The sequence below is a fragment of the Argopecten irradians genome, chromosome 14 (assembly GCF_041381155.1).
Source record: "Argopecten irradians isolate NY chromosome 14, Ai_NY, whole genome shotgun sequence".
Classification (NCBI taxonomy): domain Eukaryota; kingdom Metazoa; phylum Mollusca; class Bivalvia; order Pectinida; family Pectinidae; genus Argopecten; species Argopecten irradians.
Window position 1 is genome coordinate 5,888,671 of NC_091147.1, and position 72,089 is coordinate 5,960,759.

Consider the following 72,089-nt stretch of genomic DNA (forward strand, 5'->3'; position numbering starts at 1 on the left):
TACAAAACTAGCCACTTGGTATATAATGAATTCGAATACATGGTTTATTTTGGTGCGAGACTAAAAAAGCCAAGATGACGAGGCTGTCGTATTCACGAATAAAGTTTATCTGGCAGTATACCATAGTTATTAAAATCAAGTACAGATTAAGTTACTAATCCTTAGTTCTTTCACTAATTGTTAGCATAATGCACAGGCAGGTATATGATTGTGTGATTATGAATCCAACAAAATACAAAACAGATCACAGATTGTTCATGGGTTTAATAAAAAAAATAAAACACAATACGTATAAAAGTTCAACGATCAAAAATATTTCCTTTGATTTGTTTTTGAGCTCCGTCACACCACGACGTTTTGACCAGTGTATCTTGTATGTATGGAACAATCAGAACGTTACATGGAATATTGGCGAATTTGTCGAAACCACGAACTGCCATTAATTAATAATGGTTGAGCAATCTCTCTTCTATCCTACAGAGTGTTGGAACTGTCCAAAGTCCATGGTACCACAGACCAGAACCATATAAAATAGAGAATGAAAATGTATTTTCCCTTGACTAACTATTTTTCAGTGGATCGTTTAAATATGATTTTGCATACTAGGCATAAAGTTTAACATTGTACCATGGTTTGATATGACCAGTGTTCCACACTTATGTTTTAATATGAGTTTTGAGTTATACTTTCTTTGTATTATCATTACAAAACACACATGTAAGACATTTCTGTGACACAATACAATAGTACTTTATAAACCATACAATAAATTTGTACGAGTCACATTCAGATTGTGGCGCAGGTCAACAATGTCTCATTCAAAATTGTGGAAACAAAATTCAAACTTCTTGTCTACATTATACAATCATAACACATTAAAAGTAACAGTTACACGTAGTTTAATGTTATGAACGATTTTTTTTAAATTCTTGGAATTGTTTTTCCTGGATTTTATCAGGTTTTCCCGATAATTTTTTTTTTGAAACTATACCACTATAACATTGCGGTTAATGATATACAAAAGTGATCAAATCAAACATGTTAGTTAAAAGATCAATTACTGCCAAATCTGTTAGTTAGAGTTAAACACACACGTACATAAATAAAACTTAATATTTGAGTTAAAATTTAATATACACAGACACTACCAATAAATAGTTTTGTATTTTATCCAAAAAATAGATAAATAAAATATGTAAAAAAAAAACCGTTTGTTTACAGTATATAATTGAATTAGATTATCAAATGAAAAAAAAACTATATTCTCAAAGGAGGGGTATCATGTTGGGCCGTTTTATGATAAGCAAAATATTTTTCATGAAGATTACTTTGGGTCAACTGCATATTGTATGTCAGTCACAACATTCAATTTTATTTGCGCTTATGGTAATGTTAGGAACAAAATGGTCAATAATGATGTTTTCATTGTTTACGTCCTAATTATAATTATATGCATTGTATATGTATAAATATTTCAGAAGAAATATTATATTTGAATTATTTGCTTGCAAATCATGGGACGTGAAATTGAGTTCAGAAAGCAGATGGAAAATTTAAAACGTAGATCCCAGTGACCTATTAAGTATTTGTTCTATTTCATAATTAAAAACAATAGTTTCAAACTTTCATTCTATAACACACTATTGATGCTAAGTGCTACATTTTGATCTTGACATGACCTAGTTATGATGCTTACATCTTAAGATTTCCATAGGTCACATTTAATTATAAGCGTTATAAAAGTTGATGTGGGCTGTTCCGTTATTTAAGTCTGTTAATTATTTAAAGAATTCCAGGCACCCCCTGTACTACCAGTAGGATGTCAGAATTGTGCCTATTGCATGATTGTAAAAGGGGACTTTGGTATCTTAATCTCGTGATTACCTATATAACTAGATCAAAACACTTTCATTTTTCAAACATTGATAGCCTGACATTGATGTTTAGCATGCTATGTGGATTTTGGTTCATTTAAGATAAATACTTCCTATGTCACAGTAGTCCGCTAAACCTGACTACATTATTAGTTTCTTCTATTGTCATTTAAAATATTTAAAATTTTAAAAATATCCAGTACATGGCCTAATTAGTTCCTCTTCACCAAAGATATAGATTTATAATTAAAATGGTAAAGTTCATATCCCGGTTATGGCAGCCTTTTACAGTCAAATAGTATATACTGATTTTTTCATGTATTATCCAGTCTATTTTTAAGCAGTTAAGGTATGGTGATGAAACAAAATCTTCGGGTAGAATGTTCCACAGCTTCGCTGTTGTTTTGAAATAGTTACTAAATAAAAGTTTCCTTGATTACTGTGGGAATATCATTGTTGTATTTTCTCTGCTACTATGCCTACCAAGGGGTAGTTGTAACATTATTCCATAATTTTAAGAAAGTACACGACTCTTTATCATGGATGTCCTTTGTTATTTTGTGTAACTCAATGATATGTCCTCTAATCCTTCTATCAACAGCGTTGGAAAATTTAGGTCATATTTTTGACAGATTTATCTCCGTCACCATACCATGTGACCCTCTGAGGTTAAGTAAAGGTTCCCATTCGGTGCTAAATATAACCACAAGATGCTTCCCTTTTCATTATTTTTATAATTCAGGGTGTGGTGGTGGTGAAAGGTGAAAGGGGGGATTTCATTTGAGAATCTGTTCTTGGATATACTTTGCATAATCATTATGGTCCTTTTTTGTCAAGGATCATTGTAGACCTTGGTCTTTGTATATAGAAATTAAAAAAAAAACGATAACAAAATTATTACATGTATTAATCTTAAACTCCTGTCTATGATTTTAGAAATAAAACAACCTATCAAAACTGTCTCCTATATAGAAACGAACAAAACATTTTAGTCCAATCAGTTAAATGACTGACAAAATAAAACAATAGAAAAAATATTGTTTTAAATAAATTACATATGTAATGCCCAATATACATATATATAATATACAACTAAAGGTATATCAACCTGATTATAAAAGAAATGGCTATGGCTGTAAAATCTAGGGAAGAAGATATCCTATCCTGTCATATATAATACAGCACCAACAGCGCATTAGCAAACGTAGTGAATTGTGATTTGGACAGAAATTGGCATTTACTTGTGTTTACCTAATAATGATTGATTTTTATTTGTTTTCATACTAAATCCGACTTTCTGATTGGCGGATAATTTTTCTTCATATACTATGAAGAAAAAATCTGAGAATGGTGCGAAAACCCGACGTATCCATGACGTCACAATAGAGACGTCGATGTTGGGTATTGATTTAGTAAAAACAATCAATTGGGAAATCAATAGAATCGTACGTTTAAACATATATCATATCGCCAATTAGTCTGCAAAATTAATTATAAGCATTATATCTTTTGTGAGAATCCGCTACGCGGATTCACAAAGTGTCCAAACAAAATTTCTTTCATAACCCGATGAAGTTAAAAAATAGTGACATCAATGCTTAAATGGTCAATCAAACAGCATTATTTTAGTAGCAAGTGTGTACTGATCATATGGACAAAGTAATAAGGCATTTCATCGGATGAAATAAATTACAAAATATTTATACTCAAGACTTACTTGATAAGTTTGATGCATGTATGAAAAAACTCAAGGTCACCTAAGTACGGATACAAAATGAAAACAAAGACGTATAAACACTATATACTAGCCCATCAGACTCTTGAAGTCAGTCAGCGACTTTATCAATTTGACTTTTTAATCAATGAAAAGTATTTAATTCCATTACATCTGTAAATTCAGAAATTTTTGAAGTTTTAGCCCTTTACCCCCATCCCTCTGGGTATAAGGATATGAGGTTAAAATGTTATCTTCAACTAATAATTATAGTCATTGACAAGTTTTACCCATTTCCGATGAAAATTAAGCAAATGATGCTCATAAATGTGTTTTCCTGTATAAATTATAAATTTGACCCCCTCCTCAAGGAAAAGTCTGACACCCCAGGACCATGAATTCATAGTTTTGTACCGGATTCTGAAGAAGATTTTTGAAATTTCATTCAATTTTACATGTACCCCTTAAGGCTTCTCCCACAGCCCCCTGGGTTTTGGACCAAATAATTCACAATCTTGATTAGTCTTAAAAGGTTTGTGCAAAATCTCATTTATTTTGAGAGGAAGTCGAATATATAAATCATTTCCGGATACACGACGAACGACGACTGACAACATGCCATTATAATAATTCTTGAGATTTCGTCTAATATCAAAACAATATTATGTTAAGGAAAGTGAAAATTGAGTACAAATATGTGGGAAGCTATCTTTTCATATTTCCCCGCGTTCCATTTCAATCAACTTGGCACCATCTCCAACATTGACTTGGAGATTTTTCTCTCTGTTGCAGCAACACCATCCACATGTCACACATATAGGTTTATTATCAGTCTCCTTTTCGTCAGGTCGCGGAGATGTCCTGTTCTTCAAAGTTTTGTAAAATAAATCTTTCTGTTTTTCCGTGGCCTCTTTTTCAGGTCGTTTAACATGCACTAATAACTTGGAAAGTAAAAATGCGTTTTTCAGTGCAGCTGGTACTTTCTCGTTCCTGTCAATAATTGTCAGGTATCTCAGTGAAATATCGTCATTTTTGTATGAACACGACACACGAGAATCAATCTCTCTGAAGCGCTTTCCATTAGAAAAGTCAGGAAGAATTACGAAATGAGTGCTGAAACCTTTAAATGGACTATGGCATTCCGCTGGAACCGAAAAAAAGTAAAATGATAGTACATGTTATTCATATTACATGTAAGTACTTCCTGCATTATAAGGGAAAGCGGGGGATAAATATACATACACTTAATTATTTGAAATGAGCCTTGAACTATTGTCCATCAACAACTCAGACACTTTCTCACACTCCGATTCCTCTCAGTCCTAATGACCCGATGTGTTGTCATGGTCATCTCGACTACTTTGAACAATTAATTATAACCTCTAAACTATTTTTAATTTCTCTACTACTACCTCACAAGTCACCAATAGTATATTAAATGCAACAATTAATCCTGAAATCAAATTAGCACAAAGGTGAAACATTTACATTTATACTAAGAATAGGCACAATAATTTAGAAAACCCTATATGATATAAAATGTACTATGATATCGTTGTCCATAATGCCCTACCTTGCCCTGGCTGACAAAGATCAAAATCTAAGGATGTTGACACTTCATATTGCTCTATGAATTCGTTTGCTATCTCCAATGCTAGCTCACGATCCTCACAGATGCCATCTTTATTGATCATTTCCTCATCATCAAAATGTATTAATAGCTTATTGTTGTATACTTTTGTTGGATCTGCAATCATAGCAAAAATCAGTAATTAGGAATTCTGTACAGTTACAAGCTAACCGATATTTACATTATATATCATTGACTTCTTAGGTAACATCTGTGTGTTCATCCACATATCACATATATAATAATAATTATATTAATAAAAAGCTAACCAAATTTTTACAATATACAATAAAAATTATGTAAAAACATTACTCATTTTTCATAAAAAATGATACGAGCAGCCATTTAAAACGTCATAATATACACGTGCATATCAAAAGATCTCCAATACTTAAAATGACATGCGTATCAATTTATTAGTAAACGTTTCTGTCATAATATGCGTGCCCCTGTCCTTTAGCTGAGGTGACTAAGATTACATTTTACGGTCTCGGAATATCAGTTGAAACTGCTTATTTTATGTTGTTCTGATGTTCATACACATGTTCAGAGAAATATAACTGTCGAAAACAGATATATCTAGATCTTATATGTCTTTCTGCTGTAAAAAATATGAATATTTCTGAAAATTCAGTTGCAATCATAATCTAGCTTATAAAAGTGAATGTTGACGCCCTAAAATTCTGAAATACTTCGTAATTGTGATTCAGTACTTTGATTATTCTACAATATATAGGTAATACAATCAGATTGGGCTTTATATTTAATGTGAAAAATGAGCATTAAATAAGATACGGTAATCACTTTCTTTGTTATCTTAATTTTATGATTGAAAAGGGCTGTGGTGCAACCTTGGTGTAGTATTGTTAAAAATAGACTTTGCCTCACTAAGACCTTTAAACGACAAATTTACCGGTCCACGATTTTCTCAAATTTTCACAATACTTTCTACAGGTAATGAGCCAACTTTTTAGATAATATTTTTTGGTTCACTCAAGCTGGAAGTGGTTGAATCCCATTTGCAATAATTGACATATTTCTAATCATAATATGTAATTATTTATACATAGAAAAGAATAGAGTTTGATGACATAAAACATGATTTTGATATCGTTTTGGATCAAAAAGGGAACCCTGTCATACACCTCTACAGGGCAATTTTAATTTGGCCATAGGACAGGCCCCTGGGACCTTTTGGATTTTTTAAACGTATCCCAAGGGCTTGCATTAATGTTCCTGCATATAACATTTAGTTTTAATAAAATTGTTTTGTGGGCCCATTGTTCGTGAAAGCGGTCCTTTAATAAAAATGTGTTAAAATCTAGCTTTGTAATTTTTTATATTGTACATTGTAATGATATAATTGCAAAACATCTAACCTTGAATATAACTGGCTATGATCAGTACATGTATAGGGTATTTACCGTGAAAATAATGTGAATTGACATAAAGTCTGATGGTCCTGTGGTAACATCTCATAATGAAAACAGCTATGACAACAATCACCAGAAACAGCAAAGGAACAGCAATGAATATCACCGGGAATGGAAGTTCTCTCTTTACCACGTCAACTGCAACAGTATATAGTACGGTAATTTGTTTAACCAATGTGATTAAGAAACAACCATCATACCATTACATACAAGTGTGATACAGATAAGAACAGAATATATTATACTTAAAAAATTTGATAATTACACGGACATAAGGCTACATTATTTGTGTTTATCATTTCAGAAAAAAATAACATGAATCTATTTAATGTGGCAAAGACTAATCGTCAAAAACAATTTTACTGAGTATACAAAAATCTGAAATCGCAGTCTTCTATTTATATGCCTATCTTTTTAAAAGCAACACAATTTGGAGTTTAACATAAAAAATAAAGCAAACAAGGGCCCAATGGGCCCGAATCGCGCACCTGCAATCTTGAAATCATACATGGTTCATACTTAACAAATAGAGTAAATACGAATTTATATCTTCCCTAAGAACATCAGAGGCCTCTTTGCCTCTTGGTTATTAAAAAGAAGTCGTTTAAAGATTTTAGCCTATTTGACCCCTGTGACCTTGAATGAAGGTCAAGGTCATTCTTTTGAACAAACTTGGTAGCCCTTGATCCCAGCATGCCACAGGCCCAATATCAGGTCCCCATGCCTTTTGGTTGTTAAGAAGAAGTCTGTTAAAGATTTTAGCCTTTTTGACCCCTCTGACCTTGAATGGAAGTTAAGGTCATTCATTTGAGCAAACATTGTAGTCCTTCATCCCAGCATACCACAGGCCCAATATCAGGTCCCTAGGCCTCTTGGTTATTAGGAAGTTGTTTAAAGATTTTCATCTATTTGACCCCTGTGACCTTGAATGAATGTCAAGGTCATTTATTTGAACAAACTTGGTATTCATTTATTCCAGCATGCCACATGCCTAATATCAGGTATCTAGCCCTCTTGGTTACGAAGGAGAAGTTGTTTAAAGTTTATAGCCTATTTGACCCCTGTGACCTTGAATGGAAGTCAAGGTCAGTCATTTGAACAAACTTTGTAGCCTTGATCCCAGCATGCCACAGACTCAATATATCAGGTCCCTAGGCCTCTTGGTTATTAAGATGAAGTCATTTAAAGATTTTAGCCTTTTTGACCCCTGTGATCTTGAATAAAGGTCAAGGTCATTCATTTGAACAAACTTGGTAGCCCTCCATCCCAGCATGCCACATGCCCATTAGGTCTCTAGTCCTCTTGGTTATTAAGAAGTCATTTAAAGATTATAGCCTTTTTGATCCCTGTGACCTTAAATGAAAGTCAAGGTCATTCATTTGAACAAACTTGGTAGCCCTCTATCCCAGTATGTCACAGGCCTAATATCAGGTTCCTAGGCCTCTTGGTTTTATTAAAAAAAGTCGTTTAAAGATTTTAGCCTATATGACCCTTGTGACCTTGAATGAAAGTCAAGGTCATGCATTTGTATTAAACAAGCTTTATGTCCTTCATCCCAGCATTTACAATGCCAAAAATCGGGTCTCTACGCCTCTTGGTTATGAAGCAGAAGTCTTAACAAGATATTTCAGCCTATTTGACCCCTGTGACCTTAAATGAAGGTCAAGGTCATTCATTTGAACAAACTTGGTAGCCCGTCATCCCAGCATGTCACAGGCCCAATTTCAGGTCTATAGGCCTCTTGGTTATTTAGAAGAAGTCTGTTAAAGATTTTCACCTATTTGACCCCTACCTTGAGTGAAGGTCAAGTTCATTCATTTGAACAAACTTGGTAGCCCTTGGTTCCAGCATGCCACAAGCCTAATATCAGGTCCCTAGGCTCTTTGGTTTTTATGAAGAAGTCGTTTAAAGATTTTAGCCTATTTGGCCCGTGACCTTGAATAAAGGTCAAGGTCATTCATTTGAACAAACTTGGTGGCCCTCTATCCCAGTATGTCACAGGCCTAATATCAGGTTCCTAGGCCTCTTGGTTATTAAAAAGAAGTTGTTTAAAGATTTTAGCCTATTTGACCCTTGTGACCTTGAATGAAAGTCAAGGTCATGCATTTGAACAAGCTAGGTAGTCCTTCAACTCAGCATGCTATAAGTCAAATTTCAGAACTCTAGGTCTCCAAGTTTTGGAGAAGAAGTTGTTTAAATGGAAAAGTTGACGCCGGACGGAAGGACAGACGGACGGCCATACGACGGACAGACGGCGGACGCTGCACCATAGCATAAACTCACTTGCCTTTCTTTAAAAGAAATGAAATTATGTTAACTCTGAAAGCACCCCAAACCCTATAAGTGCTCTCCATGTCATCTTTGGCTTTGAGGCCTGACCACGAATGACCTTAAAACTTCTTTGTCTTACTTCTTTTCATTCAAAATGATTTGTCACTCTGTTTATGCAATTATTCTGTGTAACTATGGAATTAAGATTTGAGTTCTCCGACAGAAAAGCCTTTCGTTTGCTTATGTTCTCATTTAGTATTATGAAAAAGGCCGATCAGGTAGGTAAAGGGAGACAATCAAGTTTGTACCTTGAATTTTAACTCCATCACCCCTGAAGACAAACTAGACCAGTTCATTGTGAAATTTCAGCAGTGAATGAGTAACGTTATCTTTTACCTCTTCTGATGTGTAGTGGGTATCTGGTATCTGCCACAATGCACACAAAGTTATCTCCGAAATCTCCCTTCTGTATGTCGCGTATCCTCAGCTTAGTAGTAATATACCGCCCTGCATTACTGCAAAAGAAAATAATAATAAGTTGAAAGTTTATGACTTAATACTCAAATAAACAGATGTCCAGTCAAACTTGTCTGTAAAGACCAACCAAAGGACTAAGACAAATTAATCTTTAAAAGCCAAATAGTCTTTATACAGCCTACATGTCAAATTGTGTTGGAAATTTACCATTCTGGATCCAAAGTGGTTAAAATATCAAAAATTAAAACAAACGGTCTTTATACTGGGTTTGTCACTATAGGCAGGTTTCACTGTACAACACTAACATGTTCTAACCTTAAACTGACAAAGATATCTGCACTTCTGGTGAGGGCCTTACAGCTTGCATGCACAGAACAGTTATATAACATTATATCAACACTACAGTACCATCATGTCACGATATTAACATTTAAATCTATGTACATCACATCATGCAGTTAACATTGCCATGTATCCATGGTTTTTGCCAGCCATTTTGGGAAAAGGACCCTAAGCAAGAATTAGGAAAATGTCATTGGTGTTTTTTCAAAATTGGGAAAATATAAAAAGTATAACTTTAATAATATTTTTATAATTTTGAAAAGTTCTGGAAAAAATATATGATCTTTGCGAAGTGCCTTCAAATTTTACACGATATTGATATTATTTTTGTAGCTTTTAACAATATTTGGGGATTTTAACTAAATTTTACCACTATTGGGAAAACATTGACTGAATTTTGGAAAATACAGTGCTATTTTTAATTTGAGAATGGGTCCTTTCACGGGACCCTACAAAAGTCTGGTAAAAACTCTGGTATCTATATGCAATGTCAACTGTAAATACCTCAGAAAATGAACAGTTTAATTAATTCACAAGCAACTATTTACTCTCTTGAGAGTGAGACTAATAGAATCTTTCACCCTCTTTGGGGTGAGACAAGAGAATCTCAATCCGAGGGGTAGGATTCTTAAGTTGTCAAACACAAAGCTTTGCCCTATTACCCCTTGCACCGCTTAATGTCTCTCATAAATGTGTCACTTATGCAAGCGAGGATGACGTGACCTCAATGAGTCGCCGTCTCGTGACGTCATTTCATTGTTGTCGTGACGTTATAATACTATTACCGGAACGTCATGATACTGTTGTCGTGACGTCATACCATTGTTGAGCACGTGCCATAATCTCGTGTAGCTTGTCTTTACCCTAGGGTGAGAGAGAAAAATCTCACACCGGTAAAACTGTGGATATCCCTGTCTGGGGTAAGAGAAAATGTAAATCTAAACCATTGGGCTAGGATTCTTATACCATATTCAATGCAGTTAGGCTTAACAAATTGTAACAGAGGAGAGAGGAGGAAGGACGTCGTAAAAATCATGTCATTTGGGATAAAATTGTGATTTTATACCAAGCTTTATACAGACTGTGAGTTTTAAAACATTGTTTAAATTATGGGATGGGATGTATGACTTAACTCCTTCAGACAATGAGAGGGTTACTTATAGAGGGAAGGGCGTCTTAGAGGGAAGGGCGCTTATACGGGATGGCCGCCAAATACGGTTGATATGGTAAGTTGTCAAATTAAGCATGATGCTTAAATTGTCTTATGTATGACAACGTAAGTATCATACTACTTAGGTTAAGATTTCCCTGTCTTACACTCAAAGGATAAAAAAATAATTAAACAAGTGCCTCCAAGAGAGATGATGAGAAAGGACAGGATGGGCATTAGCTTTGATTGGATGGATGTGGTTAAAAACATTATGTACCATTTTATTTTGAGGCTTGGTATTGCTATAACTATGCTCCCTTAGCAGGGATGTCAGTTCTCAGTACTCACCTGATAACAGATTCTACATGGTACCTGGTCCCTTCCAGATCGGAAACCTTTGTGTAATTATTCCCCAACCGTAAATACCAGTCAGCTGTGAAGGGCTCGGAATGTTCACATCCATAATCTGCCACGCATGAACTATTCACAGTCCGACCCAAATCTGTGAGCACGGTTTTCGTGGTATGAACACGCACATTCTCCCCTTTAGAACATTCTGTATAATATATATATATATATATATATATATAACACTTGGTCTTAAATTAATTACTTTGAATTTTAAAAACAACTGACTATAGAATTTGCTGTCAATGTAATTCAAATGAATAGTCTTTATCATAGTAATGATTAAATATTGTACTGAAAATGACAAGGTCAGTATTTAAATCAAAGGAGACTCATAAACATGGCGTCACTTTGAGAAAAATCTAGTGAAAATAAGAGAGAAAATGTTTGGTAATAATTGATGAAAGTGATTAAGTATTATACAAACAGTCAATAGAAACAGAATAATCTCAAAGAAAACAAGTACTGATTGTAATGGACACCATTACATAGTCCCCCAAACGCATCCCCAATTGCAACAAATCAAGAATGCAGTTGCACAGTGTATATGGACATCTTGTGAGAATTTTGATGTACTTTTATATAGTAATTCAGGTTCTCCTAAAATGTATATAACTTACATAACTCGGTGGTCATGACACAGGACCTGGTCATGCCTTGTACCTGCGTAAATTTTAAGTTAAAACCCCCATTTACCAATTTTCAATGAATTGCTGACGAAAAATTGAAAACAGAAAGTTGGCCCAGCGACAATCTTATAAATTGTTTATCATATTGATCAGTATCCCTTAATACCCCTATATTCTAATTTTTATTGAAATCAGAGACCAAAATATAAAAAAGGAAGTTAGTCCAGCGGCCATCTTGGAATACCAAAAATCTTTATGAAAATCTCTTTATGTTGTTCACCATCCCTTAAGACCTCTGTAGACCAATTTTCATTGAGATCGGAGATCGAAACCTGATGAACAGGAAATGAGCCAGCGGCCATCTTGGAATACCAAAATCTTTTCGAAAACGTTTGCATGTTCTTCGCCATCCCTAAATAATCCTATAGACCAATTTTCATTGAGATTGGGGACCGAAACCTGAAAACAGGAAGTGGGCCAGCGGCCATCTTTGAATACCAAAATCTTTACAAAAATGTTTGCATGTTGTTCGCCATCCCTTAAAACCCCCATATACAAATTTTCATTGAGATAGAAGACCGAAACCTGAAAACAGGAAGTGGGCCAGCGGCCATCTTGGAATACTAAAATCTTTACGAAAATGTTTGCATGTTGTTCGCCATCCCTTAAAACCCCTACATACCAATTTTCTTTGAGATCGGAGACCGAAACCTGAAAACAGGAAGTGGGCCAGCGGCCATCTTGGATTACCAAAATCTTAACAAAAATGTTTGCATGTTGTTCGCCATCCCTTTAAACCTCTATAGACCAATTTTCATTGAGATAGAAGACCGAAACCTGAAAACAGGAAGTGGGCCAGCGGCCATCTTGGAATACTAAAATCTTCACAAAAATGTTTGCATGTTGTTCGCCATCCCTTAAACCCCTACAGACCAATTTTCTTTGAGATCGGAGACCAAAACCTGAAAACAGGAAGTGGGCCAGCAGCCATGTTGGAATACCAAAAATCTTCACGAAAATGTTTTCATGATGTTCACCATCCCTTAAAACCCCTATAGACCAATTTTCATTGAGATCGAAGACCAAAATCTGAAAACAGGAAGTGGGCCAGCGGCCATCTTGGAATACTAAAATCTTCACAAAATTGTTTGCATGTTGTTCGCCATCCCTTAAAACCCCTACAGACCAATTTTCTTTGAGATCGGAGACCGAAACCTGAAAACAGGAAGTGGGCCAGCAGCCATCTTGGAATACCAAAAATCTTCACGAAAATGTTTTCATGATGTTCGCCATCCCTTAAAACCCCTATAGACCAATTTTCATTGAGATTGGAGACCGAAACCTGAAAACAGGAAATGGGCCCTGGCGGCCATCTTGGACTTCCGGTCCCGAAAAAAACCCTTTATGCACCACCCCACACCCTATAGAGTCTGTCTACCAAGTTTCATGATCATCAGCCCAGCAGTTTCTGAGAAAAGCTGCGGAAACCCGCGCGGCGGAAGAAAGTGGAAGAAATAAGAATAAAAATAATAATAAAAAGAATAATTAACTTACATTATATATAATAATAATAATAAAAATACCGTAAGAAGTTTCTTCATAATTCCAATTGTTCTGAAATCAGAACGATTTTTTAAGTGTTCCAGCAAAATTAATGTAGGCCTAGTGTAACTTGCTTACTTTTGGAGAAAATTGACTTTTTGTGCCCCTATTTCCCTGATTCAAATATTCACTTTTGCCATACTTGGAAGGTCTTTTTCACTACGGTGTTTCCCGTTGAAAACAAGCGTTCTGACGCCTTTCGCGGGTAAAGTTCATTTTACGAATTTAAAGTCATCAAAAGAAGCGGAACGATATCAAGAAACAATGCATTTTCAGCTCTAATATCGACATTAGGTCGGACACAGAACTTGATACCGGATAATAAGAATTTCCTGTAATAGTTGCAATAGGAAAATATTACTATGTCAGTAAATAAATGTTTAATTTCTTTCGTTTGATTCAATTTCTAAATTTGATGACTTGATCCCGAACATTCCAGTGACGTCACTTTTAGTAGGAGTGAATGAAACGGCAGTCAGTCCCGCCAAACAGTGACGTCACAACCACCGGAATGACGTCGCTTACATATTTCCCGCGGTAGTAAAAAGGAGTACCTACTCATTTGGTTTTGTGAATGCATCTTTTCTTGATCATCAAAGAAGCGTGTAAATAACAAGCAATTTGCTTTCGTTTTGAATGCCATCTTATGTTTGTATAATGAAAAAGTTGCAGGATAAACGGAATACACGGTCAATATCTTACAATACAAGTTTTATTTTGGTGTCCACAGGGAAAACCGAGATGACTCGGCAAAACCTCCTCATCTCATCTCATCGCACAAACGATAGCAGTATCGCTATTAATTATAGCAAAACAAAAATGTCCAACGTTGAAAATATTGCAAGTACATTCATTATTTACATAAACCAGTAATAAGAATAATCATTTATTTCATCTAGACTAAATAATTTACAAATCCCATACACCGCCTGCAAGGAGACGTCATTGGCCTATCGCTACCAACGATGCTCTCGATCGTTGTCTTATATTATGTAACTTTTTATGGGATATTAAATCTAGATATATCTGTTTTCGACAGTTAAATTGCTATGAACATGTGTAAAACAAGCAGTCTCAACTGCTATTCGTTTGGGGGACATAATAATATATAATTTTAATTTTCATCAATTAATATGATATAATTTGACAAAATAAGAACCTTACCAAGAGATTGTTTGCTTGGTTTGTTTGGTTCTACTTACATATGTACCATACAACTCCAGTTCTATGGTTCTATTTACATATGTACCATACAACTCCAGTTCTATGGTTCTACTTACATATGTACCATACAACTCCAGTTCTATGGTTCTACTTACATATGTACCATGCAACTCCAGTTCTATGGTTCTACTTACATATGTACCATACAACTCCAGTTCTATGGCTCTACTTACATATGTACAATACAACTCCAGTTCTATGGTTTTACTTACATATGTACCACACAACTCCAGCTCTATGGTTCTACTTACATATGCACCACAAAACTCCAGTTCTATGGTTCTACTTACATATGTACCATACAACTCCAGCTCTATGGTTCTACTCACATATGTACCATACAACTCCAGCTCTATGGTTCTACTTACATATGAACCATACAACTCCAGTTATATGGTACTACTTACATATGAACCATACAACTCCAGTTCTATGGTTCTACTCACTTATGTACCATACAACTCCAGCTCTATGGTTCTACTCACATATGTACCATACAACTCCAGCTCTATGGTTCTACTTACATATGAACCATACAACTCCAGTTCTATGTTTCTACTCACATATGTACCATACAACTCCAGCTCTATGGTTCTACTTACATATGAACCATACAACTCCAGCTCTATGGTTCTACTTACATATGTACCATACAACTCCAGTTCTATGGTTCTACTTACATATGTACCATACAACTCCAGCTCTATGGTTCTACTCACATATGTACCATACAACTCCAGTTATATGGTTCTACTTACATATGAACCATACAACTCCAGTTCTATGGTTCTATTTACACATGTACCATACAACTCCAGTTATATGGTACTACTCACTTATGTACCATAGAGTTGTATGGTTCTACTTACATATGTACCATACAACTCCAGTTCTATGGTTCTACTTACATATGTACCATACAACTCCAGTTGTATGGTTCTGCTTACATATGTACCATACAACTCCAGTTCTATGGTACTACTCACATATGTACCACACAACTCTATTTCTATAGTCTTACTTACATATGTACCATACAACTCCAGTTCTATGGTTCTATTTACATATGTACCATACAACTCGAGTTTTATCGTTCTATTTATATATGTAACATACAACTCCAGTTTTATGGTTCTACTTACATATGTACCACACAACTCCATTTCTATGGTTCTACTTACATTTGTACTGGATACAACTCCAGTTGTAAGGTTCTACTTACATATGCACCACACAATTCCAGTTATATGGTTCTACTTACATATGTACCATACAACTCCAGTTCTATGGTTCTGCTTACATATGTACCATACAACTCCAGTTCTATGGTTCTACTTACATATGTACCACACAACTCCAGTTCTATGGTTCTACTTACATATGTACCATACAACTCCAGTTTTATGGTTCTACTTACATATGTACCATACAACTCCAGCTCTATGGTTCTACTTACATATGCACCACAAAACTCCAGTTCTATGGTTCTACTTACATATGTATCATACAACTCCAGTTCTATGGTTCTACTTACATATGTACCATACAACTCCAGTTCTATGGTTCTACTTATATATGTACAATACAACTCCAGTTCTATGGTTCTACTTTCATATGTACCATACAACTCCAGTTCTATGGTTCTACTCACATATGTACCATACAACTCCAGTTCTATGGTTCTACTTACATATGTACCATACAACTCCAGTTCTATGGTTCTACTTACATATGTACAATACAACTCCAGATCTATGGTTCTACTTACATATGTACCATACAACTCCAGTTCTATGGTTCTACTTACATATGTACCATACAACTCCAGTTCTATGGTTCTACTTACATATGTACCATACAACTCCAGTTCTATGGTTCTACTTACATATGTATAATACAACTCCAGTTTTATGGTTCTACTTACATATGTATCACATAACTCCAGTTCTATGGTTCTACTTACATATGTACCACACAACTCCAGTTCTATGGTTCTACTTACATATGCACCACAAAACTCCAGTTCTATGGTTCTACTTACATATGTACCATACAACTCCAGCTCTATGGTTCTACTCACATATGTACCATACAACTCCAGCTCTATGGTTCTACTTACATATGAACCATACAACTCCAGTTATATGGTACTACTTACATATGAACCATACAACTCCAGTTCTATGGTTCTACTCACTTATGTACCATACAACTCCAGCTCTATGGTTCTACTCACATATGTACCATACAACTCCAGCTCTATGGTTCTACTTACATATGAACCATACAACTCCAGTTCTATGTTTCTACTCACATATGTACCATACAACTCCAGCTCTATGGTTCTACTTACATATGAACCATACAACTCCAGCTCTATGGTTCTACTTACATATGTACCATACAACTCCAGTTCTATGGTTCTACTTACATATGTACCATACAACTCCAGCTCTATGGTTCTACTCACATATGTACCATACAACTCCAGTTATATGGTTCTACTTACATATGAACCATACAACTCCAATTCTATGGTTCTATTTACACATGTACCATACAACTCCAGTTATATGGTACTACTCACTTATGTACCATAGAGTTGTATGGTTCTACTTACATATGTACCATACAACTCCAGTTCTATGGTTCTACTTACATATGTACCATACAACTCCAGTTGTATGGTTCTGCTTACATATGTACCATACAACTCCAGTTCTATGGTACTACTCACATATGTACCACACAACTCTATTTCTATAGTCTTACTTACATATGTACCATACAACTCCAGTTCTATGGTTCTATTTACATATGTACCATACAACTCGAGTTTTATCGTTCTATTTATATATGTAACATACAACTCCAGTTTTATGGTTCTACTTACATATGAACACACAACTCCATTTCTATGGTTCTACTTACATATGTACTGGATACAACTCCAGTTGTATGGTTCTACTTACATATGCACCACACAATTCCAGTTATATGGTTCTACTTACATATGTACCATACAACTCCAGTTCTATGGTTCTGCTTACATATGTACCATACAACTCCAGTTCTATGGTTCTACTTACATATGTACCACACAACTCCAGTTCTATGGTTCTACTTACATATGTACCATACAACTCCAGTTTTATGGTTCTACTTACATATGTACCATACAACTCCAGCTCTATGGTTCTACTTACATATGCACCACAAAACTCCAGTTCTATGGTTCTACTTACATATGTATCATACAACTCCAGTTCTATGGTTCTACTTACATATGTACCATACAACTCCAGTTCTATGGTTCTACTTATATATGTACAATACAACTCCAGTTCTATGGTTCTACTTACATATGTACCATACAACTCCAGTTCTATGGTTCTACTCACATATGTACCATACAACTCCAGTTCTATGGTTCTACTTACATATGTACCATACAACTCCAGTTCTATGGTTCTACTTACATATGTACAATACAACTCCAGTTCTATGGTTCTACTTACATATGTACCATACAACTCCAGTTCTATGGTTCTACTTACATATGTACCATACAACTCCAGTTCTATGGTTCTACTTACATATGTATAATACAACTCCAGTTTTATGGTTCTACTTACATATGTATCACACAACTCCAGTTCTATGGTTCTACTTACATATGTACCACACAACTCCAGTTCTATGGTTCTACTTACATATGTACCATACAACTCCAGTTTTATGGTTCTACTTACATATGTACAATACAACTCCAGTTTTATGGTTTTACTTACATATGTACAATACAACTCCATTTCTATGGTTCTACTTACATATGTACAATACAACTCCAGTTCTATGGTTCTACGTACATATGTACCATACAACTCCAGTTCTATGGTTCTACTTACATATGTACCATAGAACTCCAGTTTTATGGTTCTACTTATATACATTTTTGTATGTACAATATAACTCCAGTTCTATGGTTCTACTTACATATGTACAATACATTCCAGTTCTATGTTTTTACTTTTGGTTTTATTAGTTTAACGTCGTATTTACAGCAAGTGTCATGTAAGGATGTGCCAGGTTTGTTGTTGGAGGAAAGTCGGAGTACCCAGAGAAAAACCACCTCAGTACCTGGCAACTGCCCCACATGGGATTGTAACTCTCATCCCAGAGTTGGATGGCTTGGGGTAATATGTCGGGACATCTTAACCTCTCGGGCACTGTGGCCCAATGGTTTTACTTACCATACAACTCCAGTTCTATGGTTCTACTTACCATACAACTCCATTTCCATTGTTCTACTTACCATACAACTCCAGTTCCATGGTTCGTGTAACAGATACAGATTTTCCACTGGCTTTACACTTGTAGGTGCCATTAGGATTACTGTAATCACTGAAGTAGTTTCCCCCATCCTCTAAATAGTAATCAATGTACGTTTTCAGGAGGGTCAGATTTTTCTTGTCCAGGCTCAGATAGACCGTTGGCTCCCAATTCAGACTATCTTCCTTTACAATGGGAACCCATGTGCCCCGGAGTTTGTAGTACCAGGAAATTGTGGTGAAGGTAGAGGAATCCACATCACAGTACAGATTGACTGCTAAACCTGTCTTCTGTACTATCTTACAAGGTTTGGAGGAGTATGAGTTATAACTCCACTGATCTGAAATAGAATTGACAATGGAAATTGTTTTATCAGTGTTATTGGGATCGTATATTGACTTTACTTTATAAGAACAGCATCATATGTGCCTATACATCTGTATATCTGAACGAGAACTCCATTGGATCTGTTGTCAGATTGAAGTAATGTTGAAAAACTTCCGACAAGCAATGTCATATTATATAGACACAACATATAATGTGTCAAAAGTTTCTTGTCATGCTAAACCTCTAAATTTGTAGGAGTATGTAAAACCTATTCTGGATATATACATGTTGTTATCTGCTTTTCACAAGATCTAAATATTTAGTACATGTATGTAGTCATACACAATGTACTATTAAACTCTTGATCACAATCGTCTTAGCCTGACCTTGACACTGTAGTAATGGCGACACACTGTGGATGATGCTGTACACAACAGCGAGACAGACACTGCTCACACAACTCTTCATCTCCTTCAGTGGCTAACACCATCATAACATGCTGTAATTGAAATCAACTGAGTGAATAAATTCAAACAAATAAGTGGGTTGTTTCTTTAAGTTAACAAGTCTCAACTATTATATATTTCTTCAGTTAATTGTCATGATCCAGAGCAAAGTCATATTGCTGGAAGCATGCATGTGTTTGATTGCTTCCTAGAATGTTAATGAGATACTGTACTTCATTTCAAGGTCAAATGTGTCACTACCTAATGCCCAATGGGCCTTAATGAACAACTGACAACCTCAGTACCAGCTGACGAGGAAATGGAATTTAAAATTACACATGTAATGATGTTTTTTTTTCAATTTAGTGACCAAAGACCATATAGTATCCATCTTTATATCGATTTTAGACAAATCAATGGTTTTTGAGTGATTTTATAAATAACTACACTTTTTATGCTGCTTTTCCTTTAAAAACAAATTAAGTAATCATTGGTAAAACTAGAGAAGAAGTTCAAAATGTGAAAAAGAATTACGGACAAAGCACAGCAGATGGCAGATGATGATGAACGAATCATCATGGCTTAAAATGGATAACTTTATTGAATCTAACAACAAACAATAATGTACAGATATATCTGTCTAGATAACCGTACATGTGTTGAAATTCAATAACAACAATCACCACAGATTTATTTCAGAACATTTTGCCCTGTACGTTGCTTTTTAATATTTTGTTCAAAGGTTAATAGAAATAAGCTATATCTATTATTAGATTTGATTTAAACAACCTATTTTATTTATCTTTTTTTTTTTAAATGATTAAAGTTTGTAGTCATTAAATCTACACGTACATTGACAAACCTTTATGGTGATCTTTAAAAGCACTTGTTTCCATTCCCTATTAGAATAATTCTAATGTATATATTCAAGATTTGCTGTAAATACACTGAAGTGCAACTTCATGTAGAATATGAAATTTGCACATCAAAAATCAATTCTAATTGAAACCAGTCAGGGTTAGTTGTTTTGAATCCCTTCTAAATGTATGTCAATCTACTTATTATCGCTAGACTATAAAGTTGGGCTATTGTATCCTACTTACATACATATACTAGGTCAATACCGTCTGCTAAATAATATAAGTATGCGTAGTGGATCTACTTACACAACCCTGTATCACACTTCCTGGTCTGATAGGCTACTAAATGTTTTTTTTTTCCGTTTTTATCTCTACACAACATTGTACACTGGTTCTACTGGAATCAAATGGAAATTTGCAGTCTTGGTGCCCTCTGCCTCGGTCTTTTTAAGCATTGTTCCTGTATCAATGAGAAATGGGTTTTCCCGAAAGATTTGCACATCCCACGCGTTTGGGGAATGCAAAACGAAAGTAGACAGTACGAATCAAGCTACAGTCCCGAGGAGTTCTGATTGTGTTAAATGTACAACCCGGAATACATCGATGCTTTTTATAAATGCTATGTCAAGTGTACATGTTTTAAACATCTTGTGATTCTCTGTGTAAAGAGATACATTTTTTTGTTGTACCTTGTGACGAACAAAAGTTCAGATGCCACTCCAACAATGATATACAAAATTGTTGAAAGACAAAATCTGCAATTACAATTGTAAGTCATGATAAGACATTTATATAACAACTGAAAGATGATCACAACATTCAATTACAGTATACATGTATCTACAACTCATGTGCATGCACTTCGTACATTGTTTTTATGTCTGTCATCTCGATTCATGTAGTTTCACATTTCAATGTGTTAAATAGAATTAAAGTTAATCGAATGGTATAATCATTCTTTACCCGTTAAAAGTTAATCTTTCGGGAAAGTGCATATTAGTCTCAAGGGCAAAGGGTGACTACTTTTCAACTATTTATATTTGGCAGGTTCGACTGGATACAAGACCCAGACCTACCTCAAAAAACAATTAAACTTCTTCTGACGTAAAATGTTGGAATATGTGTATACGTAATTTTTCTTGTTATATAAGTCATTTTTCAATATAAAAATAATATATTGATTATGATTGCTTTGTTCTAAAATCATTTCAGAGCTATTGATTATATACAGAATTATAATTATAATAATTATAAAATAAGATTTAATAATTATTTTCAATATTTATTTTATTTTATTAAAAAGTAAAATCATTTTGTAAAATAATCAGGGGAAATAACTCACTTTACACACACGGGTAGTACGGACATAGAGTTACTTCCCTTCAGTAATACTGTTAACGTAATAACTTAAGCCCACAACAAAAAAATATGACCTAAACCTTTTACGCTTAAATTTAAATTGTGATTACAATTTCGTTTACAAACCTTTATCGTGATAAAAAGTGTATGGGTATAAAAATAGCATAATTATTCTCTTCGGGACATTTTACAGACTCCCTATCCAGGAAAGAATGAAGCATATCCATTGATAGCCCGCTAAATAATATATATAAACATGCATACATGTATATCATAAAGTAATTCTATTCTAATATATTATTAGATTTTTTTGCTTTATATTCATAGATATATTATGCAAAAGAAAAATGAATAAAATATAAAGTCTAATGATAGAGACTAATCCACTGATCTCGAGTGTTTAATTAATGTTAAAAATTTATAAGATTGAAATCATTATCATGAAGAATTTAGAATGTGATGCTTAATTAGATTGAAAATTTTAATTATAAAAAAAATAAAACTCACAGAAAAATAATTAAACAATTATAGCATTTTAATTTCCGTTAACACATACAGTTATATCAACCGAAGGAAAAAAATCAACCTCGGACTACGATATCGGTTAATATTTTGTCTATGGTCGATATAACCACGTATCAACCTCATCAGAATGCTATATTTGTCTATTATTGACAATTGACTATTATCATATGACTCTTTTATATGCACATATGTAGGTTAGAACTATTCCACCCGAGGGTACAGAATTTTGGGTTAGAACCGAGGCTTGCCGAGGTTTCTGACCCAAAATTATGTACACGAGGATGGAAAATCTTTTCTACATAATTTACATATGAAAGAGTTATTTTCTCACATTGCGTGTCGAATTACTTGCACGAAAAGTGAGGAAGCCATTTTGTGACAAAAGCTTAACTTCTTAAATAATTGATCGATTTTAAAAAATAAGAACGCCATTCGAAAGAGCTCATCAAAGTTTGGTTTATATTAAAAATATAAACAAGAAATCTTAGGTAAAACGGTTTTAAAAGCAAATTAAACAAATTAAATGGTAAAGAAATCCGACAAATCAATCGAAATGGATGAAAAATTACGTCAACTTTGCCGTGATATGACGTCATCTCATTGTTTTTCAATTGTGACGTCACGGCTATGTAAGATAGATTTAACGCCTCGGTTGGGATTATGTTACAAAATCTTAGCCCTCGACTGAGATAACCCGATCTCGTTCACTTACAGGTAACAGATTTTATTAATCTCGTACCCCAGACAGGAATATCCACAGTTTTACCGGTGTGAGATTTTTTTCTATCTCACCCTAGGGTAAAGACAAGCTACACGAGATCTTTGCCCGTGCTCAACAATTGTCTGACGTCACGACAACAGTATCATGACGTCAGGAAGACGGCGATTCATTGAGGTCACGTCATCCTCGCTTGCATTTATATATAAGTGATACGTTTATTAGAGACACAAAATGGTACACGGGGTAAGAGAAAAAGAATCATTCACCCTCTTTGGGGTGAGACAGGAGATCTCAACCCTCGGGATAAGATTTTATTAATCTTACATAGCTGTCTTTCATGGGACAACTCTATCTTACATGGCCAGCTATGTGAGAAATTAAATATAATCTGACACAACCAGTGAATGAACGTACTCAGTTCACTGAAAATAGGCCTACAACCTCAACGTTAGATTTCATTATTGTTAGGTATATGTATATATTAACTTGGCGAAGACCTAGATATGTTGGTGAATCAGCGTTTTCAGATCAATTATTACGATAATAATCAGAGTATGGAGGATGTTCAAAATTTTGCCCAAATTCAAACTTAATTCCATTGGACTATGAGATAGTCCAGTTGTGTATATAGCGTCAGTGATAGTAACCTCTGGAGTATCGAGGATGTCCAAAAGTCTGCCAAAAACTAAATCTTATGCGATTTTTAAAATTCTAACTCGATACTGGAACACACTGCCAAAATTCAAACTGGAATTCCACTGGACTATGAGATAATCCACAAAATCCGTATTATATAGTAATACATTGAAAATGATGAAATTGAAACAACTAGAATAATTACAGGCGCAACAAAAGCTTATTAGTATTGAAAAGCTATTCATTGAATCATCATTCACAGAAAATCTTTGTCTGTTACAGTTTGGACATCCGCAAGAGCCAAATATATCATGCACGATTACGAATGGGATGCAACTCTCTGAATAGTCATCTATTTGCAAAGGAAAAAAAGGGAAACAAAACGTAATACCCACTTTATGTGGTGAGATCGAAAGATACATTTTGTTTTTCTAGAATACAGATTAATATGTAGTCGATATACTGAGGTAAGACGACGCTATGTTTAATCATTAGATTTCAATGTTACTTTAGAACTGCTTTCTTTTTGGAGACAAGCCATATTCTGTGGGTGATAATAAAAAAAAAAATCGTAGAGCACAGTATGATTAAAACTGTAGTCTTTAAATGACATGGTGGTAGGATTACATAAGTGACTGTGACTCATTGTAATACGTATATATAGGATCTTACATGAGTGATCATTTCATATGCGATTTTAGGAATTGAGTCTAAGAAGCTTCGAGACGAGTTTCATAAGATCTCATATCAAATGAACACAAATTTATGATACTTTTTATCACATAACTACAAATACCTACATAACACAGAATTCAGCAGCCTGAGGCCATCATTTTGTCCCGGCGTCCTCGTAATCCATACATGTACGTCACGTCCTTTTTCCTGGTGTCGTTTAATTGTTTCTGTCTGACGTCACAATGGATTATGTAATCAATATGTGTTGATCATAATATTCATTGTAATATATATATATATATATTGATTATAATAATCATTGCAATATATATGCAGTGTTGAGCATAATACTCATTGTAATATATATGTATGGATCATAATACTCATTGTAATATAAATGTATGGATTATAATACTCATTGTAATATAAATGTATGGATCATAATACTCATTATAATATATATGTATGGATCATGATACTCATTGTAATATATATGTATTGATCATGATACTCATTGTAATATATATGTATTGATCATGATACTCATTGTAATATATATGTGTTGATCATAATACTCATTGTAATATATATGTGTTGATCATAATACTCATTGAAATATAAATGCGTTGAACATAATACTCATTGTAATATATATGTATGGATCATAATACTCATTGTAATATATATGTGTTTATCATAATACTCATTGTAATATATATGTATTGATCATAATACTCATTGTAATATATATTGATCATAATACCCATTGTAATATATACTGATCATAATACCCATTGTAATATATATTGATCATAATACTCATTGTAATATATATGTGTTTATCATAATACTCATTGTAATATATATGTGTTTATCATAATACTCATTGTAATATATATTGATCATAATACCCATTGTAATATATATTGATCATAATACTCATTGTAATATATATGAGTTGATCATAATACTCATTGTAATATATATGAGTTGATCATAATACTCATTGTAATATATATATATTGATCATAATACTCATTGTAATATATATGTGTTGATCATAATACTCATTGTAATATATATATATTGATCATAATACTCATTGTAATATATATATATTGATCATAATACTCATTGTAATATATATGAGTTGATCATAATACTCATTGTAATATATGTATTGATCATGATACTCATTGCAATATATATGTATGGATCATAATACTCATTGTAATATATATTGATCATAATACTGATTGTAAAATATATGAGTTGATCATAATACTCATTGTAATATATATATATATATATATTGATCATAATACTCATTGTAATATAAATGTGTTGAACATAATACTCATTGTAATATATATGTATGGATCATAATACTCATTGTAATATATATGTGTTAATCATAATACTTATTGTAATATATATGTGTTGATCATAATACTTATTGTAATATATATGTATTGATCATAATACTTATTGCTGTATATATGTGTTGAACAAAGTACTCATTGTAATATATATGTATTAATTATCATAATAAAAGAAATTCAACTAAACCTAGTAATCATTCCCCACTTTTTTCAAATCACTTCGGACCTACATGTACAAGCATACATGTACAGCTTCTGTTCCTTTACATTCTCTGTAATTCAGCTGTTTTTGATATTGTAATCCAGATAATATACTCTAATACGTGATTGTAGCTTTTGTACATGTTATATACGGCTTAGATAAATGTTTTATATATAAAAAATGAAAATGTTAAATTTAAATACATTGTATTCCATATTGTACGTCATTCAAACTGTATTCGTGTATTGCTGGGTAACATGGTTTTAAACGAGTTTATTTTTTGCAGATAGGAATTCTATAGAAATATAGTTTTTGGATAACTAATACGCAATCGAACTTGACAAAGGGCGATAAATAAAGAGAAAAAGAATAAATACATTCAATTGTCTTTTGTTTAGTACCCGATTGTTGATTTTTTTTCTCGGATGAATTTTAATGTCATTGGACAAGACAACAAATTGTTGGATGTAGAAAATACAAATGTGTCAGTCTTACAGAAATTACTCATTCTGATCTACTGTTGTTTTTCGCGGGTGTAAAAATTAGGGATTGACTGTTTGGAACTTATTTGTTCACTGAAACTCTTTCTACAAAATGTAGCGTTTGAAAGAGTCATCTAAGTGTCAGAGAGTTTGATACATGTATGTAAAACCATGCATTTTGAAAGAATTAGGGCTAGTCCGCAGCTTTAGCGAAATTCAAACCCCCGCGAATATGAACAACTACACAGTTACCTAATACTAGAAACAGAAATCGTCAGCGGCTTCATAAGATTAATAGGGATATATCAACTAATATTAGTCTCTTACAAAAGAGCTTCTCATAAACATTCTAAACATTTCTTCTATTTTGACTTTGCCTAGATATTTTTGATAATCTTAATTGTTCAACATAGTCCAGTTGCCAACTAGCAATGTTTGCTTGCATCTGGATGCACAGCCTGGATCTGAACCCGCCATCACCAGATCCCACTAAACACGGCTGGTCAAGAGGTAAACATTCCACGTGTCTGACTCCTATTTCTGTGCCTGATGATGCTCCCCTTGCCCTGAAGAAATTGTTGAAAATAATACGGTGCTCCTGTGGAAGTGAAGTCCCATGTCGTACGATCAGATGGGGCTCCAAGACCGCGAATTTGTCCTGATCAGTTTTCTGTAAATGCCAAGGAGGACAAACATGCTCAAATGAATACACCAGGCAGCCGATTATACGGAGGATACCATTGACGATGAACAGTGACGAAATTCAGTTATTGTAGTAATGAAACATGTCCCACTACAGATCATTAATCGGCAACGGATAAGTGTCAAATTTGAACTTGGAAAAGTGATATGTTGAATAATGGCTAAGTATATTCTACTGTTATCAAAAAGTCATCAAGACCTCCATGAACAGTTTAGTGAAATTTGGTTATTTTGATGAAGAATCTGTATTACAAAAATTACAAATCGACCACAGGTAGTGGTTAAAATGGACTTGTTAAAGTCATGATAGATATTCAAATGCTAAGTAAATATTCTGTTATTCTGCTGTCTAAAACAATATCGAATACAAATGTTTTCTGAATGTATAATTATGAAAGTAATTTGTTTACAAGAAACTCAAATTGGACGTTTTCCCCCCAAATCCAAGTGGTATTACTTCCAAATGTATATCAGGATGATGCTGCAAGTAATATGTATATAAAAATGATCCAATTAAGTGGTTATCTTATCCAGCATTGTTTCTTTCTGTTTTGAGAGTTGGTCGGATTAAAAAATCATAAAATCAACTAAATGGTTTTGGAGTTTTCTATTGATGACAAAATATCTGAAAATTAACAAAAAGAGTCAACATAATATTTCAGTTACTTTTGTAAATATAGCATTTTTAGTGAAATGGCGGCCATTTTGGACGCCATCTTGAATATTTCGAATAGCCCAAATGTGAGAGCTCAACGCCCACATGGATATCTTCATATACCCCAGTGGGAAATAGTCAAGAAAGGCACAACTTTATACTGTAGGCAATTTTTGGGCTGCCCCGCTGGACAACTGGACTAATTAGAATAGTTTGGCGGCCATCTTGAATGTTATTTCGGACGCCATTTTGGATTTTATTCATATGTAGTTTTCAATATTCACCTTAACATTATAATACTTAACGATACCATCAATTCAAACTATAACACCAGTCTTTTTCGGCGGCCATTTTGGACGCCGTTTTGGATAACTCTTTTATTTAGGCATTCAAAAAACTTTTTATGTGCTCAATGGATTCCCTGACATTAAAAATATGGGGTTAGACACCAAAACCATACGTCTTAGACAAATACTGAAAGAGTTATGCTTAATTAAAGAATTTGACGCCCATCTTGTCCGCCATCTTGAATTACTCGAATTGCCAAAGGGTAAGAGCTCCACACCCACCTGGATCTCATTATACACACACTATAGATGAATAATCAGCAGAGAAAAAATATATATCAGAAAATTTTGGGCCATACCCCTCCGCATCTGGACTAACATTGAAATTATCACATGGAAACAAACAATGAAATTAATTTCCTTTATCCATATTGCATAATGCACTCTATCATTCCTTTTTAATCTTCTTCAACTTCCAGATTCTACCGGTAGTTTCATATTACCAAAATAAATCACAATAGTATAGAGACACCGAGTCAAACTTCAAAAAAATTGATTTTATTAGGTTAACGTCCTATTAACAGCCAGGGTCATGCAAGGACGTGCCAGGTTTGCAACTGCCCAACATGGGCTTAAAACTATAGCATTCGAACAACCGTCGTACATCTTTAAATCTCCATACGTAAAGTAAAGGCGAAAATAAACTGTTCAGATTGATAACTATTACAGACAAAGCGAAAGTTGCCCCGTCAACCTTTCCTGAGACCAGCGTGTTGACTATTAAGATCAGTACTGGGCTTAGAGAAACAACATACATTATCACAAATACAGACAACGTCTTGAATATGTTTTTGAAGAGCTTCAGGCTTAAGTTTGGCATCGCGACTTCAACCGGATTGGAGGGATCAAAGCGCAGGTTACACATAGACTGTTGTAGCTTTTTTATTTTATACAGAAGGAATGTATATTGTAATATCACACCAGAGTACAGCGGCGTAAACACGATAGCCATCCCGTATGTAACGACTGGACAGTTGACAAAGATATCCTCAAATATAAATACACAAATATACGGAACACAGGTAGACCATGTGACCAGTACTATAATCGTGCGGTTTTGATCAGATACCAAAGATACAGGGTGCGGAAAGTGGTTTATATGGAGAGTCCGCTTCAAACAAATCAAGAATGTTTGTGTTAACGAAATAAGGAAAGCAGACATGGATAAAATCAACAATAATATACACCTCCATGTTGGAATGTAGTCCAAGCTGCTCTGGAAATAATGATCAATCGTAGATGATCCGAACAACATATCACTGAAGCTGAGACAGAGGATGAAGTAGACGTAGGTTCTCTTCCTCGGGGTTGGCATCGTAATGGTCATCAGACAGATGATCAGGTTACCGACAGTAGACAACAGTCACTGGATGAACAGTATCAGCAGCAGATACGGCTTTATTGCATTGGACATATCATCGGCAGTGTCTGCTCCTTCATTACCGTTATTCTGGAACATAAAAGAACATAACACGGAACATAACTTCAATTATGTATGTTATCTATCCTAAAGTCTAAAGACGCATTTATCCTACGATACATACATGCGACCACGCGAGGTGTACTTTTTGTGCATTTGGCGGCATGCTTCAGTGTGATAGTACTATAAAAAGTACAAGAGTCCAACTATTACAGCGAGATGCAACATAAATATATGGCAGCCTTCCAAAACTGGGATTCACATATATGCAATACATATATATATATATGCAATACATTGCGTACGTGAGGTGTACATGTGTATATGACGTTAACGTTATAAATCTTATCACTATGACCAAATCTAAATAAATGAATAAAATATAACTTAATTTATTGACTACAAAAAGGATTTCCCTCAGTGTAACTTTTCGTAGTTATTTTTAAATGAGTTTATTTTCAAATGTTGGCTAGTGTTGGTAAGATATCATGTACCACATGGAGACATAAACAGACACAATGAAGTCTCAAAACGAACGAACAAGAAAACAAGAGACCCAAGGGCCATAGCGGTCACCTGAATTCGGATACAGAAAGAAACAAAGACATGTAAACACTATGTATTGGCATATCAGGCCCTTGAAATCAATCCGTGATTTAACAAATTTTCTGGAAAAAAACGTTTATAGCGCACATAATAAGCATAACAAATATTTTATTAACGTGTCAAAACAAACATGTGTAATGGTATTAAACCATGCATGATTTACTAAATGCCTAGCTAGTATTTGGTTTACTAGGCACAACATATAAATACTTAAATGCCTTATTATTCCGGTTATAAGAGCGACGTTGTTACAAATAGTCTCTGCGTCAAGTGGAAAACCGTATTTGATCCTCATATATACTAAAGCAAAATGATGTAGCCTGATCGACATACAATGTGAAGGTAAAATCGACAGAAAGAATTACAAAGAATTAACATTACGTGATGTTCTGGGCCTTGAACTTGTGTTCAAAGTGAAGATACATTAATTATAAAAATGGTGTTAACACCCTTTTGCTAAAGGAAAATACATTGTTATTGTGCATTATGTATTTAATAAAATTATGGGTTATTTGTGCTTTGTTATTTAACAAAAAATCAAATAAACTTAAGATAATTTTTGTATTTAATTTTTTGACAGCACAACTTTACTCGAGATATGTGGACTTACCCTGAGGATGTTGAAGACTGTTGTATTGTTCATTACGCCTCTAAGAATTTCCTATTGCTGCACGTAAACAAGTGTCATGATCGTTAGCTGTATAGGAAAATATGAGCTTCGTGATCGTTACCTGTATAGAAAAATATGAGTTTTATGATCGTTAGCTGTATAGGAAAATATGAGCTTCATGATCTCAGCTGTATAGAAAAACACGAGTTTCATGATCGTCAGCTGTATAGGAAAATATGAGCTTCATGATCGTCAGCTGTACAGAAAAACATGAGTTTCATGATCGTCAGCTGTATAGGAAAATCTGAGCTTCATGATCGTCAGCTGTTTAGGAAAATATGATCTTCTTGATTGTTACCTGTATAGAAAAAATATGAAAATCTGAACTTCATGATCGTCAGCTGTATAGACAAAATTGAGCGTCATGATCGTCAGCTGTATAGACAAAATTGAGCTTCATGATCGTCACTAATGGTATTTGTACTCTATCAACAACAGGAGCAGACGAATTAGTAATTTTCTTCCGTTACAAAATTAACAAACTTTACACGATTACCACCATTAATTTTTTTCAAATTTTTAGGTTTACTTCAAGATAAAAATATACACAATAATTAATTGCGTCCCGACAAAAATCAATGGCACTATGTCCTACATGTATATGAAATGAAGTACTGATTGCTCATACATTAAAAGAAGAATAGATAATGTTTTGTATTAATTATACATATATATACATGTACATAATTAAACACCAATTATTGTTCAAATGATGAGTATCGTTTATGCTCTGTTGGCGGTGGAGCTCACAACAGTTTAATCTTAAACATTGTTATGGTACTGCTCGCCTCAATTCCGACACCAACTACAGGTTGCTATAATAAACACAGGATACAACAGTCCACTGTACAATTGTAAGTTGGGCAGTAGTTTGTTATTCTGAATTGTGTGAAAAAAGAATAACTGTATAACTTTACTTTGCTGAACTTTCTGAAGATACATGTAAACAGTTTTAAACTATCATTTTGTGTTTGCTTTTGCTACTAATTTTAAAAAAATGCATATTATTCTTTTGATTGTCTGTAATATCGAAATACGCATTTTGTTTAATCATGGATTAATCGTGATGGTTAGATCCAGTTCCCCTAGAGATTCTAATGCCGTCGACGTTATCCAAGTAACACCCGAAATCAATGATACATCTCCAATAACACAACAGTTCATTAATGTCGTTAAGACAATAGGGCTTATTTAATACACAGATTAAACTCTGGAGAGGAAATTAAATATCTGTCTGGTTTTTTTTTACTATCTCTAGTTTCCTGACATAAAGCCATAAGACATGACGCCGATAAAAGGAGACAGCCATTTTGTATGAGCCTACTGTGTAATATGTTATGTATGATTTGAAGCAAATCTTGGTTGTATTTGAGATTGGTATGTTACCACTAATATAGAAATAACAACAAAGTCATTTCACTATTTTTTATCATTATAAGTTTTCAAAATATACAGGCACTATTCTTTCAATAGAACTATTAGAATGCCCAAAGCACGATAGAACTTACCCACGAATTGTATTTACATATACTGTATGTCTCTTTTGACGATGTAAGCTTTTAGTTTGAGATTGCAGCTGACCTGTATGTAACCTATATTTGTACATGTATCGTCAGGGAAGCAATAACCCTTACCAATCCAAAACCATTCACATTATTTTCACTCGCTTGTAACGTTAATTCGTTGTTGACTTCTCTTCCAATGCGATAGTCGTCATTTTTATATTATTTAGTTATATATAAACAAGGTAGGTGGAGATGTGTATATTATATGTATGGATGAGATAATTATAACAGTCTCAAATATGCATGTAAACGTACGTTCGTCTTTTAAATATTGTTTGCCTTTCATGAATAGGAAGTATTTCGTTGAATTAGCGGACGCGTAGAAATTCTAAGATAAAAATATTTTCCATCAGCGCTGACAACAGTATTCGCGGTAGAATATGTGAGACAGGAGCATTCCGACAACTTCAATGCTGATTTCATGATAAACATAGATATATCGGTGTTCATGAGATACGTAGGTGTTTCACAATAGAAAATGTCTGTTTGATCTAGGTTGTCCATCATCTAGGAGGTCGACACAGATTACACCTACTGCAGTCAGCGTACTGTGTGAATATCATTACGCCTGTTCTTTCATCCTCTTACATTAATTAAGCGTCAAATCCATGGCTCTATTATAACCGAATTCACCATGGTTGAACAAAGGCGGTTTTGAAGTCATGGCTATAAGGGGATACTACAACATCATGAACAGCCATTAACGGAGTGGGACTATTTGTCGTACATTATTACTACAACATCATTAACAGCCATTAACGGAGTGGGACTATTTGTCGTACATTATTACTACAACATCATTAACAGCCATTAACGGAGTGGGACTTTTTGTCGTACATTATTACTAAAACATCATTAACAGCCATTAACGGAGTGGGACTATTTGTCGTACATTATTACTACAACATCATTAACAGCCATTAACGGAGTGGGACTATTTGTCGTACATTATTACTACAACATCATTAACAGCCATTAACGGAGTGGGACTATTTGTCGTACATTATTACTACAACATCATTAACAGCCATTAACGGTGTGGGACTATTTCGCGTACATTATTACTACAACATCATTTACAGCCATTAACGGTGTGGGACTATTTCTCGTACATTATTGTAACCACAGACTGTAAATATACTTATTCTAGCGATAGTTACATTTCCTTGTTTATCGCTCGATCTTTGAAGCGCTATTTCATGTACAGAGCTTAATTTTGTAAATGGGGTATTTCCGATATTGCACATTGCATTTCATATCCGCACTAATACATCATAATTAACATTTTAACAATTACGCTTAAATTAACAGCGCTAAAGTAAGTATGTTAACTAATACATTATTATGTAAATTATTATGTACATTATTATGTACATTATTCTGCTGCTAAGGTGAGATCGAGACACTACTGTTCCGTTTTATGTTATCATTTCATATTTTGTAAATAACCAAAACTAACATATCTTATTAATATACCATCTGGATGTTTGTGTAGATGTTTGAAATATCTTACAGACATCGGATAGAAAAGAACTTTTTGTCCTGCGCTCCGGATGCTTATACAATTTTCCCGCAAAATTTGGATTGGCTGTTTCATTCAGTTCCCCAGCTGTTTCGACCATAGTGTCAAATAACAAATAATATGCATGTAGAAATGTATATATAGTCCAGTAAAAATACGAAAAATAGAGGCCTAACCTCCAAATAATTGCAACAAAATGTGTTTTCTGCTTTTTGGGTTGGAGGATCTTCGTATTTTAACAAGAAAAAAAGTCGCCAAAAATCATATGTTTGGAAAGTCGTTTTTTAACACCCGAAAAATAAGACAACATAAAGAAATCACACTTTTGACCACTTTTTAAGTACAATATGTGCTGTGTTTGCAATACTCGCAATATGAAATCGGGTATATAGTAAGACAAACTTTAGGTTAGTACAAATAAGTTGAAATGATACAATAATTTCAGTCAGTCCAAGAAATAAAGAAGGATGAAAACGGCTCAAAACCTTTTGAATTTAGCTAGCATTACCGTTTTTGTTATTTTTAGATTTAAAAATCTAAAAACAATTGTTATTTATTAGATTTATAATATCCTGAACAATATCAGTTTGTTTTATGTCTTAAAGGATTACCTTTTCTTTGATATTAATGCATGATCGATAATACATTAGCTAAAAAAAACTAAATATTAACCTGTTAAGTTGACTGATCGTGCCAAGTGTTTTATACTTAGATTTTTGGCAAAACACACATTTTGGTAGTTAATATTTCGGAAAATACAAAAAACAAAAGCTTCCAAATATGTTGTATCCTTTTTTGCATATTTTGCACTTGTTATTTTGATCATGTGTTGTAAAAACGGTATAAATATGCACGTCTTATTTAGTAGTTAAAAAACTTCTCATCACTTTAATTTGGCTGAATACCAAAATATAGCATAGATTGGGAGTGTGCATAGTCCTACCATAGCATAGATTGGGAGTGTGCATAGTCCTACCATAGCATAGATTGGGAGTGTGCATAGTCCTACCATAGCATGGATTGGGAGTGTGCATAGTCCTACCATAGCATAGATTGGGAGTGTGCATACTCAGACCATAGTATGGATTGGGAGTGTTGCATACTCTTACCATAGCATGGATTGGGAGTGTGCATAGTCCTACCATAGCATCGATTGGGAGTGTGCATAGTCCTACCATAGCATGGATGTGAATACTATAACCTAGATAGAATGGTGAGTGTGCATAGTCATACCATAGCATGGATTGGGAGTGTGCATACTCATACCACTAGCATGGATTGGGAGTGTGCATAGTCCTACCATAGCATAGATTGGGAGTGTGCATAGTCCTACCATAGCATGGATTGGGAGTGTGCATAGCTCATTACCATACAGCATAGCATGGATTGGGAGTGTGCATAGTCTTACCATAGCATAGATTGGGAGTGTGCATAGTCCTACCATAGCATGGATTGGGAGTGTGCATAGTCCTACCATAGCATGGATTGGGAGTGTGCATAGTCCTACCATAGCATGGATTGGGAGTGTGCATAGTCCTACCATAGCATGGATTGGGAGTGTGCATAGTCCTACCATAGCATGGATTTGGAGTGTGCATAGTCCTACCATAGCATGGATCGGGAGTGTGCATACTCATACCCTAGTATAGATTGGGAGTGTGCATACTCTTACCATAGCATAGATTGGGAGTGTGCATACTCTTACCATAGCATAGATTGGGAGTGTGCATACTCCTACCATAGCATGGATTGGGAGTGTGCATAGTCATACCATAGCATGGATTGGGAGTGTGCATAGTCCTACCATAGCATGGATTGGGAGTGTGCATACTCAGACCATAGCATGGATTGGGAGTGTGCATACTCATACCATAGCATGGATTGGGAGTGTGCATACTCCTACCATAGCATGGATTGGGAGTGTGCATAGTCCTACCATAGCATAGATTGGGAGTGTGCATAGTCATCATACCATAGCATAGATTGGGAGTGTGCATACTCATACCATAGCATGGATTGGGAGTGTGCATAGTCATACCCTAGCATAGATTGGGAGTGTGCATACTCATACCCTAGCATAGATTGGGAGTGTGCATACTCCTACCATAGCATAGATTGGGAGTGTGCATACTCATACCTACCTAGCATAGATTGGGAGTGTGCATAGTCCTACCCTAGCATAGATTGGGAGTGTGCATAGTCCTACCATAGCAATGGATTGGGAGTGTGCATAGTCCTACCATAGCATGGATTGGGAGTGTGCATAGTCCTACCATAGCATAGATTGGGAGTGTGCATAGTCCTACCATAGCATAGATTGGGAGTGTGCATATGGTCCTACCTATAGTATGGATTGGGAGTGTGCATACTCATTACCATAGCATGGATTGGGAGTGTGCATACTCAAAGTGTGCATAGATTGGGCGTGTGCAATACCATACCCTAGTATAGATTTTGGGAGTGTGCATACTCCTTACCATAGCATGGATTTTGGGAGTGTGCATATGTCCTACCATAGCATTGATTGGGAGTGTGCATACTCCTACCATAGCATAGATTGGGAGTGTGCATAGTGGGAGTGTGTGCATACTCACCATAGCATGGATTGGGAGTGTGCATAGTCCTACCATAGCATAGATTGGGAGTGTGCATAGTCCTACCATAGCATAGATTGGGAGTGTGCATAGTCCTACCATAGCATGGATTGGGAGTGTGCATAGTCCTACCATTAGCATGGATTTGGAGTGTGCATAGTCTACCCTAGCATGGATTGGGAGTGTGCATACTCTACCCCTAGTATAGATTGGGAGTGTGCATACTCTTACCATAGCATAGATTGGGAGTGTGCATAGTCCCCTACCATAGCATGGATTGGAGTGTGCATAGTCCTACCATAGCATAGATTGGGAGTGTGCATAGTCCTACCATAGCATGGATTGGGAGTGTGCATAGTCCTACCATAGCATGGCATTGGGAGTGTGCATAGTCAATACCATAGCATGGATTGGGAGTGTGCATACTCATACCCTAGCATAGCATAGATTGGGAGTGTGCATACTCATACCATAGCATGGATTGGGAGTGTGCATAGTCCTACCATAGCATAGATTGGGAGTGTGCATAGTCCTACCATAGCATAGATTGGGAGTGTGCATAGTCCTACCATAGCATGGATTGGGAGTGTGCATAGTCCCACCTACCATAGCATGGATTGGGAGTGTGCATAGTCCTACCATAGCATGGATTGGGAGTGTGCATAGTCCTACCATAGCATGGATTGGGAGTGTGCATAGTCCTACCATAGCATGGATTGGGAGTGTGCATACTCATACCATAGCATAGATTGGGAGTGTGCATACTCATACCCTAGCATAGATTGGGAGTGTGCATACTCATACCCTAGCATAGATTGGGAGTGTGCATACTCATACCATAGCATGGATTGGGAGTGTGCATAGTCCTACCATAGCATAGATTGGGAGTGTGCATACTCATACCATAGAATAGATTGGGAGTGTGCATACTCATACTAGCATGGATTGGGAGTAGTGTGCATACTCCTACCCTAGCATGGGATATGGGAGTGTGCATACTCATACCCTAGTATAGATTGGGAGTGTGCATACTCATACCATAGCATAGATTGGGAGTGTGCATACTCCTACCATAGCATAGATTGGGAGTGTGCATAGTCCTACCATAGCATAGATTGGGAGTGTGCATAGTCCTACCATAGCATGGATTGGGAGTGTGCATAGTCCTACCATAGCATGGATTGGGAGTGTGCATACTCATACCCTAGCATGGATTGGGAGTGTGCATACTCAGACCATAGCATGGATTGGGAGTGTGCATACTCATACCATAGCATAGATTGGAGTGTGCATAGTCCTACCATAGCATGGATTGGGAGTGTGCATAGTCCTACCATAGCATGGATTGGGAGTGTGCATACTCATACTACCATAGCTATAGATTGGGAGTGTGCATACTCTACCATAGCATAGATTGGGAGTGTGCATGTCCTACCATAGCATGGATTGGGAGTGTGCATAGTCCTACCATAGCATAGATTGGGAGTGTGCATACTCATATACCATAGCATGGGATTGGGAGTGTGCATACTCCTACCATAGCATGGATTGGGAGTGTGCATACTCATACCCTAGTATAGATTGGGAGTGTGCATACTCTTACCATAGCATGGATTGGGAGTGTGCATAGTCCTACCATAGCATAGATTGGGAGTGTGCATACTCATACCCTAGCATAGATTGGGAGTGTGCATACTCATACCATAGCATAGATTGGGAGTGTGCATACTCCTACCATAGCATGGATTGGGAGTGTGCATAGTCATACCATAGCATAGATTGGGAGTGTGCATAGTCCTACCATAGCATGGATTGGGAGTGTGCATACTCATACCATAGCATGGATTGGGAGTGTGCATACTCATACCATAGCATGGATTGGGAGTGTGCATAGTCATTACTCATACCCTAGCATAGATTGGGAGTGTGCATACTCATACCCTAGCATAGATTGGGAGTGTGCATACTCTTACCATAGCATGGATTGGGAGTGTGCATACTCATACCCTAGCATAGATTGGGAGTGTGCATACTCATACCCTAGCATAGATTGGGAGTGTGCATACTCCTACCATAGCATGGATTGGGAGTGTGCATAGTCCTACCATAGCATGGATTGGGAGTGTGCATAGTCATACCATAGCATGGATTGGGAGTGTGCATACTCATACCCTAGCATAGATTGGGAGTGTGCATACTCATACCCTAGCATAGATTGGGAGTGTGCATAGTCCTACCATAGCATAGATTGGGAGTGTGCATAGTCCTACCATAGCATGGATTGGGAGTGTGCATAGTCCTACCATAGCATGGATTGGGAGTGTGCATAGTCCTACCATAGCATGGATTGGGAGTGTGCATAGTCCTACCATAGCATGGATTGGGAGTGTGCATAGTCCTACCATAGCATGGATTGGGAGTGTGCATACTCCTACCATAGCATAGATTGGGAGTGTGCATACTCCTACCATAGCATAGATTGGGAGTGTGCATAGTCCTACCATAGCATAGATTGGGAGTGTGCATAGTCCCATACCATAGCATAGATTGGGAGTGTGCATAGTCCTACCATAGCATGGATTGGGAGTGTGCATAGTCCTACCATAGCATAGATTGGGAGTGTGCATACTCCTACCATAGCATAGATTGGGAGTGTGCATACTCTTACCATAGCATGGATTGGGAGTGTGCATAGTCCTACCATAGCATGGATTGGGAGTGTGCATAGTCCTACCATAGCATAGATTGGGAGTGTGCATAGTCCTACCATAGCATGGATTGGGAGTGTGCATAGTCCTACCATAGCATAGATTGGGAGTGTGCATAGTCCTACCATAGCATGGATTGGGAGTGTGCATAGTCCTACCATAGCATGGATTGGGAGTGTGCATAGTCCTACCATAGCATGGATTGGGAGTGTGCATAGTCCTACCATAGCATGGATTGGGAGTGTGCATACTCATACCCTAGCATAGATTGGGAGTGTGCATAGTCATACCATAGCATGGATTGGGAGTGTGCATAGTCCTACCATAGCATGGATTGGGAGTGTGCATACTCCTACCATAGCATAGATTGGGAGTGTGCATACTCATACCCTAGCATGGATTGGGAGTGTGCATACTCATACCCTAGCATAGATTGGGAGTGTGCATACTCATACCCTAGCATAGATTGGGAGTGTGCATACTCTTACCATAGCATGGATTGGGAGTGTGCATAGTCCTACCATAGCATAGATTGGGAGTGTGCATACTCATACCATAGCATGGATTGGGAGTGTGCATAGTCCTACCATAGCATAGATTGGGAGTGTGCATACTCATACCCTAGTATAGATTGGGAGTGTGCATAGTCCTACCATAGCATAGATTGGGAGTGTGCATAGTCCTACCATAGCATGGATTGGGAGTGTGCATAGTCCTACCATAGCATGGATTGGGAGTGTGCATAGTCCTACCATAGCATGGATTGGGAGTGTGCATAGTCCTACCATAGCATGGATTGGGAGTGTGCATAGTCCTACCATAGCATAGGATTGGGAGTGTGCATACTCCTACCATAGCATGGATTGGGAGTGTGCATAGTCCTACCATAGCATGGATTGGGAGTGTGCATACTCATACCATAGCATAGATTGGGAGTGTGCATACTCTTACCATAGCATAGATTGGGAGTGTGCATAGTCCTACCATAGCATGGATTGGGAGTGTGCATAGTCCTACCATAGCATGGATTGGGAGTGTGCATAGTCCTACCATAGCATGGATTGGGAGTGTGCATAGTCCTACCCTAGCATAGATTGGGAGTGTGCATACTCATACCCTAGTATAGATTGGGAGTGTGCATACTCTTACCATAGCATGGATTGGGAGTGTGCATAGTCCTACCATAGCATAGATTGGGAGTGTGCATACTCATACCCTAGTATAGATTGGGAGTGTGCATACTCTTACCATAGCATGGATTGGGAGTGTGCATAGTCCTACCATAGCATAGATTGGGAGTGTGCATACTCATACCCTAGTATAGATTGGGAGTGTGCATACTCTTACCATAGCATGGATTGGGAGTGTGCATAGTCCTACCATAGCATAGATTGGGAGTGTGCATAGTCCTACCATAGCATGGATTGGGAGTGTGCATAGTCATGACCATAGCATGGATTTGGAGTGTGGCATACTCATACCCTAGTATAGATTGGGAGTGTGCATACTCATACCCATAGCATTGGATTAGTGTGCATAGTTCCTACCCATAGCATAGATTGGGAGTGTGCATAGTCTCATACCCTAGCATAGATTGGGAGTGTGCATACTCATACCCTAGAATATGGAGTGGGAGTGTGCATACTCATATAGTTATAGATTGGGAGTGTGCATACTCTTACCATAGCATAGATTGGGAGTGTGCATATTCCTACCATTAGCATGGATTGGGAGTGTGCATACTCCATTACCATAGCATAGATTGGGAGTGTGTGCATAGTCCTATAGCATAGATTGGGAGTGTGCATACTCATACCACTAGCATGGATTGGGAGTGTGCATAGTCCATACCATAGCATAGATTGGGAGTGGTGCATACTCATACCATAGCATAGATTGGGAGTGAGCATAGTTCATACCATAGCATAGATTGGGAGTGTGCATACTCTTACCATAGCATGGATTGGGAGTGGATTGCATAAATCACTACCCTAGAATAGATTGGGAGTGTGCATTTACTCTTACCATAGCATGGATTGGGAGTGTGCATACTCGATACCATAGCATAGATTGGGAGTGTGCATAGTCCTTACCCTATGCATAGATTGGGAGTGTGCATACTCATACCATAGCATAGATTGGGAGTGTGCTAGGTCATACCCATAGCATAGATCTGGTGAGTGTGCATACTCATTACCTAGCATAGATTGGGAGTGTGCATAGTCCTACCATAGCATGGATTGGGAGTGTGCATACTCATACCCTAGCATAGATTGGGAGTGTGCATACTCTTACCATTAACATGGATTGGGGAGTGTGCATAGTCCCTACCATAGCATAGTTTGGGAGTGTGCATGGTCCTACCCATAGCATAGGATTTGGAGTGTGCATACGTCCATACCATAGCATGGATCGGGAGTGTGCATACTCAGTTACCCTAGTATAGATTGGGAGTGTGCATACTCCTTACCATAGCATAGATTGGGAGTGTGCATATTCATACCATAGTGCATGGCTTGGGAGAGTGTGCATAGTCCTACCATTGCATGGAGTGTGCATACTGGGAGTGTGCATAGTCCTACCATAGCATGGATTGGGGATTGTCGTGCATACTCAGTACCTACATATCATGGATTGGGAGTGTGCATACTCCGACCATAGCATGGATGGGAGTGTTGCAGCATAGTCATACCCTAGCATGGATTGGGATTGGCATGGTGGGAGTGTGCATAGTCCTACATAGCCATAGTCCTACCATAGGATTGGGATGTGCGGAGATTGTGCATAGCATGATTGGAGTTGTGTGCAACCATAGCATGGATTGGGAGTGTGCATAGTCCTACCATAGCATGGATTGGGATTGTGTGCATAGTCCTACCATAGCATGGATTGGGAGAGTGCATAGTCCTACCATAGCATGGATTGGGAGTGTGCATAGTCATACCTAGTATAGATATAGCATGGATTGGTGAGTGTGCATACACATCCTTACCATAGCATGGATTGGGAGTGTGCATAGTCCCTACCATAGCATGGATTTGGGAGTGTGCAATAGTCCTATACCATAGCAGTATGTCAATGAGGGTTCACAACCCTAGCAAGGATTTGGGGAGTGTGCATCTCATACGACCCTAGTATATATTGGTACCAGTGCATACTCTTACCAGAACATGGATTGGAGTGTCATAGAACCCTTAATGGTGGTGCATACATGTCATGGTTTATAAACGAATGACAGGCTTACCTCAGTTTTAATTTGATACCATATAGCTATTAGTTGGCGTTTAGCTGTAATAATACAGTTTGAGACGCTACTAGTCTACAAAATTTCGAACATGAAAATGGATTATTTTGAAGTCTCACTTAGATATTCAGCCAACTTTAAATTCAATTTTTTTAAGATCTAACTCGTCAATAGCTAATAGCCGGTTTGGAAAAAATAACAATTATATGCCCTGTATATGCATACAATGATGTTTTGTAAACCAAATGATGGTATAACAATAATTCTCTTTCGCATTTCTATATTTTGTTGTTGTTGTTTTTACTAGTTGACAAGAGATCAAATAACTGACTACGAATAATAATTTATTGTTGGGAAACATTTTGCTGCGTCAAGCCAAATATGAAAAATTTGCTGAACATTTACCATTTTTGAGCTCAAATTCTTATTTGTTCATTTCCTGCGGATGAATCACAACATATATTTCATTATTTGATCCTGATATGTATTTGTTGTTCTATTGTGGTCATTTTGATACCTCATTTGTCTACTTCAGTTGAAAAACGTCCATGTTATGACTATTTTCACTTTTTAGTGAAATGCGAGATGGCGGTCATTTTGATGACGTCATAACCGGAACTTATACAATGTTAACATTGGTTTCTGTTGTTGTTTTTGTTTAAACTGATTGATAAGTGGTCAAATAACTGATTAGAAATAATAGTTTGCTATTGGAAAACATTTTTGCTGCGTCAAGCGAAATATGAAAAATTTGCTGAAAATTTACCATTTTTGAGCTTAAAATCTAATTTTTTTCATTTTCTGCATACAAGTTATACATGTATTGGATTATTTGGTCCTGATATATATTTTTTTTTCTATTGTGGTCATTTTGATACCTCATTTGTCTTTTTCAGTGAAAAACGTCAATGTTATGACTATTTTCACTTTTCAGTGAAATTCGAATTGGCGGTCATTTTGATACGTCATTACCGGAACTTATACAATGTTAACATTGGTTTCTGTGTTTTTTGTTTAAACTGATTGATAAGTGGTCAAATAACTGATTAGAAATTTTTCTATTCATATTGCGTTAGTGACATTCTGAGAATGCAAGCCTCATTTTAATTGGACATATGACGTCATAACCGGAACTTATACAATGTTAACATTGGTTTCTGTTGTTGTTTTTGTTTAAACTGATTGATAAGTGGTCAAATAACTGATTAGAAATAATAGTTTGCTATTGGAAAACATTTTTGCTGCGTCAAGCCGAAATATGAAAAATTTGCTGAAAATTTACCATTTTTGAGCTTAAAATCTTTACATATAATGGATTATTTGGTCCTGATATGTATTTGTTGTTCTATTGTGGCCATTTTGATACCTCATTTATCTATTTCGGTTGAAAAATGCTAATGTTATGACTATTTTTTTTCATTTTTAGTGAAATTCGAGATGCGGCCATATTGATGACGTCATAACCGGAAGTTTATCCCAACTTATGCAATGTTAACATTTCGATTTGTGATCAGTGGGTCATTAAGGTTAAGAAAAATATTGGTTCGGAGGTATGGGAAGGGGAGTGCATGTGGGACCCTCTTAGCCTATGGCCTACTAGTATAGATTGAAAACTTGCATACTCATACCATAGCATAGTTTAAGAGCTTGTATTCTCATACACTAGCACGAATTGGTATGTTTCATACTTATACCCTAGCATAAACTAAAAGTTTGCATACTCATACCCTAGCATAGATTGGGAGCTTGCATACTCATAAATCATTTTCTGGCATTCAGTCTCCGCGTCTCATGCATATTAAACTATTATACATTGTCATCACATTTGTCATATTTATGGACTTAAGGTAATCAAATTAATCTAAATTTATCTAAGGACATTTTCAATGTAATCTCGGAATAGTTAAAAATAGAAAAAATTAGTGTGGGTAAAAATGTAAATAACGATATAGATGAGTCTACGATCTTATTGTAACGTAAAACCATCAATTCAAAATTATATACAAAACACAACTTGAAGAAATGTGCTTCAGAAAACTGAATGCATACTCTTACTCTAGTAGGTCCAATTCCTCTTACATACAATAAGGTCCATATAACACACTGATAACCCCTCCAACTCAAAGGAGGACTATCGTTGTATGCACACTACTACTGTAATTTATGCTATGGTATGATTGTGCACGCTATTATGTTATGCTAAGGTTTAGGTATGCACGCTACTAGTTTATGTTAGAGTTTGAATATGCACGTTACTAGTTTATGCTAGGGTTTGAGTATGCACGTTGCTAGTTTATGTTAGGGTTTGAGTGTACACGCTACTAGTTTATGTTAGGGTATGATTATGCACGCTACTAGTTTATGCTAGGGTATGATTATGAATGCTACTAGTTAATGCTAGGGTTTGAATATGCACGCTACAAGTTTATGCTAGGGTATGACTATGTACACTATTAGCGTATGCAAGTGTTTGATTATGCAAACTACTAGTCATGCTAGGATAGGATTATGCAAAATACTTATTTATGCTTGAGTATGATTATGCATGCTACTAGTTTATGCTAAGGTATGCTTATACATGCTACTAGTTTATGCTAGGGTATGATTAAGCATACTACTAGATTATGCTAGGGTATGATTAAGCATACTACTAGTTTATGCTAGGGTATGATTAAGCAAACTACTAATTTATGCTATGGTTTGAGTATGCACGCTACTAGTTTATGTTTGGGTATGATTATGCATACTACTAGTTTATGCTAGGGCATGATTATGCACGGTACTAGTTTATGCTAGGGTATGATTATGCACGGTACTAGTTTATGCTAGGGTATGATTATACATGCTACTAGTTTATGCTAGGGTATGATTTTGCATGTTACTAGTTAATGTACGGGTTTACGCTAGGGTTTTAATATGCACACTATTCGTTTATGCTAGGCTTAGAGTATGCATGCTACTAGTTTATGCTAAAGTTTGATGATGAATGCTTCTAGTTTATGCTAGGGTATAATTAACCATGCTACTACTTTATGCTGGGGTATGATTATGCATGCTACTAGTTTATGCTAGGGTTTGAGTATGCACGCTTCTAGTTTATGCTAGGGTTTAAGTATACACGCTACTAGATTATGCTAGGGTACAGTTATGCACGCTATTCGTTTATGCTAGCAGTAGGGTTTGAGTATGCACGGTACTAGTTTATGCTAGGGTATGATTATGCACGATTCTAGTTTATGCTAGGGTATGATTATGCACGTTACTAGTTTATGCTATTGTATGATTATGCACGCTACAAGTTTATGCTTTGGTATGTAATGTGCAGTTACTAATTTATGCTAGGGTATGGGTAAATGTTTGTGCAGCTAGTTAGCTATGGGTATCCAATCTCTCATTTTCCAATTTAATCTGAGTTGTCTAATCGTCAGAGTAGGAATGTATATATTGCATCACTCAGTACCGGGAACTTGCCTGTTTCGTTTTTTAACATTAGTTACCAAAGAACATTTTGGAAGTTATGGAATGGAATTGAAGGTAATTCTTATGAACAAAACGTTGATATTAAAATTGAGTAACTGATTATTTAAAAGATCTTAATAAGGGATATAATACAGACGAACATTTTGACTTCGATGATGTAAATGATGGTTTGTTTGATGATACTTTGAATGATGTAATTACTGTGTATGAAATAAAGCATGCAGTTAAAAATCTTAGTTATAATAAGGCAGGTGGTATAGACTGTATTATAAATGAATATATAAAAAGAACACTGGACCTATGTTTAAATGTCTATCGTAAATTGTTCAATATTGGTTTACATGTAAATACGGTGTGTATCCCAGAATCGTGGGAAATCGATGTAGTAAAACTGTTGATAATACTTTTGTTTTACATACCCTATATATCTGTAATAATGCATCACTCAAGAAACACTATATTGTTCTTTGTAGATTTCTAAAAAGCATTCGACTCTGTATAGAGAAAAGGATTATGGAAAAATGTTTAAAAAGTAACATTGCCGGGAAAATAGTAAGTCATAATTAGCTGATATGCCAACACGAAAGCGTGTGTCAAGAAAGGGACTGAACTGTCAGGGTTATTTCAATGTAATATTGGTCTAAAACGAGGAAAATTTGTCATCTTTTTATTTGCGATTTATCTAAATGATTTACAAGACTTGTTTACGAAAATGATGCCAGTTGTCTGCAAACTACTCAAAGGTTGAGTGCTGATATTGGATTATTTATCAAGATGTTTCTTATCCTTTATGCTGATGACACTGTTATTATTTCCGAATCAGTAGAAGGACTACAGATCGTTTTGATTATATTTTAACTTTAATGTAATGAGTGGTAACTGACGGTTAAAATCCGGAGATTCTTACCAGAAATGATGTATCGATGTATTACTAGAATTAGAATGTAATAAAATGGAGAAGACAGAACAGAGGCGTTCATCTTTTCATTTTTTTTATATATTTACTAAAAAAAATTTCAGAACAAAATTTGGCTGTCTAGTCGTCAGTGTCAACTTATCATACCTAAGTACCAGAACTCTGCCAATTGCATTTTTTAACATTGGGTACTAAGTAAGCCGATCATGTTCTGATACTGGCTCCTCTGTAGATAACAATAGCCTTATCATCACACGACAAACAATGACCCAGTCCCTGACGTATACCTGCAGTTTGATAGGGGACTATTAATGTGATAAACTGGCCAATCAGACCAGGAATCATAGTATTTAATTATCTGACGGAGTCGGATTCCAGATTGAGTGTGACGGAATTAAAAAGGTAGTTTATTTGGGTTTTTATTAGATTTTTCACCCTAATATACCAACCTTTCGCGTCAGAAGGACAAACAAAACAATCATTACATCAAATTTTGTCGTACAGTGTAGTGAAAATAGTGCATTTACGGTCAGACCATGAAGGCATAGTGTGGTCTACAATTTTGTATCACATTTTACAATCATTATGATAGTACTATCAGGAAATAAGTTAAGTATAGCAATTGTAAATTGATTTTTGCGGATTATGTATTCATCTTAAAACTTACATAAACATTTCATATACTAGTAAGCATACTGACACATTTTCCATGAATCATACAGTTTTTATTAACTTTTTGAACAAAATTTGTTTAACCCTCACCAAAGAAGTGTTTTATAGGAATGCAAAATATTGCTAGGTTTACAAACTTTGTCCTTTTGTTGTTCAAATACGATGCATATGCTATATTATTGTAAAGTTTTACCCTAAGGAATCCTACAAACTTGATGGCATTACTAACAACAATGACCGCCACTAGACGACTTCCCGTACTGATTAGGTAACCTTAATTATTCAGAACGCTCGTCATTACGGAAGTGAACCAATACATCAAGAAAAGATAAAAATGAGACAGACCTGCGTTATGCAGACCCTTTCGTTTCTTTGCGATTTTATTTATTAATGTACACGTACAAAGTTCTTTGTAAAGGCGAAACATAAAAAGGAGTAGTCATATCATAGTGTATTATGTGTTTTTATGGTGCTCTTATTATGGTGTGCTAATGGTTACACTTACAAGGCTCACGGAATGTGCAAACATGAGCCAAGTAGCAAATAGATCATTGTGGCGTACAATAATGCATTTTGGACCATGCCTGATGATAATTAATAGCTAGAAATCGAATAAGTATTTGGCCCTTAATATGTAATTAAAAGGTCAAATAGATCATTACGATGCATAATAATGCATTTTGGACCATGTCTGATGTTAATTAATCGCTAGAAATCGAATATGTAATCAGGGAATCGAATTAGTAATTGAATAAAGAACTAGAAACTAGGAATCAACTTCACGGAGGTACATATTTGTAATTACGACGCACGGGATAAACAGCTAACCATGGTGTCAAAACAAGTATACAGAGAATGACACATGTAAAATTACCAAGATTAAAAGTATCACAGTGTAACTAAATATGGAAAAAGTGAACTACATGTACCTTACGTTTGTCCATTAACCTGGGTTAATACCTCGGAACTTGCTATGCGAGGCAGTCCATAAGGACCACTTAGCTGATGTACATGTATTAGGTCTAATTAATGTTACAACTGAATATTATCTGAATGTGTTGAGATATATCTTAAGGTTGTAGAAACCTATTTATCACAACACATGTAACGTATAGTTCATGACCTTGACGACAAAGTTTTTGTGTGGTAAAACAAGATTACAATATACTCACAAACGTGAGTTGATCAACCAAAACATGGTGTTCAAGCTTACGTTAAAAGGCCCATAGAAACTGCCCATATATTTAGTTAGGTTATACTATTTGTGCATCTAAAATAGCATTACTTTTTCTGTTTCTGATATAAGAAAGCTCGAAGATCCTTAATTTCTCCAGCTCATTTTCCTTTCAATTGCTTACACAAATTGAATATTAATTGCAAAACAATCTGCTGGTTTTATTCATACATCTTTTGAGTATAAACATTTCAAAAACATGTTGTTATTTTTTTAGATAAATTATCCTGTCAAACTAAAATTGATGAGTGAATTTTCGACCCGAAATTTGGTCACATTCTCAATGCAAATTGTACGGAATTTTCATGTATGCTATATTCAGCAAAATTTGCAGCAAGAATAGCACCAAAATTCGTAGTTATATGTGGTATATAAAATATCACTATTGTAAACGGGGTGTAAAGCCTAAATACGAAAAGTCGACAAAGTTTCCTTCTGCAGCCCTACCCCTCCATCTCTGCGGATAGCGTAGACTAAATAATTTTATATATGATTAGTCTCCTTTATATAGAATTTGAATGTCTTCTGCAATGATTTAGATTAGGTTAGGTTGTCATTTATTCAAGGATTAAGGAGGATTATGCTTAAAAGCATTAAACTCTGTAAAGGTCTCCTTTAGAGACCCCTCCCGTCTGTCCTCAGGGGTTTGACAGATATTCACATAGTGGATTGAACTACTCTTACACACTGTACGGTACGCAGACGGTCCGCAATGGAATTCTAAAGCGATGGCGATGGACAAAGCATATGGCTTATAGGCTAAAGGTCATCCAGACAATTCGGGTCAGACGTCATAAAATAGTAGTATAGGGTAGAAGATATAGCAATGGATCTTATATCATGCTTTAGAGAATGTCTATATACTTTGATGAGTGGTTCCGTGTTCATAATACTGTACGTAAACCATTTTATAACGTTGATCTTAACCCTATCTGACCTTCTGTGTATGTTCCATTTAAAAATGAACAAAACAATTTACACTGAATAAATTAGAAATTAGATAATGAAGAAGAATATATAAGGTATTACTTCTGAAAGTCAAAATACAATTTCGCTACTCGAAAGTTGTAGTCATTTTATGCAAATAAACCATTTGACCCTTGACTATTAACATTAAATCTTCCACAGGGTCAAAACAATTGGCATCATTATTTATCTTTTTTTAAAAAGGGATGGCCTATTGAGCAATGAGTTATGATGAAAATCTTCATAACCGGACATTGGTCCATAGATCTATATGTAAAAATATTGAATATATATGTATAATTGAAATATCACACATTTTATTTTATTTATATAATGCGTCATTTGAATATCGATCAAATATTTTGTTATCACAATACATATCTTCAAGTTGTAAATATATTATAAATAGTCAGCATTGAACAATATTCTATTATGATTGTGTGTACATTTATGTACATTGTAGCACTGAACACATCACCCAATCATATGCAAACATATTTACACATTTTACATTACATATTTGTTTTCTGAAATTAAGACTTTACTTTTGAGGTCCCACTTTTATGAATATAGTATTCTTATACATATATTTGTGTTGAAAAGGAAAAATCTTGTTTTTTCTTAATTTATCATCATTTCATGTCCCATATAAGTGATCGTGATATCAATGAACTGACGAAAATCACTGGACGATAATTCGTATGTAATCAGTGCATTTAATTAGCATTTAAACAGCCCACGTACTTCCTTAAACCTCCATATATAAAGTAAGGGCGATATCAAACTATTAAGCGCAATCAGAATCGCCACCACGGCAAACAGTTTCCTCTCAAAGCTTCCGAAAATGAAACTTTCAGTTAGAAGTATTAGAAAAGGTGTAAACGAAATGATATACATACTTACAAAAACAGACAACGTTTTGAATATGTTTCTAAAAAGCTTCAGACTCGAACTGTGGACCGCTACCTCACTTGGATTTTCCGGGTTGAATTTGAGATTACGTACAGATGTTTGCAACTTTTTGATTTTGTACAAAAGGAAAATATACAAGCAAACGATACCAATATAAATAGGTGTGAACAGGAGAAAAACTCCGATACAAATAAAGGAACAATTGCTAAGAATATCTTCCACAGTGCTGTCCTCATATGAACAGTATTTTGAAGCTGTAGTAGTCAGTATGCACACATACATGAAACAGATCACCCACAACACTAGTACCACGGACGTACGGTTCTTATCCGACACCCATGATGAACTATTCGGAAATTTCGTAATTCGCAGTGTTCGTTCCAGACATATCAAGAGAGTTTGAGTCATCGATATTAAGAATGTCGATAGTGACACGATCAACGTTAAAATACACCTCCATGTTGGAATGTAGTCCAAGCGGCTCTGGAAATAATGATCAATCGTGGATGATCCGAACAACAGATCACTGAAGCTGAGACAGAGGATGAAGTAGACGTAGGTTTTCTTCCTCAGGATTGGCATCGTAATGGTCATTAGGCAGATGATCAGGTTACCGACAATAGACAACAGTCCTTCGATGAACAGTATCAGCAGCAGGTACGGCTTTATTGCAAGGTCAAGGTCATCGTCCAGTATGTCCGTTACGTTCACCTACAGTATAAAGTGTTAATAGAGTCAGAAAAACAATACTGCTGACGTCTTATAAATAACTTACGTTTAGTTCAACTACGTCACATTTAGGAATCCATTCCATACGATACATAAAAGAAACAGTGGGGATACAACTTTGGAGCATGCAAAAGGCTTATAAATTTAGAGTACATTTCAATGTTTGTAAGAAAACATACGTTACCAGTATTCTATGAAACTATAAAGTATATGGTGTTTAAGTCGTGAGAACTTACCTACTCGTATAGTATTGTGCTTGAGTTATGCGAAGTTATAATTACCTAATTGTATAGTATTGTTCTTGAGTCATGTGAAGTTATAATTACCTAATTGTATAGCATTGTGCTTGAGTTATGTGAAGTTATAATTACCTAATTGTATAGTATTGTGCTTGAGTTATGTGAAGTTATAATTACCTGATCGTATAGTATTGTGCTTGAGTTATGTGAAGTTATAATTACCTAATCGTATAGTATTGTCCTTGAGTTATGTGAAGTTATAATTACCTAATCGTATAGTGTTGTGCTTGAGTTATGTGAAGTTATAATTACCTAATCGTATAGTATTGTGTTTGAGTTATGTGAAGTTATAATTACCTGATCGTATAGTATTGTGTTTGAGTTATGTGAAGTTATAATTACCTGATCGTATAGTATTGTGTTTGAGTTATGTGAAGTTATAATTACCTAATTGTATAGTATTGTGTTTGAGTTATGTGAAGTTATAATTACCTGATCGTTTAATATTGTGTTTGAGTTATGTGAAGTTATAATTACCTAATTGTATAGTATTGTGTTTGAGTTATGTGAAGTTATAATTACCTAATCGTATAGTATTGTGCTTGAGTTATGTGAAGTTATAATTACATAATCGTATAGTATTGTGCTTGAGTTATGTGAAGTTATAATTACCTAATCGTATAGTATTGTACTTGAGTTATGTTATGTGAAGTTATAATTACCTAATCGTATAGTATTGTGTTTGAGTTATGTGAAGTTATAATTACCTAATTGTATAGTATTGTGTTTGAGTTATGTGAAGTTATAATTACCTAATTGTATAGTATTGTGCTTGAGTTATGTGAAGTTATAATTACCTGATCGTATAGTATTGTGTTTGAGTTATGTGAAGTTATAATTACCTAATTGTATAGTATTGTACTTGAGTTATGTGAAGTTATAATTACCTGATCGTATAGTATTGTGCTTGAGTTATGTGAAGTTATAATTACCTAATCGTATAGTATTGTGTTTGAGTTATGTGAAGTTATAATTACCTAATCGTATAGTATTGTGTTTGAGTTATGTGAAGTTATAATTACCTAATCGTATAGTATTGTGTTTGAGTTATGTGAAGTTATAATTACCTTAACGTATAGTATTGTGTTTGAGTTATGTGAAGTTATAATTACCTAATCGAATAGTATTGTGCTTGAGTTATGTGAAGTTATAATTACCTAATCGAATAGTATTGTGCTTGAGTTGTGTGAAGTTATAATTACCTAATCGTATAGTATTGTGCTTGAGTTATGTGAAGTTATAATTACCTAATCGTATAGTATTGTGCTTGAGTTATGTGAAGTTATAATTACCTAATCGTATAGTATTGTGTTTGAGTTATGTGAAGTTATAATTACCTAATCGTATAGTATTGTGTTTGAGTTATGTGAAGTTATAATTACCTAATCGTATAGTATTGTGTTTGAGTTATGTGAAGTTATAATTACCTAATCGTATAGTATTGTGCTTGAGTTGTGTGAAGTTATAATTACCTAATCGTATAGTATTGTGCTTGAGTTATGTGAAGTTATAATTACCTAATCTATAGTATTGTCTTGAGTTATGTGAAGTTATAATTACCTAATCGAATAGTATTGTGCTTGAGTTATGTGAAGTTATAATTACCTAATCGTATAGTATTGTTTGAGTTATGTGAAGTTATAATTACCTAATCGTATAGTATTGTGCTTGAGTTATGTGAAGTTATAATTACCTAATCGTATAGTATTGTGCTTGAGTTATGTGAAGTTATAATTACCTAATCGTATAGTATTGTGTTGAGTTATGTGAAGTTATAATTACCTATCGTATAGTATTGTGTTGAGTTATGTGAAGAGTATAGTTTGAGTTAGTGAATTATAATTACCTAATCGAATAGTATTGTGCTTGAGTTATGTGAAGTTATAATTACCTAATCGAATAGTATTGTGCTTGAGTTGTGTGAAGTTATAATTACATAATCGTATAGTATTGTACTTGAGTTGTGTGAAGTTATAATTACGTAATCGTATAGTATTGTGCTTGAGTTATGTGAAGTTATAATTACCTAATCCTATAGTATTGTACTTGAGTTATGTGAAGTTATAATTACCTAATCGAATAGTATTGTGCTTGAGTTATGTGAAGTTATAATTACCTAATCGTTTTGTATAGTGTTTGAGTTATGTGAAGTTATAATTACTTGATCACTTTGTACATATGTATAGTGCTTGAGTCGTGTGAACATATAATTACCTAATCGTTTAGTAATAAGTAATAAGTAATAAGTAAATCAATGGACGCAGGCAAGCATATGCCTCTATATCCATATCTAAATCACTCTAACATAATTTGATCTAATAATTTTAATTTTTTTTTTTTTATTATCCTATTCTGATATTGTGTCCAAAAACAACATATGAAAAGTTCCTTGTCCTTCAATTAGTTATTATTCTAGGAAAGTGTATGATTTTCCTATTCCATAGTAGTCCCCGAACACGATAGATATAGTCTTCTGTTTCCAATGATTTTGCTCTTTACTCAGCTCTCTTTCCCTTTCTCTTTCGCTTTTAGTTAGATCATTTCGTATCTGAACAGCGGAAAATTTATAATGGTCCTTCAGTTTCTAATGTTTCTGAAAATTGTTTTCTTCGTATCTGGGCATTCTATACACACAAGAACCGGCCGGCTAGTGCCGTTCGCTTCTGATGTCTCCGAGTCTAATAACTTTCCTAATCCTTTTCACTTGTTGACATTGATGTATATCAAATGCATTCAACATGTCTTCTACCATCTCTATATCGGCCTCCATTCGTTTTTTACCTGCTGTCCCTATTGCATGATCGTAAAAGGCGACTAAATTTAGGATCTTATCTTTTCTCTTCTTCCTAACTGACTTTAGCTTTCCTAATGCCTCCCTTGGCACCGCCTCACTTTTGGCCTTGAGTTGAGCGTTCGCCCCTGTGAGGAAGGCTCTGGGTTCTGTCCCCTGGCCGAGACACACCAAAGTCAATAAAAGTGGTAGTTTCTGCTCCTGCTCAGCGCTCAGCATACAGGGAGTGGGACGACTGGTTCTCCTGTTGTCAGTATAATGTGACCGGGTGGGGTGTGTCGCTTGGTGTCTTCGGCGGCATGCTTCAGTGATATAGCACTATAAAAAGGGCAAAAGTTCCACTATACAAGAAGTCACAACATGAATATACCGCAGTCTCCCAAAACACACACCTTGCACAACATACACGCAGCACACCGCATGCATGGGAGGCCGTCCTTACATGACCATAGCTGTTAGTAGGACGTTAATTAATGAAACAAACAAACAAACGAACCATTCGTTTTCTTCCGTCGTGTTCAGATTGCTCAGGGGTTTTAAATAGGACGATGTTATTTCCCCGTTCTTTCGTATCCCTCATTTCTGACACGATCACATCCGTATTTGGCTGGGATTCCTTTGTTTTTATCTGTATTTTAACTTCATAATGTATACAGGTTTTGATATCTGTTATATCAGTTTTATATTTCACATTTACCAATCTTTCCAGCTCTGATATCCTTTGTTCATATTCTTCCATTATTTCTCGACATATTTCTTCGATCTTCCTATCCGTCAATAAACTTTTTCCACTGTCACCCTACAATGTGAACAAAACCACATGGAGTCCGATGTTGATAGGATTTCATATTTGAGTGTGTCAAAGTCTAGGCATCCAATGCAGAAATTACTTTGACATCTATCACATTTCATCATTTTCGTTTTGCTTTCTACGTATTGTTTTGAGCATAACTTACAGCCACTCTCCGTATCTGTACCCGTATCCTGAGAGTATTCATCTGATTGGAAAACGGCTGCTTTGGATCCAGACTTTGAAATGGATTTAGCTCGTGTTGCTACGGAGCCTCCAAGATTCCTTGAACTTCCGGTTTTGCTTTTTGTCTTTTTATAAGTAACTGATTTATACTTGATGACAGGAAACACACATATCAGAAAAAAATGTAGACTAGATCACATTCACACCTAATTCGTTAACATTTACCGCATTATACAATAACAAAATATCGACCAAAAAACTGGTCCGTCACTACGGAGCTCCCTGGAACAAAACTGTAACAATGTTTAGTATAGTGCTTGAGTCATGTGAACTTATAATTACCTGATTGTTTAGTATAGTTCTTGAATCGTGTGAACGTACCTGGCCATATAATGAGGATACCGTCGCGTTGATCATTGTGTAATATCCGCAGTGTTACATCAAACTTCCGGCTGGATGGTCTTAACCTGTTGTTAAAAACAAAACAAAACCCCAAAAAATAATAACAATAAAAATCAATCACGCCAAATTAATTAATTGATGTGCTGGAGGATAACGCACACCCGTACCTATGTTTTTGTAACAAGGGGGCATAACTGTGGGGGTATCTTGGTCGGTTTTGCCGTTGTGTCTAAAACCTGAATCCAGTCTGCCATCAAAAATACCTGTCCACAGATGAAACATCCATTTCACACATTGCCGTAAAATATTGTGTTTATCAAATATTGCAATGTGCGAGCATTATTTTCTTTGTAGATCCAGTCTGATGAGGTCGACCACATGTGTTGTTTATAAAAAAATTGTTGGCTTTTTTTCTTGATTTAACGTCATTCGTATTACTTCGAGATTGTCGCGACGATGTTCGGGAGAGTTCGGAATAATTCGGCATATTTCGAGTATATTTTTCACGTGTACACGTTAAAAACATTTTTTACTTTTATAATCAAAAATACTTTCAGTGCTGCAACTTTATAAAAAGTGTTAAAATTACAAAGTTTAAAACGTAGACAGACTGAGAAAAATATGTATAACACTTAAACAGTTTTCACTATGACAAAAAGAGCGAAGGTTATAGACCATACAACTTTAGATTATAAAAACACAACCGTCGGTCATCGACGATGATAAAAACGTGGTGATGACAGAGTTTATTTGAATACACCTGACATCTTAAACCTTTTCTGCACTTTAACTGACTCAGATGGATATCTGATTTTTTATAAGTTTAGAAAAACAGTTCTAGCTTTTATAAATGTGAAAGGTAAAGCTTAGAATATTTTAACTGCATGTTTTCTTTAAGAAATGCAGATAGACATACATGTGTGTGTCCACACGTTGTGTTGGTTCTCCTTAATTAACAGTATATCAAGTCAACACGTCAACGGTGAGTATTGACGGCCATAAAATTCAGGCGACAGAAATAGGCATTATATGACCACGACCTATTGACATTGTGTCACGAAACCATTGTGAGGTACAATATGTCTGTTACCATAGCAATGACAAATCAGGACTAATCACGGAGTCATATGTATTTTTTTTTCTTTTCAACCTGTGCTAGACTATAAGTCTCATTCAATGCCGAGGGGTTTGCCACATTTTATGATCCCGAGGGTAGAATATCCCTATCATTCATATCCACATATGAAAGAGTATTTTTCTCTCATACCTCGACGTTTCATTGCAATGTTTCTTCTATAATTTGCTGGAATTTCGGAATATATTTGAAAAAAAACCGCAATTGCAAATCAATTCTCGTTACATACAAACTGCGTGATATATTCTCGCAAATTCCGTTCTTTGTATCCGAGCCCATTTACCGAAGAAAAGTGTTAAAATTGTAACGAGAAAGTAGTAATTTTGTTGAAGCTTTTACGTCAAGAGGCTCGCTCCATTGGATACAATACAGCCTTATGAGACCTGAGTAGTGCCTTAGACCAGCCAGTATTAAACCTATAGGTATGAAAGAAAACATGACATCGATTTACAAATTGTAAATTTGATCTATTAACAAAACAAGTACATGCAATTTGTATATTTCATCAGATACAGACGTTATTTCACCACACTTAAAATGTGCTTTTAGGATTTCTTGAAATATATAATGAATTCAGTTACTGCCTAAAACTATATGAGTAAAATGTGAATAAAGTAAGAAGAATGACTTTTATATAAGATAGAGTATATGCTCTATAATATTACTTCCAATCATTATGAATGACGCATTATAAATGTAACTCGGTCATTATGTTCTCGACACAAAGCACGTAAATATGTATACTGTGTCTTTAAATTGCGCTGTTAATCTATTATACTTATTTTTTCTAAATATGAATATTTTCTTTCAAATTTCCATGGTTAATGGAGTCCTTGAGAGATGTTTTGTATCTGTCTAGATCATTTGACTTCCGTGTTTTCCCATTCAATAAAGCCATTTCATAGATTTTATTCATTGCACACGTGTTATATAACTTATCTGCTTTGTGATTGGTGGATTTCGAAGGATGGAAAAGTGGGAAACCTTCCTTTTACTACGACATTTTCCTACGAAATGCTGAATTGAATGACGACACCAAACTAATCGTAGATTCATAACGGTGCGTAAAATCAGTATCGATTCTCATCTTCTTGTATCATGACCATGACCATCAATGAAAACATCTTTCAAATCTCTTATATCAAATAGTAAAAGTTCAAATCGCTGAAAAAATGGCATCCGTCAGTCCTGTACGATGACAACGGCGAATGACTGATGTTGGGTGTGTTTTCGCGCCGAACGTAAATTTGTGAAGTCACGAAAACATAACGATATAAAACGTTACTTGTGTAGTCATTTATGTGCTACAAAATTGATCGATTTCAACAATTTTCCTTGCATTCAGTTCGTCGCTTCAGTTATAAATCATTTATATATAACGGTTAGATAATTAAGTACATAATGAAACTAGATTAGTGAATTCTAAGCTCTCACAGACAAATACATTTAGAATGTGCACTAGGCCATATCAAATTGATTTCTCGTTCGTTGGATTTCCCGTTCTTAATTACGAAAATGTTGCCGGGATCATGTGTAATTAAGTATACCTTAGCAAATTAACAACAAATCTTTTGCATCGAAAACCGTAATAAACCTTTCGAGTACTGTTCACATATAAATTCCAGTTATATTATTTTTTTCGGACTATCGGGCCTTCGAACTAACGGGCCTTATATATAATTAGGACTATTGGACCTTCGGACTAACGGGCCTTAGGACTAATGGGCCTTCGGACTATTGGGCCGTAGGGATATAAGGCGGTCACCTGTAATAATATCACCGTTTCCTGGTCACTTGAATTATTAAAGTGTATTGCCTCTTTCAACATACATGAGTCTTACAAACTTTTACAACAACATAAATTTTGTCAAGTTTTCCCGTCACAACGTGTAGACAGATCTAGAGTGATACTTATAATGCAATAGGGACGCATATTTTGTTAAACGTCCGCCCCCGATTTTGTCTGTTTTGACCGATGTCCACAACACTTACTAAGACTTCGAAATCGCCCAAAGCATGACGATCATATATAATAGGTAATACTATTTTTGTCAACCTTATTCAAATAATATTCTAGACATTAAAGTTAAGAGAAACATATCTAAATTCCGATTATCTGCACATGATTTGAATATATAGAGGGGAAGATACAGGAATATACCTGATTATGTTCATTTTGTAATGATGATATTGAAGATGAATTCCATTTCGTTATAAAATGTAAGGTGTATGAAGTTTAAATTTTATAAAACCATATTATGTCAGAAATCCTAGCTTGTCAAAGTAAATTCAATTATTAAATACACAAAATGTAAAGGAATTTAATAATTTGGGTAAATATATTTCTTTTGCTTTAGAAAGAAGTAAATTGCTGTCAGGTTAAGACCAACAATTGTTACTGTGTCTCTCTCTCTATTCTACAAAAGATGTAGAATTTAATGTTTTTTTTGTTTTTTTATTTTTTATTTTTTCTCATTTACTACATTTGCAGTAAAGAACTGTACATATATTAAAATATGCACAGTGAAAAATGCTTGCTGATGAACTTAAGTGGAAATAATTTTAAAATAGTAGCTATATTCTCACTATATAGTTACTTTTAATATCCATCTGGTTTATATTTATTTGTAAATTAAATAACTAAAAAAATAGTAGCTATGTTCAAAATGTCATTACTTTTTGTCTATTCTAATTTATATTCTTTAAAAACGAATGCTTAAATATCCAGCGTTTTTTCTCTTAACATAAAGTACAATCCCGTAAAAGTTGGAAGTTTTATGAAACAGTCTATAAACTTACCTGTAATTATCTGCTATTGTTCTATCTTTCACACCTAGTCTCACCTGGCCAACAAAATACCTTACCTGTATACCTCAAAATTCAGAATGTTGGCTAAGTGAGAAGACACTTACGGGTGTATCTCTGAACGCCAACATTTTGGATTTACCTGTAGGGTAGTTTGTTGTGACAGTGGTTATAGTATTTTTCCTAAAAGGAGTCCCAATGCCAACAGGTAAATTTACCTGTAAAAGTTACCTGTGTTGATACTTATCTTAATGTATAATGATTATCATACATTGTTTTTTTTCAATAAGTGTTCAGAATTAATATCAGAAACATACATACATAATATATGTTTCAGTTAATATCTATGAAAATATAATAATATAATTTATGAATGAAATTAAATTAAATACACAATGATTTTATTTCAAGAATTTTAAAGATTTCCTTGATATATCTAAAATCTCTAGTATCAATCTCATTAGATTTTCAATAGATTGACACTAAAATCAAGTAAAATTCTTTGAAACCTATTTCACATGGAAGTAACTTTCCCATTCAGTCATATCAAAGAAAAAATCCAAAAAGGAATTATCTTACTTTACTTTAAACATATTTTATTGTGAAACACAAAAGGATCAGGCACAAGTTTTTCAAACTTAAACAGCTGTCTCCTAACATTATAACAAAATTAACATATTATACATGATGACTTAGATATCTTATACAGATCAAACAAATCAAATAATCTTCCTTTAAATAAATTTAATAATAATTGTGTAGTAAAAGCTTTTGTATGCAGCAAATTAAGATGTATTTCCAGATTTTGCTCATTAGTTTCGCTAATTAACTTTGTACGAGCATCTAAATAATTTGAACATTCTAAGAAATAATGATAAGCATTTTCACAATGATTTCCCCATTTTGTACAACGAGAATATTCGACTATATTTGAACGGAAAAGATCGTCATTTAGAGTGCTACATTTGTACCTCAATCTGGTGTGGGAAATATTCAATTTTCTGTCACCATAGCTAAAATAAATTGGTCGATGAGAGACTAATTTATTGGGAAAGAGCAGTCTTAAAAGAAAAAATGGATAATGACTTAATATCATTATCTAAATTATTCCAGTTTCTTAAAGTAGACGGTAAGAAAGACTTGAGAGTGGAGGATAGTCGATAGCTTGGAATACTCGTTATTGTTTCTTAGAGTATATTGAGTATTTTCACCAACTGTGTGAGGTAATAGATTTGAAAGAAAGTTAGGAGTTTTCATCTATGTAATGATTTAAGTTTTCATCTTGCTCTCCTATCACTTATTAATTAGTAATTCTAAACCTGATTCACTATCAAGAGATTCATTCTTGTTTGCAACTTTTTGAGAATTACAAGACCTACAACATATGGACTTGAAATAATTTTGCCAGTATTGCAATATAATATTAACATCTATAATGTGTATTAAAATGAATATGATTAAGACTCAAAGTAACAGTCTTTAATCTCATTTCATTTAGTATTCATTTTCATAATTAAGTGACCTTTAAAAGTATTTTGTATCTAAAATACATATAGAGCATTGAAACCCAATTATATATTGTTACCAATGTTTAGAAAACATCATATATGCGTGTTTGTGTCGGCTTCAATATATTACCAACTTAAACTATAATCAATAGGTCAAACTTTTCGACAAAATTAATTTAAACTTTATGATACTCATATTGTTTATCTCCATTAATTTTCTAACCAAATACTTAAAAAAGTATAAAAGAAATCAACTATGCACGGTCACAAGAAATGAATGTTGGCTAAAAGAATGTAGCCCTGGCGAACTCCTATGTCAATACAGCATTCTGTTACATTAAAGATACACTGTTCAACAATCCTGTTTTTCTGATAAAATTGAGATTTAATTTGTAAAAAAATATATCACCTGGAACCCAAAACGCATTGTTCTTGATAATCTGCATGTAGCTCCTTATTAATTCTTAGCATTTATAATGTATATGATTTTATGTATATTAAAGCACCGATTATCTTTAATTAATAATTTTCTACATTACATCTATATATTACATTACATAATATGCATTGTATATTGTAATGAATAAATTGAAGGAATTATTTCCAAAACCCACCAATGTTACCTATGATACTGATTGAAATACAGGTAAATCTCTGGTGACTTTACAGTAGAAAATAAAGACAGCTTATATGAAACAGTATATAATTGCCTTCCTATTGTTTTCTAAAACAACACCTACCTATTGTTGATAACTATGTTGGCGTTCAGAGAACACCCCGATTTGACTGGCAGATGGGTCTGAACGCAACGCGTCAATCATGATTGTCCGTTGTATTATGACCATTGCTAGTTAATCAACACCTCAGTTATAGCCAAGGCCCTGTCAGTGTGTATTTTATCCCACAGTGTGATACAATAGTTTCTTTTATTAACGGTTTTTATTGTAAGACTGGGTAACAGTCGATAATTGTCCAGTTTTAATCGGTTAAACATTGGTGGGGAATTAAACACTGTGCTATTATCTTAGTGATACTTAGTTTTCATTTTCACACATCTACGACAACATGTTAAATACGGTGTGTTCTCAATTTGCCAACTTGAGAACAAAGAAAAGTGTTGGTATAGGAGAACAATAGAAAACCAATTATAGTCAGTTCCATATTAAGTTTTACCTGTGTTTACCTGTATTCTTTTACCTGAGCTACCTATAGTTTGTCAAAAATGGGGAAATAGAGATATATCAATATACAGTACAGTAGAAAAACAAATATGCATAATATTTTGTTTGATACATCTTTATTAGTTTCATCATTGCGATAAGAATAAAGAACAAAATTGCATCCAAGTTTCAGGAGAAGTGTCACAAGAAGAGCAAGAGTAATACACAAATTCCACTATCATTATCATAAACACTTATACATTTAATTTGTTATTATTAGGAGAACCCAATCAAGACAATAATGCTTGTAAACTTGGCATGTGTACTAATTTAGCTATATAGAGAATATATCACAAGACACTGTTCAATTATATATAGAATGATACATGTAACAATATACATGTAACTAATTTTAAAATTATATCATATTGTAAAGTTGTATACCATGTACATTGTATACCAAACAATTAACAAGAAGTCAAACATACTATATCTATATTTGTATGTAAGACATTGAGAAAATCCAACTATTTTTCATCAAGAATGATATTTTCGCATTTTTTTTGGAAACATACAGATGGTCGCTAAAATATCCTCCATGAAATAATTACTAAGTATGAGATATTAATAAATAAAATATATTTTTTAGTTAGAATGTAATATTTGGATTAATTGTGATATCTTTTGCTTTAAATGTTACACTGTAATAACGAAAACAGTAAAACTTGGCGAATTTGCATATTATATATATACAATGTACACATGTATATATATCAATGTGCATAACTTTTATCACACTATAAAAAACCTAAGCATTTCTACAGAAGATAGACTCCGGATAGATGGAACACGCATTTTACCCCGAAAAACAGTATTTTTTTAGCAAGTGATAGTTCGAACAATGACATTTTATAATATATTCTATTTTGGATAATCGTACATGTTCAATTATGAACGTAACAGTAAGATTATTGTCGGCAAATTAGTACAATGGGACCCCTAAAAATGACGATATATTGCAGTACATTTCAGTAAAATTGTCAAAAAGGTATACGTAATTTCTAATGAAAACAGGCATATACAGTGTAAACATAAACTGTATGATAACATAGTAACATAAACTTAGTTAGCATTTAAGTGTATATGTAGATGAAGTTTAAAGTGAATAGTCGGGCAAAGAAAACCAGTCTACATGCGTTCAATGGCCTTCCAAAAGTTCTCACATATTAATGTGACGGCCAAGTTCTGCTTACGTTTCCCAGTTCTGACCATTAAAGTAAAGGAAAGTTGAAAGCATTGAAAGCGAGGCTGCGTGTAAATGTAACCACGGACATAGTCAGCCGGGAGGACGTTTTAGGATTCCTATACTTTAAATTAATTTCTTCGTACGCACACAGATTTTGGCGAGAGATTTTATTTTTCTATTTCATAAGAAACTATACTGGATACATTCACACCATTTTTAGCGACTTTAGCCATCCTAGCCCGACTGTTCACTTTAATGAAGTTGTATGTATGTATTAATTTTACGTTTGATGTGTTCAATTAACATAATTTAATATCAAGAACCTGGCTGAGTCTCTGAAACTGTTGAAGGGCTGCAGTGCCTCTTAGACAGTCTTTATAGTTACTCAACTAAGCGGAAATTGTCTGTTAATACTGATAAAACGAAAATAGTCGTGTTTATAAATAGAGGACGTATACTTGAAAAGGAATCGTGGAGATATAATGGCAATGAAGTTGAAATAGTAAACGATTTTTGCTATATTGGTGTAAAGCTGAAGTATAATGATAAATTTAATCAAATTCAAAAACATTTATCTGATCAAGGTCGTAAAGCCATGTTTGCACTTGTTTCTAAGTGTTTTATTTATATTTAAATTTTGAAACCTTGTTACGTTTATTTGACACGTATGTTTCTAGCATCTTGCATTATGCTTGCGAGTAGTGGGGATCATCGAAAGGGTGTGATATAGAAAAAAATCATTTATCATTTTGTAAGAAGATCCTAAAAGTTAAGAGATCAACTTGTAACGCCATGGTATATTTTGAATTAGGCCGGTATCCATTAGAATGTTTAAGGAAGTACAGAATGATAAAGTATTGGCTTAAATTAATGGTCTCAAATAACTGTATTTTGAATTCCGCTCTTTCATATTTAAGTAATAGCAACACTGGTAATTGTTTCAATTGGATAAACCATGTTAAACATTGTCTTTTTTCTATCGGTTTTGGTTATGTATGGAATCATCACTATCTGTATAACCACAAACATATATTATGTTTGATAAAGCAACGACTGTTTGACCAAAGTCAGCAACATTTGAGAGGCTTATTGGATTCCTCATCAAAATGTATATTATATAAGCATATTGTGAATCATTTTACTATACAACACTATTTGACCAAATATATACCTCCTAAATGCCGAAATGTTTTATCTAAATTTGGTCTATCTGCTCATAATTTGGCTATCGAAACAGGCAGATATACCGATACTGCTAGAGAACAAAGATTGTGCCCTGGTTAGATGTGTATTAATTATCATGATTTAAGAAAGAAATACATAAAACCTTTTTATTGGCGTAAACCATCTATGTACAAGTTGATACAATTATTATGTTGCGAAAATATAAGTGATCTACGTAAATAAGCAAAATTTATATTTGAGGCTATGAAAATGCGATCCCGCCTCCAATAATTTCAGTATAGTTATTTTAGTGTTGTATACTTAACCTGTAAGTTATGTAGCCTTTATATAATACACATTTTGATTTCAATGTATAGTACATTTGTAACTTGTCTATGATATTGTACTAATTACTATGTGATTGTATATATATGTATATGTGCGTATTTTGCACAATTCCAATAAGTTCTGAACTTAAGGAAAATAAAGAATTGAATTAGATTGAGTTAATAGGTGTGGTTTGTTTACATTTTTCGCTGTCAAAATACAGAGCATGCGGTGGTTTTCCATAGGTTACAATTTCAGAACCAGGATTTCAATTACATAGCAACGTAATTAATTAAATTACACATTACATTTTAAAATGGCATTACCATTACCATTACCATTACATGTATTTGCAATGTAATTAATTAAATTACCATTTCTTTACCAATGTAATTAATTAAATTACACATTACTTTCAGTTTTTAGTAAAACAAAAAACTTGTATCCCACGACTGGGCACTATATTAATAACAATAACTATCTTTATACAATACACAATGCATATCCATTTTCATTTGTATAATAATTTAAGATATGCATTCATTAATAAACTACTTTGAATTTCCAAATATAACATTAATATGAAAAGTCATATTAGGAAGTATTTATATTTCACATTTCACTGGACCAGAACTAAACGAATTAAGATTTTCATTACCATTGGAAGGTACTATTAGAAGTAAAATTTCTCCATGACTTGTAAAATGGTTGAAATTTGGCAAAAATTATCCAACGTTAATTAGCGAGGACGGGATCGGGGGGAGACCCTATTTTAGCTGGGGACGGCGCATAGGTGGGCCCCGCGGGGTTTTGTTATGCATATATATACATGTACGTTAGGCCTACTTTAATCTGCAGAATGGTCTCCTCACTTAAAATTAATTTAGATGAGTCTAATTTCCGTGTCATATAATGATTTATAAGTCATCTACGCACTTGTTTTTGGCGATATTTAAACCAGAGACATACTTGATTTCGTTCAAACATAAAGTTCTACATTAATATTTTAGACAAATAATATTCAATCATAAGCTTTGAAATAAATTTTGATTCACACATTTATTTAATTTATTTTTATTTATATATTTCATGTTGTTATTATCATTTCGGGTGGTATACCTATCGACATTAAATCAACATTGAAATCACGCCTAAGCAGATAATGTGTCATAATTCATGTTGTCAGAAACTTTTTAATCATTATCAATCTGTTTTGGTGCTTTTACACACAGAAAAACATAATTACTTGTTTTCATTTTTATCCAGTAAATTTATATATTATTCAGTTCTGAATCGTATCATTACTTAATGGTGTGTATACCCAATGTATAGACATATTAACATACAGACACAGATGGGGATACAGGTATATATACAGTTGTGTAATAATTGCACCTAAATATTTAGATAGTGTAACTATCTATTGGCACATACCTGTAAGTCTGTTGTTATGACCACCAGGACTTTTAATTCTCCACGTTACCCTCATTAAACTCATTCCCTGGGTCCATTCCCTAACCAAATACCAAATGTAACACCTTACCTGATATGATGATCAGTCAAGCGTCACAGCAGGTAGGTATACCTTATTGTTACCTATATGTTACCAGGGGGTCCGTTTATAAGGAAAGCCTAGTTACATCTGTATATAGTAACATTAAGTCTGCGTACTAGACTCCCCTATGTGGTTGTGTTCCAAACAAAACAAAATTAAATAATAATTGTAATTAAACCTACGTATACTTATTTTGTGAAAAATCTACTTTATTTCATCTGAAAATGTATGCAAATATTTTTATTGAATATCTTTCAAAGTATTACTGTACATGTGCAGTATGTGTTCAATTAAGATAATACCCCCTGAGCTAACTAACACCCTGGCTCCGGTATGTACAGGTACATGTACTTGTCCAAAGTTGCATCATATTTTCATAGTATTGTAATTAATTTCCCGAATGAAAGAAAGACGCTCATCGGATTCCATGTGTTGTTGGAATATCGAGTAATTGCTAATGAGATTACATGACACTAGTTTATAATTTATAAGGCTAACAAATTACTATATAGTGTCAAAATAACACTCGTTTCCTTATTATGAAATTTATGTCCGTGCTCACTCAGGCCGCCGTCGCCGGCTTACGGCCTCCTCACCCATACCTGCGTCCCCATTATATTCACTATTTCATCAAATCACCACTGCATTACACCCAAAATTTCTTTATAAATTAATATACAAACATCTAACATCAATTATGTACACACACTGTTAAGAACGTAAAACCACCGCATGCTCCGTATTTTGACAGCGAAAATGTAAACAAATCATCCGTCGCCCCTACTCGCATGAATTATGTGGCTTAGTTTGAACGAATCGTGCATCCTTGGTTCAATCAACACACCTCATCGGTAGAATAGATATCACTCTACATGCAAAAATTGTCGTTTTTTTAAATTTCCCTCTCAATATCTGTGTCAATGATCGCATTGAAAAAATGTAAACAACTACTGTCGGCCATTCTCGCTTCGAGCTCCCTCTAATGCCGTCTAAAATAAGCGCCCCCTAAGTCAGAGGTACGCACCTCCTGCGCACCCCGATTCCTTTAACCTTCTCTACGGTGACATTCAGCTTTCAGATAATACAGCACACCCGACAATTTCACTCAAGTTCATTCATTGGTATCTTTACTTGAAAAATAAATCATGCACGGGTCAGACGGGGAAACTGAGACTGAAGATGGCTATGTCTAATCCAAAGAGAAGACATGAAGTATCGAAATCAAACTACTTCCGAATAGCCAATGTCGTGCTACGTTAATTTCTATACCAGTATAATATATATATACTGCTATAACTGACGCGTGCACGTGGTCAACCGAGACTAATGAGCTGGGGGCTAATCAGATTATGTAATAAAGGTGTTTAGTGACCTGTCACGCTTTGTTGATTAGCTCACGTCAGGTGTCAAAATATCGGTTTACAGGTACATTGTAAGTTAGCGATCATCTAATTGTTGTATAATGTGATATTTGTTTACACTTCAACACTCTTGGTTTACAGTAAAACACACCGTTCGAACATAACATAAAACATGTGTATCAAGCACTAAATGTATCTACATAGATTGCTGGTTACATGTAAATGTATTTTTATAACAGAAACTACAAAATTATTTACAAATGACATGTCGAGAAAAAACAATGCAAGATTTCGGATATCCAATTCGTTGTGAATTTTGGCCAATATTTATCAATACAAGACAATACTATGAGGCAGTAGTGCCCTCTCAACCAGGCCATAATGGGTTTAGACCCGTTTTCAGGTCATCGTAACAGAATTAAGCACGCCAGGTGACAACTCACAACTCCATCTTATGATTTCCACGCCACGTTATTACATTTAAAGTACAACATATGCATTTTCGCAGAAATCTGTGTTTCTATGAAACGAGATTCAGCTGCATGAAGATTAAAGTAAATTAATATAGAACACGAGTAAACTGTCTTCTGTAGAAAAGCAGCATTTGCTTCCATCCCCACACACAACATCCTGTCCGCCATGCATCTTGACATCTTGGTCGAAGCGCATCGCGATGCATATCGTTATAATGACGTCATGTAATGGTGATGTCATAATATATTCACGTTAAATTTAGCGCTACTTCAATAGTGACCGCTTCCCCATGCACTATTGCAAATAGTACCCATGTGTGTAGCCAATAAGAATCAAGTATTCTGTCACGTGATGTACTAACGAAAGTTATGTAATACCAATTATGATATTCTATATGACCAATAAATGTACTGTTGATGATTGTTCAAGAACACATGTCGACATAAATATATATGTAGCTTTAAAAGGAAGAGAAACTCATCACATCAAAATATAATTTTCCGTTCCGTGTACACTTTAACACAATAGGAGAAATAGGCCTTTATATTGTGTTGTCAGTGTTATAAACTTTGTGTTTAACGATTACTTGGATACGTCATTCGGGAATCTTACCACTACGTATTATTTACTTTACTTCAGTTTTTCTGCCAGTTCAGTTAGTGTTGAAATTTAACTTAAGGATTTAGACTCCTGGATTGCATATTTGGGTCCCAATTGGATGTATTAAGTGGTAATTACTACAAAATATATCTTTGATTGTTCTTAATAAAACTGGATTGAACTTTATATTTCCGTGTATGATGTTTTCTTGGTATGCCGCCAGACAAAAGAATATACACGAAAAGCCGACAGAACAAGTTCTTCATAGAAAGTTGGGAAAAATAACTTTTGAGAATTGATGACAGAAATAAAATACGGTACGTATATTGGAAAGGGAAAATCTAACACTGGTATAATGAAAATTTTTAGTCATATTGTTCATATATAATTTTATATACAATGAAGGAATATGATAAAAAAAGAACGACATTTGTGTTTATACTTTTTGTGAATTATACATGTATATTAAATTTAAATATTGGCAGCGGAATACGCAACATTCTAAACAAAAACAATCAGTTTCATACAATATTGTGTTACCTGATAAGGATTTGCGTACATGGGATAAGATTATACCAGTTTAAATTATTTTTCATTTATGCTTGTTACATTTTTTGTATATAGCTGGGCAGTTCTTTTGTGTTTGTTATTTTTTGCTGAATGCATGTCAACAATTTTTGACATTGAGTAAATTTTTCTAAGATGACTGTTTCTTTGATGTATTGATTCAATGTTGGAATTGTCATGATTTTTCTTAAAATAAAAATATCCATGCATTGAAAGCATTAATTTGAAATAGTATATTTTCAATACCGACACATTTACCTTTATATTGGATTCTTTTTTACGACTCTGATAACAGTTATGAATGTTGAATACAATTACAAAACAACAACAAAAATCAACTTAAAAACTTGCTTATTAAGTGCTATTTCATGAAATTAACATAAAAATTTAATAAAAATTCTACGAAAACATTCGCTTGCTCCTTTTTTGCGTTTTCAAAATATTTTTTACACAAAATGTGAAAAATCGCTCGCTCGCTCCTATTTTAAAATTCCAAAATCAGAAGAACAAGAAATCATATTGGAGTGGCCTAATCACTAAAGTGTCAATAAAAAGTATGTGTAATAAGGCATTGCATGCATTTTGTAATGCGTTTTAATTATTAAATTACTATTTCATTCAATTAATCTTAATTACACTTACACATTACTTTGTATCTTCTTTTTCATTAGGACTAATTCACGTACCACGTACAATGTAGTACCCGATACTATTTGTGCGAGACTTTTGTATCTCTTTGTAATCTTCCATTTGAAATGACGTTATCGCGGTGCATCATCCGTTAATGTCATACCAGCACCAATATAAACAATAATGTCATACCATCACCAATATAAACAATAATGTCATACGTCATACCAGGTGCATCATCCAATAATGTCATACCATCACCAATATAAACAATAATGTCATACCATCACCAATAGAAACAATAATGTCATACCATCACCAATAGAAACAATAATCTCATACCATCACCAATAGAAACAATAATGTCATACCATCACCAATAGAAACAATAATGTCTTACCATCACCAATATAAACAATAATCTCATACCATCACCAATAGAAACAATAATGTCATACCATCACCAATAGAAACAATAATGTCATACCATCACCAATAAAACAAAATCTCATACCATCACCAATAGAAACAATAATTCATACCATCACCAATAGAAACAATAATGTCATACCATCACCAATAGAAACAATAATGTCATACCATCACCAATATAAACAATAATCTCATACCATCACCAATAGAAACAATAATGTCATACCATCACCAATAGAAACAATATTCAATACCATCACCAATAGAAACAATAATTCATACCATAATTCATACCATCACCAATAGAAACAATAATGTCATACCAAACAATAGAAACAATAATGTCATACCATTCACCAATAGAAACAATAATGTCTCATACCATCACCAATAGAAACAATAATGTCATACCATACCAATAGAAACAATAATGTCTACCATCACCAATAGAAACAATAATGTCATACCATCACCAATAGAAACAATAATGTCATACCATCACCAATAGAAACAATAATGTCCATACACATTCACCAATAGAAACAATATGTCATACATCATACCAACCAATAAAACAATAATGTCATACCATCACCAATAGAAACAATAATGTCATTACCATCACCAATAGAAACAATAATGTCATACCATCACCAATAGAAACAATAATGTCATACCATCACCAATAGAAACAATAATGTCATACCATCACCAATAGAAACAATAATCTCATACCATCACCAATAGAAACAATAATCTCATACCATCACCAATAGAAACAATAATGTCATACCATCACCAATAGAAACAATAATGTCATACCATCACCAATAGAAACAATAATGTCATACCATCACCAATAGAAACAATAATGTCATACCATCACCAATAGAAAACAATAAAGTCATACCATAACCAATAGAAACAATAATGTCATACCATCACCAATAGAAACAATAATGTCATACCATCACCAATAAAACAATTATGTCATACCATCACCAATAGAAACAA

The 72,089-nt window shown here is 34.6% G+C and overlaps 2 protein-coding genes and 1 pseudogene across 2 annotated transcripts; all 3 read right to left on the minus strand.

The window, feature by feature from the left end:
• Positions 1–249: 249 nt before the first annotated feature.
• Positions 250–21,244, minus strand: LOC138308335 (uncharacterized). Its single transcript, XM_069249326.1, has 8 exons — positions 21,026–21,244; positions 19,800–19,912; positions 19,070–19,426; positions 11,240–11,447; positions 9,319–9,437; positions 6,643–6,789; positions 5,162–5,335; positions 250–4,732 (listed from the first exon to the last, which is right to left on the minus strand). Exons 2-8 carry the CDS (start codon positions 19,879–19,881, stop codon positions 4,302–4,304), a joined length of 1,518 nt encoding a protein of 505 aa, XP_069105427.1. The 5' UTR covers positions 19,882–19,912; positions 21,026–21,244; the 3' UTR covers positions 250–4,301.
• A 7,678-nt stretch (positions 21,245–28,922) lies between these two features.
• Positions 28,923–31,074, minus strand: LOC138308146 (cannabinoid receptor type 1B-like; annotated as a pseudogene).
• A 19,270-nt stretch (positions 31,075–50,344) lies between these two features.
• On the minus strand, positions 50,345–56,126 carry LOC138308147 (adrenocorticotropic hormone receptor-like). Its single transcript, XM_069249088.1, has 4 exons — positions 56,091–56,126; positions 55,690–55,858; positions 55,230–55,399; positions 50,345–51,625 (listed from the first exon to the last, which is right to left on the minus strand). Exons 1-4 carry the CDS (start codon positions 56,124–56,126, stop codon positions 50,723–50,725), a joined length of 1,278 nt encoding a protein of 425 aa, XP_069105189.1. The 3' UTR covers positions 50,345–50,722.
• Between the last annotated feature and the right edge of the window lie 15,963 nt (positions 56,127–72,089).

Excerpts from the sequence above, each read along its gene's own strand:
- LOC138308335 (XM_069249326.1), bottom strand. The coding sequence starts at position 19,881 with ATGAAGAGTTGTGTGAGCAGTGTCTGTCTCGCTGTTGTGTACAGCATC. Across the intron at positions 6,790-9,318 it reads CCCACTACACATCAGAAGAG|TTGACGTGGTAAAGAGAGAA; the intron begins GTAAAAGATAAC and ends ATACTGTTGCAG. Across the intron at positions 5,336-6,642 it reads CAATTCACATTATTTTCACG|ATCCAACAAAAGTATACAAC; the intron begins GTAAATACCCTA and ends CTATGATTGCAG.
- LOC138308147 (XM_069249088.1), bottom strand. The coding sequence starts at position 56,126 with ATGATCAACGCGACGGTATCCTCATTATATGGCCAG. Across the intron at positions 55,859-56,090 it reads TATCCTCATTATATGGCCAG|TATAAATCAGTTACTTATAA; the intron begins GTACGTTCACAC and ends CCTGTCATCAAG. Across the intron at positions 51,626-55,229 it reads ACGACGGAAGAAAACGAATG|GTGAACGTAACGGACATACT; the intron begins GTTCGTTTGTTT and ends TTTATACTGTAG.